At 49.1% G+C, this 70693-nt stretch overlaps 2 protein-coding genes across 5 annotated transcripts in view; both read right to left on the bottom strand.

The window, feature by feature from the left end:
• TESC (tescalcin) overlaps window positions 1-22786 on the bottom strand; it is a 27798-nt gene extending 5012 nt beyond the window's left edge. For both annotated transcript variants that reach the window (XR_006416539.1, XM_044448859.1), the window contains exons 1-4: window positions 22705-22786; window positions 6586-6655; window positions 3043-3123; window positions 1306-1445 (exon numbers count right to left, since the gene is read on the bottom strand). Coding sequence is in view for 1 of the 2 variants with exons in the window: in XM_044448859.1 (XP_044304794.1) it covers window positions 1306-1445; window positions 3043-3123; window positions 6586-6655; window positions 22705-22762 (349 nt within the window). In the remaining variant the exon portion in view is untranslated. The remainder of the gene's footprint in view (window positions 1-1305; window positions 1446-3042; window positions 3124-6585; window positions 6656-22704) is intronic.
• Window positions 22787-39760: 16974 nt separating this feature from the next.
• Window positions 39761-67345, bottom strand: FBXO21 (F-box protein 21). 3 transcript variants are annotated; one of them, XM_044448870.1, is made up of 12 exons: window positions 67059-67345; window positions 58137-58272; window positions 56664-56758; window positions 55094-55215; window positions 53355-53501; window positions 52168-52304; window positions 51692-51828; window positions 49391-49567; window positions 47858-47990; window positions 47145-47335; window positions 45667-45824; window positions 39761-43240 (listed from the first exon to the last, which is right to left on the bottom strand). In XM_044448870.1, exons 1-12 carry the CDS (start codon window positions 67325-67327, stop codon window positions 43065-43067), a joined length of 1878 nt encoding a protein of 625 aa, XP_044304805.1. In that variant the 5' UTR covers window positions 67328-67345; the 3' UTR covers window positions 39761-43064. The 3 variants fall into 3 exon arrangements, with proteins under 3 accessions (XP_044304805.1, XP_044304807.1, XP_044304806.1); XM_044448872.1 differs by having other exon boundaries at window positions 67085-67203; XM_044448871.1 differs by lacking the exon at window positions 67059-67345 and adding an exon at window positions 58841-63377.
• Window positions 67346-70693: the final 3348 nt, after the last annotated feature.

Below are 70693 nucleotides of genomic sequence, written 5' to 3'. Positions count from 1 at the left end.
GCAGCTGTTTCATAGCTGGAGTCATCATTTAATACTGACATCGTGTGTAAAATTTCCTGACCTCATATTTCTCTTTGGCAACAATTTCAGCAGCAGTGTGTGTCTAAATATCTGGTGCTGCGGGAAGAGAGAGAAGCAAAATTGAGAGAGAAGATGCTGACTTCATTTCCTGTTTCTGGAGTTCTTGCGGGGTTCAGCATCGCAGGAAATGAGAGAGCTGAGCTACAGAGGCCTTTCATCCGGTCTAGTTGCCAGCTACTTCACAGCCTTCATTGAGAAGAGTCTCAAGGAAGGCCACTTCTGCTCAAAGCACCTTTCCTCGAACATTAAATGCCACGTGCATCATTGCTCTGTAAACATTTATTCTATTAAGTAAGGAAACATGGTGGGACCTTTCCTTTGCTGATCATGAAAAGTTTTATAGGAACCTTGGATTTTTGTTTTTGCTATTCACCTTGGGCTAAAGGATGTCAACCTTTGTGGTCTGTGTAATGAATATAAGGAGGACATAAGAATGACTTAAGAATCAAGGTGAACTTTTAAATTGGGAGATGGGGGCACCTACACTAAAGCATATGTGAAGAGGAGGGGAACCCTCCCTGAAGGAGGTAGAGAGGGGGTCTGCCCAGAGGAGGGCCTTCTCTGTGGTGGCGCCCAGATTGTGGAATGCGCTCCCCAGAGAGGTTCGCCTGGCGCCGACTTTATACTCTTTTTGGCACCTGGTAGAAACCTTTTTATTTACCCATCATTTTAAGGATTAAGGGATTTTAAATGGTTTTTAATATCAACAGTTCTTGTTTTTGTTTGTTTATTGTCTTAATTATTGTAATTGTTTTTCTTGGTAATTATTACTGTTGTTGTAATTATTGTTTTAATTATTGTAATTATTGTTGTTTTAATTATTGTAAGGCATCCTGGAATGCTTTTTTGTATAGGATGGGGTAAAAATATTTTAAATAAATAAATATGCTTATATCCTTATTTGCTGAGTACACACACCATGCGTTGACATTGAACTGTGCTCTGCTGCGTCTTGAGAACCCAGCTGCACTGGGTCTGTTCACCACAAACTGCGACAACAACCCATGGTTTGCTGGTAGGATGTAAACTGTGGGTGGTCTGTGGCTTAGCAAACCATTGTTTGCCACTGCCGCTGGGTTTGCACAATACAACAACCCACGATTCAACCCTGTTTGGGTTGCGTGAGCCATGGCAGCATCTTGGATGCAGGGTGTACCCTTTCCACTCGCCAGTGCAAACTACAGACTTGACCCCCCCCCCACACACACACACATACACACTTACATTTCAACTTCTGCTTCCTGAAGCGCTGTAGCTGCTCCTCATCCATGTTCATTTCAATGGGTCTGAAATTGGACATGATAGTCAGGAAGTCCTCAAAGTTGATCTCATCCACCAGTCCCTCAGACTCTTCCCGCAGGTTCCTGTGGAGACAAAAGAACTGACTGGCAAATTTCCCACCCGTATCATCTGCTGTCCCTCACCTACAAAAGGGAGTTCTCAAAGATAGCCTCCTTTAAAAGAGGGTGGAAATCTGCTATGTTCCACATGGGGACATTCCAGCCACCCTGATGGAACTGATAGCTTCACCCGTTGACAGTCACCCCACAAATCAAATGCATCTCCATGGGCAAAACCATCCTGCTTCTGTGTTATTCATGCTCCACTTTCCCTTTAAACACAGCCACTTATCAACGGCGAGAATAGAGAAGTGGACAAGCACTGTTGACATGAAACAAGCTTCAGGAAAACCCTCTATAGGTGTAGGTGAGTCCTTCCGCTTTCCACAGGATAAGCTTCTGAGCTGCAGTGGGGTGAGGGAATGCCAGAAGCAAGCCATTGCAGTCTGTACTTTTCACTTTTTGTAGACGCAACAGGACAGAAGATTCCTTGTTCTAGGTAGTTCCAAATCACCCAGAACTGAACCACAGCCTGCTCTTACGCTTTCAGAAATAGGGCGCGGTCACTGCTGCTTAGGGTTTTTTTTTAATTTCGATTTATAGCCTGCCTTTTTCCTACAAAGGGCTCAAGGCAGCTTACATCCTTCTCCTCCTCCATCTTATCCCCACAACAACCACCCTGTGAGGTAGGTTGGGCTGAGAGTCTGGGACTGGCCCAAAGTCACCCAGTTGGCCCCATGGCCGAGCGGGGACTCGAACCCGGATCGCCTGAGTCCCAGTCCCAGCTCTTCACCACGACGCCACACTGGCTCTTGGAACATCCTCTCTACCCGTACCTGTCTGATTCATTCATGCTGCCATCCAGTCCGCATCTAAACTGCAGACCTAAGATCTGGCTCAACTTTTGGACTTTGCTTTTCAAAGGCATCTAGCCGGATGTTGAGGAGTTCCAAGGACTCAAAAGCATGCCCAATATTACATGGCCTTTTCGTTTGTCCTAGGTGTGAGACTGCATTTTGGGTTTTTTTCCCCTGGACCAGAACATTATGTTCTAGGTAGGAATCTTCAGCTTTCCAAATAGGGGGTGAAAGGAAAGGAGGAAGACAAAGTTCCTAGAGCTGAGCAACAAAACTGCAAGGATAAAAACTGCAGCTTAATGCATATTAAATGCTAAAACTCATAAAAATAGGACAAGGATTAGGCAGCACCTAAAATAACAAAAGTTGCAAGGAAAGCCCCCAAATTTTGGAGCTCTTACATAAGGCCACCAATTCAGGCTGTATAAAGGAGTGTTTCTACATTACATAAGCTCTCCTGTCTACACTATTTTTATTGCTGTTTTAATTTTGGTACTTTATATAATCTTAATATTGTAGCTGATTTACTTGTATTTTAACTTTTGTGTATTTCTATTAATGTTTTCATTGTACAAGTTTTTGTACATTGTAAGTCACCCCACTGGGAACAGGTGGAATAGAAACAAAACAATAATTGACAAACGAGTTTGTGAAAACTGCACTTGGGAAGTTTAAGCAAATGTTTCAAAATAGCTTACATACACAGAGGTTGTTTTGAAGGGCATAGCAGTGGTTAATATACCGGAGTAATCTAAGCGAATTACCTCTTGTCAAAAAAGGCCTGGACAATTTTGGACCTAATTGGATTGAACTCCAAGTCAGGGATGCGATCGAAGTTTTCCTTGCTGCAGAGACAGAAAGCATGAGAGAGAGAGAGAGATGTTTACCAAGACATGATTATGGCCCCTTCAGGCCACAGTGGCATCGCCAAAGCCCAGCTGCCCCTCTGCTTATCACATAGCGGTTATGACCTGGCACCTCCCTTCCTGTGGCTGCCCTGGTCCTCCCCCACCACCCTTGGCTAGTGCAGGAAAGGGTAGCTGGAATATCAAGGTGCTGGACCAAGGCTACACCACCTGGGATTGCTTAGAGTCGAAAGGTGAGCAAAGGGAAACACGAGAGACATGTACACAATTACGCATGGTAAGGAAAGAGGAAAGATCCCCCCCAGTTAAGCACAGGGTCTTTTGATCTTTCCTCTCATGGGAAAGAGGATGGGTGTTTCTCCCTCTCTTCTAATATGAGAACAAGACCCCATAGAAGGAAGGGCATCTTCACACGGAAGATGGTTTTCACTGCCCCAGGAGGTGGTGACGGCCACCAGACTGGATGGGCACCAGATCTTTACAAGGGGATTGGACAGTTTCATGCAGGAGGATGCGGTCAACAGCCACTAGCCTTGATGGCCATACGCCAACCTCCAGAGGGGACAATATGCCCATGTCCACCGGTCGCTGGGGACCTTGGCTGGGGGGCTGCTCTTCCATTCCTGCCTTGCTGTGGGTTTGCCGTGAACAGCTGGTGGTTCACTGTGGGGAGAGAGCGCTAGGCTGGAGAGGCCCTCAGTCTGAACCCACAGAGCTCTTACGTTCTTCTGCGCTCCGAAATGACTCTGCTTAAGCCTGGGACTACTTCCCGGAATACCTCCGTGCAACTGCTTCCCTGATCTTTCCGTCTCTCTACTGCACGCACCCTTTTCATAAGCCTTTGGCTCATCCTGCTGGTGCAGCTGGTACACCTTTTCCCTTCTTTCATCCTCAGGGACAAACTTTCAGGACTGCAGTGGGCTGGACCAGTGCCAAACGGGCTCCATTACCTGGATTCCGCAAACTAACATCTCCTCCCAACGTACACCAAAGTGTTCTTTGTGACACAAAGTATTCATTTTGTGATACAAAGCCTTCCTGTTGTGTCACGGCCCACAACTGTGTACTAATACTTCAACTGCAGGTCCTTCGTTAACCCACACGATAATGAATACTCTCACATCCACTCTTCTGTTTTCAGCCTGTTGAATTCTACATAAATTATAACTATGCTTTTCCGTGACATCTATGCAGATAAATACCATATAAAAGTCTGTGCTTTCATCCTCTTGGTGATGCATTTCCTCTTTTTAAGCAATGAGCAAGAGGCCGAGCTATCAGATGGCAAGTGGGGCTCTGTCGTCACCCCTTCATGCTTGCAAAATTCCTTGTGGTTTCACTCAAGAGACTGAAAGCATAATCTTGTGCTGTAATCTAGTCTGGATGGGGCATGCTGCAAATAGGACTTTTTCTCCTCAACCTTCATAGGACTGCTTCCTAAAATTGTGTGTTCGGGTGCACGGATTAATCCATAGAACCTCGCTCAGACTAGAGGCAAAAATAAAGACTGGAGAAGCACTTGGGTGCCCCATTCCGTGGGGGGAGGAGGGCAAGAAGCAAAAAGCATTAAGACTGGATTCCCCAAACGCCAGGATCGCTTAGCTTAAAGCCCTTTCTGCCATGTACTACCCCTTTGGAAAGGCCTTCCTACTTTGTAGACTCAGGGAAAAGCTTCAGCAAGTTGAGAATCCACCAAACAGTTGTTGGCGGGAGTGGAAGGGTGTTGTCAGCTGGGGAACCCTGCAAAGCTAGATGATGCTGATGAGGAGGAGGAGGAGGAGGAAGAGGAGCAGGAGGAGGATCATGATGTATATATTTCATTTCTATATTGTCCAGTAGCCAAAGCCCTGAGCCCCCAGTCGTGAGATCTTTACACCTGGTCCACTGGACCGGGGCTGAATTCTGCTGTCCCACTTCTCACCCTCCACGACTCATCCCGATGCCCAGAGGGTCTCTTGCAAGCAGAGGTTGGGGTGGGGGAAGTGCCCCCGTTCAGCCGCTCCAGCAGCTGCAGCCTGGTCCCCTCAGAAAGGGCATGGCCATGCAGCAGCGGCTTCCCATGTGCCGCCCTGCGGGACATCAGTCCCATGCCCTGCCGCCCCGAAGGGAAGCTCATTTCCTGTGCTGCGACTCGACTCAGTGTGAATCGCCTGCAGAAAGGTCAGGCCGGTAGTTCGGCCAGCGGGAGATGGCTGAGCGGGAGGAGGAACAAGAACCAAAGCAGGAAGAACCAAGAAGGCAACGATCACACTTTGGGAAGCTTGTGTGATTCCTTGAAGATGCTGGGGACCACGGTTAGCAGAGCCAGCCTCTTCGGAGCTCTGCCTCCTAAATCTGTCAATGCATTTTCACTGCAATCTGTGCAGCGCCTGTGAAGGTGAGAGGCTGGACTCCTCTTATCCTGAAGGGCAGATTCTTTAAAAGAGGCTCTCCAATCTTCTAAAACAGGCAGGGGGGAGGAGGGAGATCAATCGGTGGTCAGAGGATGGGGGTGGAGCCAGATGAAGGGGCAGAGTGATCTGGAAAGCCCAGATTGCTGTACTGGGCTGAATTTAGCACTAAGGCCTAGAATTTCCCACCTCTGCCAGCAAGAGAGACTGGGTTCAGACGTGTTAACCCACACTCCAGAGTTAACTGTGGGTTGGTGCTGAAACATGGGTGTTGTTTGAATCTGGGCTACTGTGTTGTCTGAACCCAGCTGAGATAATAAACATGGCGTACAACCTCTAATTCACAACCCAACAAAAATCATGGGTTTCCTTGAGGGGTTGCTCGTGGTTAAACCATGGTTGTCAGTGTGGCTGCATTCAGACATCAAGTGCAACAAAAAGTTGCCATTCTGAGAGCTCCTGCTCAGGCTTCCAGCTTTCAGGATATTATTTTTCATCTGCCCTGCCTCCACACAAAACTCATCCACACTGTACTCATGTTTTCCTTCCCACTGGCGCACGTAGGCAAAATTATACCATGGATGTATCAGTTCTTTGGGGAGAGAAATTCACACAGGTTTGAGTATTATTTCAACTTGAAACACACCACGGGCATTCTGCACCCCACCACCGCTATTCTGTGCTTTACAGCTGCTTCTGCATCCTGCTCTGCATTTTCAGCTCATTCATATCCCTGCATCAGGTCTGCAGGAATAAAATGGCGTTTTCCTCTGCTGTCCCCTGACAGTGCTGCTCTTGCTGGGGTCATTTGGGAGGTGGTGAGATCGTGGACTTCAGCCCCAGGTGGCAAGTCTGGTAGCTGCACCACTGGAACTCATGGGGCAGTTGGCAGGGCTCCCAAGGACCCTTTGGGGGTTTTCTGGACTTCTGCACACAATCTGAGCTGGCTGGTTCCTCCCACTTTTGCATGTGGTGAAGCTGGGCTCCAGAAACACCGGCAGGTTTAACGAATACGAAGGACCAAGGAGGAAAGGAATGGGAAACACCGTACCGGATGGTGGGCTGGTCGCCACTCAGCTGCTTGAATCGCCGATGCAGGTGCTCAATTTGATCTGAAGTGACTGTCAAGAGAAGACAGAGAAGCATTTTGTCAGTGGCCTGCCTGTTCTTGCTTGTATTTACCACCATTGCTCTTCTTATAGCTGATGTTATATTTCATACAACCTACAACAGTAAGAAATTCACCAAACAGCTATAAAATTGCCACACAAAAGGTCTTTTGCATTCATTACACCAGCTTGAAGGCATCTGCTGGATAGTTTATTTAGCAGCAAGAGCCATTATTCTGTTCTCCTCCAGGATGAAGAGTAAGCTATGGGTATATTCTAAGAGCAGCCATTTCCTTGTTGACAGAAAAGGAGCCAGGCTCCAGTGAATAAATATTTCCTAATTGCCTCGCTAGGGACTCTTGGTGTGGGCAGAACCCACATTCTTGCAAAACACCCATTAATGGTCCCTCCTACAGGCATTTCTCACCTCCCTGCAGTCACTATTCTGGCAGCTTAAGGAAGGCTGGTGCTCCTTAATCCACTGCAGTTTGCGTTCACGTAGTTCCAATACAAATTGGAACTACGCCAGGGTGACTTATTTTATATTGTTATTTATTTTATATTGTTATTTTTATATTTTTATTTTTGTATTTTATTTCTTGTTGTGAGCCGCCCCGAGGCTTCGGTGAATGGGGCGGCATAGAAATGTTTTAATAAATAAATAAATAAATAAATAAATAAATAAATAAATAAATAATCGGTATAGTAACTAGTGACCAGACCTGAAACAGTGTGCCCCATTCTCATTATTAAATGCGAATTAAATGCAAATATACCTTTTTTAAAAACATTGATGTGTGGCTTTTTCTTCCCTCTGGCCATCCTAGCACAAACCCCGAAGCCCTTCAAATAGAGGACTTCCCTCTGCAAAAGAGGACACTTGGCCACCCACCTCCTGCCATGAGGCAGAGTAGGCCAAGCCCCTTCACTGGTCAGTGCTGAGAGATGAGAGTGAGGGGCTGGTGAGCAGAGCAATCCATGCCCCCCACAGCCTGCCCTTCTCGCCAAGCTGGCCTGCTGCCAGCCTGCGTGAGGTCCAGCAGCCGATCCAGAGAGCTTTTACACACTGAACTGGGACATCTGCGTGTCCTTGGTGGCAAGCACCTTGCCCTGCATCTCCGACAGCAAAGTTTCCCCAGCTCAGCTCGCTTTCCCAGAGCCTCTTCAGCAAATGGGTACTGGAAAAGCCACTCCCGGCTGAAGCAGCGTCCCTAAGGATGGCTTTTTGGAGCAGTTGCCTGTTGTGTATTTTGGCTATTCCCTTGCTGGGGCCTGTTTTAAATAACAGCTTTTAAATGCACCCGTAGTTCCCACAAATAACATCACTACTTAATCATACATGATGGCAAATAAACAGTGTTTGTTTCTCGGATCGACCTGGGAAGGAGGGCTTTTGGCAATGTTTTCCTCCTTGCCTAGCATGATGGACTGGACCACAAAATAAGGAGGGGAGGGGGTCTTTGCTAGCTTTGGTTCTGATGCTCTGGACCCCCGCAGCATCACCACCATGAGACCCGTTCTGGAATCTCACTTACAGATTTTCCAAATTCCAAAACATGACCTTTAAGCAGCAGCGCTATTTTAAACACGATGCTAATTTCGCTACAGTTCTAGCCACTTTTTGTTTTCACAAAGATGGGAAAAATGATTCCCCTGCATCTTGCTCTCTCTGTCTTGGCTGTTGGCAACTGACTTTTGACATTCTCACAGCCTGAGATCACTGTTGTCATGGAAATGAAGGGACCAGTAAGCCTTTAAACAGCTGGAAGATTAGTTTTCTTTCCTTTTCCTTTAAAGAAAGAAGCAACAACAACCTTTTATAAACTTTGTGGAATTACAAACTGGAACTCCTCACCATGTCATCTCCAGGAGCTGTGCGTGTCTTGAGGAACAGACAGGGCGGTGGGAAGCTGAACTCCCGTCTTCTGAAGTTCTGCCCTGAGCAGTGTGGGTTGGACTTGATGGCTTTATAGGCCCCTTCCAACTCTACTTGTTATTTATTAGATTTATATCCCACTTTTTTCTTGTAGCAAATGCAAAACAGCTCGCATCCTCCTGCTCCTGCTCTCAGTCTTATCCCCACAACAACAACCTTGAGAAGTAGGTTGGGCGGAGGGTCTGGGACTGGCCCAAAGTCACCCAGTGGGCTCCATGACTGAGCGGGGACTAGAACCCAGATCGTCCGAGTCCCAGTCTTTTATTTAAACATCATTTTAATTGTTAAAACATATGATCTGGCCAGGGCAACTTCTTCTTCCTTCTCTTTTCTCCTCCTATATTATTTATTTACTTATTTTATACTGATAATTTTAATTTTATGTTTGTAACTCAGTGTATTTTTTGTATTTTTGTATTTAATGGTAATTTATTATGTTCTATTGTATTTCAATGTATTTTATTGTGTTGTAAGCCGCCCCGAGGCTTCGGCAAGGGGGGGCATAGAAATGTTATAATAATAATAATGATGATGATGATGACGATGATGATGTTCCACGCCATTCTATGATTCTGTGATTCTCTCCCTAGGACCATACGATGAGTACATTTACGTGCAGCTTTCCCTGAACCTCAACAGAGACCTGAAGCTGTGGCTGGACTGTGAAGTCCACTGCCCAGGTATCAACCCAGAAGGTGATAAGAGATGGAGCCGCGCCGAACAAGTCAGAATTGTAGCAACACTTTCCCAAGAGGACCCTTATTTTAAAGACAAACAAGCAAACACTTTTATAGGCAAGGGGGCTGCAGCTGGCTGTGTGCATGGTTGCGTTTTACTCATCATGCTGTTCAAACAGAGCACGGTTGCTAAATCCAACGGTGCTTTTCCAAGTAAGTGCAACGCTACGCATGTTTCAGTGGAAAGAAGGCCTAAGACTGCATGAATAAAAACTCTCTCTCGTTGCCGCTGTAATGCCAAGAATGCACAGGGTGCAAAGCTAAACGTCTGTAAAAGAGATGGTTTTACTCTTGCAGTCCCTATGGAGATATTACTAAAGTTCACATTAGGAAATGACACATCTGAGGATCGGCAAACGGAGGGTGGGAAAGGGAGAGGAGCAGTGAATTGTGTGCTGCACCACTGAAGCCGTCAGAAGGATGCCTGGAAGGGGGCACTTCCGGAAACCTTTCGCTCCATGCTCTAGAATGACCTGGCTGCACGGAGAGAGCCGCGAGAAGCTTCCTTCTGCTCAGCCGGTAGAACAAACCAACAAGCACCTCCACGAGGGCAGGGAGCACAGCATCCTGCTCCATGCTGGGCCCTCCTCATCGCTAGGGCAGGACCTCCACAAGAAACCCAGGAGGGGGCCATAATAGTTCGCGTGTGGAGCAGGAATAGCAGGATTCCGGTCCCCAGTCAGCCACACAGCTGGCTTCGCTGGGCCACGTTGCTCCTTTTACCTTAACTGCGGTTGCCGCAAAGAAAAACAAAGGCGGGTGTACAGGGCAAGGGGGGGCACTTGGGGCTGTCCAGATGCTTGTCCTACAACACCCATCCTCCTGCTGGCTGGCTGGCTGAGGCTGATGGGAGCTGCAGGCCAAGACCTCTGGTGGGCCACAAGCTACTCACACCCGTGAGAGGCGGGGCTGGCGTCCAAGGCTGGGGGGCTGCCGAGGCCCCACTTCCCAGCAAGTCCCCCAGGGTGTGGGCCGCTCTTCTGCTCTGCAGCCTGCCTGCTCCCCGCTTCTCGCCCTGGCTCAGGCAACAGTGCGAGGCAGAAGCAACCAGAGACGCTGCTCATCATGCCTCCTTGCCCCCTGGTCCCCCCCCTCGCCCCACCAGGAAGCGAGAGGTGGCAATGGCGAGGACGGCGAGGAGTGCGGGCCACCGGCAGGCACGGCAGACGTGGAAGGAATTCGGTCCCTGGAGGCTCGCTTCCTTGCAGGCATCAAAACCCTGCAGCCGGCACCGAATAGGGGAGCAGCGGCCCAAGCGGGGTGGGCTCCAACCACCCTAAACGGCGTCGGGTTGTCTTCTGTGCCCGCTGCAAGAAATAGCACTGCCACACCGGAGACAGCAGTGGGGGCGGGGGGGGGGGGCGTTCGCCACCAGGCAGGACACAGCAGGGTGTGCTTCCTTGCCTACGCTTTCCTTCCTGTGCCTGCGCAGCTTCCCATCCGGCTTGGTCTCGCTGAGCACCATCTGCTCAGCACAAGCGGCACGCTCGTTCGGAGACGGGTTGCTGCACAGCACCGGGAGCAGCTCCTTCGGCCTGGCGCCCAACGCTGCGATGGGGAGGTGCTTGGGGGTTGGCCTTGCGTGCTGGGCAGGGCCAGGAGGACAGGGAGCCACGCCAGCCTTTTGGGACCCGAGAGCTCAACAAGTGACCAATCACGGTGGTCGGGGAAAGGAGTGTGGCTAGCAAAGAAGGGGGCGGGGTGTCTGGGGAGCCCCAGAGGGCCAAGCTGGCACCCTGGACCCAGGGTTCCGAATGAGCAACGCCCTGGCACTGAAACAGGAGCTTGCAAGGAAGCAAGGTGGCTGGTTCGTGCACTGAAGGCATCCAGTTCCACAGAGAGCTCAGTGTCTTATTCACCAGTGTCGAGAAAGCTACAAGGAAATACAGCTTATGCTACAGAATTTGTTGTTGGTTGTTTAATAACAAGAACCTAAGGGGGTGTGATATCTTTTCCAAATTTTTAAAAAAAGTTTCTAGTCCTCATGGTAGTACAAAAACCAACTGAGGGGTGGGAGGGTGAACTGACATCGATGCTTGCCATGGGGGAGGTAAGGCGAACCCCCACAATACCAAGCCTCTGTTAACCAAATAAAAAAGGACCACCAACATTGACTCTCCTCCATTTCTGCTTCTGCAGGACCTAGGATGAGATAACGTTTGATTTTTCTACCAAGGATCTTTTCTAGGGGAGTCTTCCTGGATGCTGACCTTTCAGGATACATCCTAAATGTTGCCTATAAATCCAATCGATGCCTATAAACACAACCCAGCAATTACCTAGCTAGCAATTAGGCAATGCAATTCGTTTGACTCAGGTGGGACAACTTGCTGATTAAGAGTCTCTGTGCAGGCTAAATCTAAAATATCCACCCCCCAAAGAACCCCGGACCCTCCAGACCTGCCGCCTGGGATCCTCCCCTTTCCACCTGGTCAGCCTCACCCCTTCGTGCCCCGGGACACCTGGTGCAAGCTCCCCACCCACCACTGTCCCGGCCCCCCTGGCTCTGGAGGAAGCACCGTTTCCCAGCGGGCTCACTCCCGATGCCTCTCAAGTTGTACACATGTATGGAAACCCTTTTTCAAGGCATCAGAAGCCGCCGAGGCACTTTCCTCCAGAAGGAACAGAACTGGGATCCTATGGCCCTCCAGGGATTGGCAGGCGACACTCCCCATCCTCCTTGACCACTGGCCACAAGGGACGGGACTGATGGGAAGTGGAGTCCAGAGCATCTGGGGGAGCGAAGGGGTTTGGTTACCTCCTTTGTCCAGATGGTGGTGTTCGTTTTGTCGCACGGAAAGAGCGAATGCAGAGCCAGCGCCAAGGGGCTGGGGTCCTGGGGCACCTGCGAAGGACCACTCTTCAGTAAGGGGGGCACTGCCTGTCCCAGGGGACCACTGGCCCCACATGAGCAACCCCAGCTGGGAGGTCAAAATGCAGCAGCTTTGCCCAGCTCAGTGCCGTTTGCTTCTAAAGCCGGCCAGTATGCTCTTCCTTCTGTCCTCCTTTCACCAAGGAAATCTGCGTAAATCCGGCCACAGTTTGCGCAGAGTATGGCCAGATCTTATGCAAAGCTACACAAATCTCCTAGCTTAAAAAAGTGCAAACCGCAGCCCACTTCAAAGGAAGACGCTGCGAAGACCCCCCTCCTTTTGGCTGACGGGGCAGGGAAGATGCCGAAAACCCGCGGAGTGTGAGCAGGCCGGGCGTCTTTGCATGGCCCATCCCCAGCCCGCTTCCTCTGCGGCTCTCTGTTCACCCACCTTCTCGGAGCAAGCCGCAAAAGCAGCAAGGTGGGAGGGCAGTCATCTCGAAGGCTTGTTTCTTCTCCACCATATTCCCTCTTGGACGTGGTGCCTGGAGGGAGAGGCCAATGCCTGGGGCATGGCAAGGGGCCGAGCAGGCGTGAGCGGCCCTGAGACCATCTCGCCCACGGGCCTCTCACAACCCTAAACCAGCGTGGCAAACAACAGGCGTAACTGGGAAGACACACGGAGCAGCCCAGAGTAAGGGGGCATAAGTCAGTCTCACAAAGACTGCCAACAAGGACCCCACCAGAATCGTCCCACAGGTTTCCTGGCTTTTCTCTGCATTCATGAGGACTAGGTACTTGAAAAGGAAAAGAGAGCTATCCTGAAGATATCTGCATGCATCAGAGGTTTTTCTACCCTTTTAAAAGCAGCCTGCATCTGATTTCTGCTTGATTTAAAACCCCCAGACCACCGGCAAGAGTAACTTGTCCCTCTGTGTCCAAATGGGTTGGATTTATGTTGGAGATGTAGCAAAGACAGTGGCAAATTTAGTCATATTTGGTGGGAATGTGTGAAGGCGACAAAAGTGGTGGTTGTGTGAAACACAGTTAAATCCTAGGGTGGGAGTGCTCACACCTACAAGGGGTCAGAAAGGAACATCCTGTGTGCGCGTTAAGAGCGTGTGTGCGAAGAGCATCTCGTCAGCTGTTGCCAAAGGCGGGGAAGTCACCAAGTCACTGATGGAGGAGGAAGATCTGAAGCACGACGCTGGTGGAAAAGAGCACCCTAAAAACCTCTCCCCGAAAGAAGAAACATCTCGACAGAGACGTTCCAGGGAAAGCGGACTTCATTTATCCCTTTTCGAATTGATATTTGCTTATTTATCTGGCCAGGGCGACTTCTTTTATATTTTTTATTTATTTTATATTGTTAATTTTAATTTTATATTGTTATTTTTGTATTTTATTGTATTTTATTGTGCTGTAAGCCGCCCCGAGGCTTCGGCAAGGGGCGGCATAGAAATGTTCTAATAACAATAATAATAAGAAAAAAAATGATTTCATTTTAATAGCTATTCCAGCTAGTTAGAAAGATCAATACTGGATCAGAATGCCACTTCACTGGATCTGGTGTACTTGACACCCTTGGCGAGGTAGGCCTGAGTCCGTGGAAGCACAGGCCGCGATAAATCTGTTCGGCCTGGAGGTGCCCCAGGACTCTTCCTTTTTCAGGCCGGTGCAATTTTAGCAGGGGAAAGGAGAAAAGGAAAGCTATGGCTGAAAGCGACGTGTCAGAGGGAGAGATGGTTACTCCTGCCCGTGATGAGCCATATCAGAGCCTGACTCACGCCCCCCACCTTGATTTTACACAGCTGCCCACTGTTGGGAAAATTTGGATAAATCCCGGCAGAAAAGCGTTGCTTGTATGTGCTTTTGTGTTACCAAATCAAATCTGCACTCCTTCTCAAAAGCACCAGCTTTCCAAGCGAAGTCACTGTTTAAAATGACATCCCTCCCCGCTCCTGCTCTTCTAGCTGTAAGCCAGGGCAAACAGGCCACTCAGTGGAATATGCATTATATACATTCACAATGTAGCTACATAATCTCTCTAGGAATTCACAGTTTACCAGGAAGTATCTATTTTGCTAGCCCAGAGCGCTCTATGTGCCCTGACCTATCAGGGTCTGAGTCTAGATGGCTCATGAGTTCATGAATAGTTTCTCAGTAGCCTGAGTTTACATGTCTAAGCAGACCCAGAGATGGGTTCAAGTTTCTGGAAGTTACTCAACTGAAATGTCAATACACTGCAATTAGAGATATTGTAATCCCATCGCCTCTATTCTGTATATGATGACCTCAGAATTTCATTCTAATGTCTGCATTCTGTCATCAATTGCTTTGTACCTGCTTACGTGACCGGGAAGGTATAAAATGCCCTGTACTTGTATTGAAACCTCTCAGCCAAGTCCACCTCTGCCTGCCCGGTAATGCATTATTGTGAGAACGGACCTGTGGGGAACCTGGGTTAAGCAATAAAGCAGCGCATGGTTAACGAGACTGAATGCCAGAACAGAAGGATGTTTAACATTCTCCTGCAACGATCCATACTGCTTTTCTTGCCTCTTTGGTGCCCAAGTTGCTGCAAAGAACATGCATATTTCTTCTATTGTTGATCGAGTTTTATTCCTTTGTAATGTGACTGCAAGTAGCTTTGGGGGACCCTTGTGATGAAGATGTGAGATAGCTGAGACAGAGATAGGCATTTTACATGGAACAAGTGGAACTTCTTTGATGCGTGGTAAGGGGTGGGGAGCGTCTTTCAGTCCGTGGGCCAAATGCAATTTTGCACAAGCTTTTTGGGATAACATTCTACGGGCAGGAGGGTCGCAGAGCAAAAGGGTGGTGTCAAATGTAGCCTCCTAGGGCAGCTTAAGGCTCTTGCAAGCAGCCAGTAAGTAAAGCTTAGTGGAAACATTTCAGCCTTTGGGAATAAGGGAAAAAACTACACAAAACTCAGAAAACCAGCAACAGTTTTGTGGCTGGGGAAAACACAGGAAGGCTGGATTTTGTTTTCAGTACCAGATCTCAAAAGGGATCACTTCTGGGGAGCCCTTCCACAAAAAAGGTTCAGTTTTGTGGGTCAGGTCACACAACACCCCCCAGCCCAACTCCTTGTTTTTATTTATTTCTTTGCATTCTATTTTCCTTCATCTTTCTACCAAAAAGTAGATGCTTAAGGTGGCCAGCATTAACAAACAGCGGTTAAAATAAATTTATAAAAGCACTCCAAAAACAAATAGATTTTAAAAACACAGCAGTAAAATAAAAATCTGAAGAGGACATGCTTCAGAAACAACAATGCCTATGCCAGAGGTCTGTTTGAATATAGATGCCTTTATTTATTATTAGCTAGAGAAACGGGACTTTGTATAGATTTAAATCTGTTTCTAAGTTATCATAAATGGAAAAAAATGTGGGGACTGACCCAGCAGGTCCGATGTTTCTGATTACTGATGTTGTTTTTAGCTTTTTCTTTGTTTTGGGGTTATAATTTTGAATAAAACTTATTATAAAAAAAGAATATAGATGTCTTTGTGGGCAGCAGAAGGATCAGGGGGAATGGCCGCACTTCACCTGCCTTGGCAGGGAGCTCCAGAGCCTGAGCGAGGCCTCGGAGGAAGCCCTGCCTCCCATCACTACCCAGAGCCCAACGGGAGCAGGTCATTGCATGCTGAAAGCTCCCCAGAAAAGAGTAAAACCTTTTTCTTAGCTTGCTTAATTTCAGGTGCAATGATTAAAACCAGGAGAGTCAATCTGATGTTGCAAGCTGGAGGAGAGTTTTGTCTATTGGATGGTATAGAAATAAATCAAATAATAATAATAGTGGTGATGATGATACTGCTGTTGTCGTTAGAACAGTGGGGTTAGAACTTGATTGCAAGTGAAGCTTTATTGCAAATTATGCCGTGCTGCCCACAGCGGTTTTCGAGTGAAGGGAACCGCGTGTTCCCTGGCCCGGCATCTTCAGGAGCTGGGGGGGGGGGGGCAACAATTAAAAAGAAAACTGATGGGAGCTAAGTGGAACGAGAGCGAAGCAAAGTGTCCTCAGCCAGTGCTGCACAAGCCCTGGGTCTGTTCCAGGAAACAGAAATGGCCCGCCCGACTCCGATAAGCTCCCAGCCATTTCAGCCGAGGGAGGGCAAGTGTCTTTTACAGCTGTCTAAGATACACAAGCCTTCCCGTAGGAGGCCCGGGGCTTTTTAATCTCCATTTTACAGGAGTGGAAAGGCAGGTTAAGTCACTTGCTCGGAATCTCACATCTATTTAGCACAGTGCTGGACTGGTCAGGCGCTGCGAGTTTTCCACCTTCCCTTTTTTATACATTGGCTCTCAGGGCAAGCCAGAAGGTTTGGTGCAGCCGCAATGCCCTAAATCTCCTTTCCTTTGCTCATCCTGCACAAACTGCCTCATCCTGGCAGAAGCTTTTCTCTGCCGGCGAACTTCTGGCACCATCTAGACTATTTCTATCAATGCGCTGATTTTAATTATATTAATTTACGTCTTTCTCTTTAATTGAGTTTATTCTGATTTTATTCTGTTGATTTATGATGATCCTTTAATTGTACTCTTTTATCAATGTTATTTACTGATTCTTATTGCAATGGCTGCCCAGACAGCATGATGCTAATAGGTGGCTTTAAACAAACCCAGTAAATAAATAAATAAATCCCACAAGCAGGCAAGAATGCAGGCAATGTCGGCATCGTAGACTCGCGTTTCAGCAGGACTGACCCCCCTTCATCAGGTGTGGGTATGGCAAGAGGCGCAGGCCCGGATGCCCCACAGCCACACCCCCAGGTTGAGGGGAAGGCCATGGCCTGGGGCAGAGGAACCTCCCTGCATGCAAGGCTCCAGGGTTCAATCCCGACACCTCCAGGTAGCAATGGGAAGCCTGCTGCCCAAAATCCTGGAGAGCCAATCAGGGCCGTCTTATCAGCATGATGGGCCCCGGGCAAAGCAGTGTACTGGGGCCCCTACGACAATGACAACGACAACTACTGTTAATTTGGGAAGTTTTCCAATTTTCCAAGGGTTAACATACACAGATTAGTATGGGGCCCATGGGCAAGCGCCCATCAGGCCCGTGCGTTAGGACAGCCCTGGAGCCAACGCTGCCAGCCCGTGTCAACAGCATTGGGTTAGATGGACCGATGCGCTAACTCAGCACAGCCTGGTTTGCACGCTATTTAGTGCTCTTATGGGGGAGCCTTTTAAGTGGCGTGGGTGTGACCCTGGCAGTGAGGCTCAGGACTGAGATCTCCCTTCTTCACACCCCCGGACAGCCATTCTTTACACCTGAACTGCCAAAGCAAAAATCCCAGTCACAGTGAGAACACAGGACCGCAGTGCCTTCCCCCCACGATGCACCCAGATTCTGTGCTCAGCATGTGGAGCCCTCCTCTAAAGGCCCCTGCAAGAGAGGCTTGGCTGGTGGCAGCAGAAGGGCCTGCTCTGTGTTAGCCCCCAAATAATGGAACGATCTTCCCAGCCAGACCCACCTGGAGCCAACTTTGGTTTCTTTTTGGTGCCAGGTTGAAACTGCCTTCTTTGCTGAGAATATTACCAGCTCTGTTTTTAATTGTCTTTGAAAAGTCCTTATGAGTTTTGTCAGGTATGTGACCACATAATAAAGACTTATTGATTCACTGAATAGCACATGGTGGCAACCGGCTTGGCAGCTGCTTTTTAGAAGGAACCCTACTGGGACAAATTGGCTTTAGTTGCTTAGTTATTAAAATTTGCATTTGGTTTTTAAATATAATCTGCTGATGTTTTCATTGCTGTTCTTTTTATATCGTAGCTTATTGTATTCATTCAGAACCAAATCCTGATCATTTGGTTAAGAAATACCCTGAGCATGCACAGATGCAGGTCCCTTGGCTCCACAGCAGAACACCCGCTTTGCATTCAGAAGGTCCCAGTTACAACCTCTGGCATCTCAGGGCCGGTTGGAAAAGCTCCTGCAGAGAATCGGGAGCATCCGGCTCTGTGTCCGTCCCACAGGGACAGAGGAGGGGTGGCCCGACTCAGCCTCAAGCCTCCCCTGGCCTTGTGAACATGCAGGAATGCAGCCAGTGGCAGTTGTCTCATATCCACAAGGCCCTGAAGTCCTCCAAGAGGGCTTAGTAGCCCCTTCGTTTGAGAGGAAGCCACCCAAAATGTTCTGCATTACAAAAGAGAACCAGAGGTCATTGCTGGGATGATGCATTTGCCCTGAGCTGCTGCGAGGCTTGCAAAGTGAACTCAGAGGGGGAAAGAGGACAGCCTGGAGGGTGGGAGGCAGGCGGTACGGGCATTCCTGCCAATCGGGGTGCGCCCCCCCCCCCCCACAGTCCCTGCTGCTGAGAACTGTCCAGAGAGCTTTGGCCGCTGGGCAGTATAGAAATTACATAAATACATAGATAAAATAAATACTTCTGCTATACAACTGCTTATACAGTTTTGTTAGCTCTCTTTGTTAGCCTTCAAGGTTGTTCCTTTTTCTCTTACAGAAAGGAATTCCACGGGGTGGGGACCACCACTGACAAGGCCCCGGGCAACTCAGAGTCAGAGAAAGTATACCGCAAAAGATTTGGGAATAGTGTTGATGGCAGTACAGGGGTGGAGCGAGCTGGCTCTGGAAGGAGTCGAGGCTAGACATTCCCCAGCATCCCAAGAGCATCCCTGCTGCCTTTGCCATCTTTGCTGCTTTGCAGAGAGTATCTAAGAACATCAGATACCACCTAAGAAAACTCTCAGTTTGCATGTTTTCTCTCTTCCAGATGAGGGACTGGGGCACAGGGACTACAGGGTCCTTGGCCCCCCAAACTCTTGGAGACTGCCCTGGGAGGAGACTATTTATTCAGAACTAGTGATAAGATCTATATTTACAGATAAAAAATTAGCACAGAGGTACTCAAAGCAGCAAATCTAAAAAACCAAACAGCAGCTGAGAAGACAAAACCATTTGCTTAAAAGGTATTTACCTTTGTTACTCATGATTCCCAGTGATTTAAAATGAAAACAAACATGGCACTTAAAAAACACCACTGCCAACAAGGAATAACAGCACAGCTAAGAACAAAACCAGACCAGGAAAACTGTAATTCGATTCCGGAAAGCCAGTGGAAAGGAAAGGTTTTCCTTTGCCTGCAGAGGTTCACCAAGGAGGCGGCAGTGCAAACTTCTCTGGCAGGTGAACTCCCAGAGGAATGCCATGTTTGATGTTGCCAGCAAGAAAACAAACACACCCTGTGGCGGCACCTTAAAGGCGAGGGCTGCAGCACCGTTAGCACGCGAGTGAGTCTGCGGTGTGTTCAGCTCCTGCCAAGAACTGGCCCTCGGGTAGCCCAGCCGGTTAGCCCAGGGAGTTTATTGGGAGGCCTGGTTTGCAGAAATAGATACATCTTCCTGTGGGAGGGAGAGAGACACCACCCCAAAACTGGCCACTGAGGAAGGCGCTAGGGAAATGGAACATGGGGCGGGGCATGGAATGGAATGGAATAGCCTGAATATGGGCATAGCTGGCTGGCTGGCTGGCAGGCTGGCTGAAATCCTGAGCAGGAGCTGTCCACACTTTATTTCAGGCATATCCTACTTGTTTAACCATGTCATTTTCTGCCCTTCAGCCCAGTTTAATTTTAACAAAAGCACGCAAACCTAAAGACCAACAACAACAACAACAACAACCAGAGCATAACTCACAATTACTTGATTCAGGCAACATGACAACTCACTCTCAGTAGCTGAGTACAGGTTGAGTGTGGGTTTTCCTTGAACCATGGACTGTTGTGCTGTCTGAACCCAGCTGTGCAAACAAACCATGGCTTGTTAACCATAAGCAACTCTGCAAGAGAACCCTAGGCTTGTTGCTGGGTTGCAAACTGTGGGTTGTTTATGGTTAACAACCTGCAGTTAGCTTGTGCAGCTGGGTTCAAACACCACCATAACCCATGTTTCAACAGTAAATCACAGTTCAGTGGCAACCCATGCTCAGCCTTTGAGTTGGGTAACCATGTACAAATAGTCACATGTAAGCCTAGACTTTAGTTAAGCCAGAGGAGGTAACACGTGCATTTTATCGCTGTGCCAAAAGTTCTTCTACCACCTTTTTTGGACCATTCTCATCCAACTTTTGGAATTGCTTTTGAAAATTGGGAGAAATGCTTGTGGCTTGGTCCCTGTTTTCTTGTGGCTGTCCTCCTTACGAGGTGGCCAGGAAGGTGTGTGGATGCCCAGTCTTTCACTGTACAATCATTTCTCCAGCACCCTGCAGCCTCCAAGGCTTCCCACTCTTCAACCAAAGCCCTGGGAAGATTCCTTTTCAGGTCAGAAATTCAGGCAGGCTGCAGACAACTGGAGAGATATGTATTAGATGAGGGGAATAAGATACACAGTATCCTTTATCATCTCACAGGAATTAGGTAAACTAAAAAAAACTGCTCAGAGAAATTCTAAATAAATTCTAAAAATCCCCTGAGAATGAGGCAATAAAATGGAAGCCTTTTTCACAGGGAAAGGAAACCTTCAGGAAATTGGAGCACAGAGTTTGGTCCAGGACTAGAGTCACCCCTTCTCTGGGGCTCAGGTTAGGGTTAGGGCTAGACATGGCGCTGCCCCCTTCTGTCATATTTGCATCATGGAAGGGCCAACCTGCCAACACTCCCCCCGCCCCCCGATGCTGTTGCCATATTAGTAGACAGCATAAAAACACCAAAGACCCTTGGGGAAAGGGAGGAGGAGGAGGATGGACCTACCTCTGAGAAACTGGAGAATTTCCCCTGGAGAATTCCAGTGAAATTGTCCCCACATTTCTCTGCTTACAAGCAGGATGGAGAAATTCCACTGGGTCTTGTGCACAACACACACACAATCACTGTCTATCTTAAATCCTCATTATAACCCCGCTCTCTTTCATTAATAACACCCCGAGGGCAGGTGTGGGGGCAGGAAAATAAACAAGAGACCAGAACCATGAACAAGAGAACAGAAGCAGGGGGGAGAGGTGGGGTGCAAGCATAATAAATGGCCGGTGTTGGGGGGACTCAGATCCTTGCAAGGGGGGGAGCAATACGTGCTCCACAAAGTGTCCTGGTGACCCACTGAGAGGGGAATTCCACTCTGCACATGTTCTAAAATATTTTTTCTCTCATTTGCATGCCCCAGCCCTGGCAGAGAGAAAGATTGCCCAAACACTTGCCCAAAACTGGACTGCACAGCGTTCTGTGGCCTCCGTGTGCGATGCAGAGATAACACCGTCCAGCGCTCTGCCACGAGACCGAGCGAACTTCCTCTCACTCACTAGCTAGAAGGACAGAAATGTGAAGACACTTCACCTGCGGCAGGGGGTTGGGCTGGATGCCCTTTAGGGTCCCGATCAACTGGTTGCCCAGTTGGTTACATTGCATTAGAGCTTCATTGCACAAGCGCTTCGGTGGCAAAGATGCTACGGCCCAGTTCAGCTGACACGATAACCCACACTTAAGGGCTGAGTACAGGTCGAACGTGTGGATCCACACTGCACCACTGTGGATCATTGTGCTGTTTGAACCCATGGTTCTAAGAAACCGTGGCTTGTTACCCACGAACCACCCACAGTTTACAACCCATGAGTTCTCTTCATGGGTTGTTCATAGTTAACAAACTTCGTTTGTGCAGCTGGGTTCAGAAGACACAATAACCCCCATTTCAACAACACCTGTGGTCAGCCCATACTCAGGCCTCGAGTTCTCTCGTCATCTGAACCCAGCCCATCAGACAGAGAGACTTGGGACTTCCACTCCTCCACTGCAAGCCAGCCAGTTCCAAGACGATGTGCAGTAGCAACTCGACATTACAGGGAACACACCTCACACCCAATGAAGCCTCCTTTAAAGGTGACACTTCACAGCTGCAGGTTCCCAACATCTTGCAGTGCGAGTGAATGCAGAAAGCTCTTAGTAACGCGTGTGGAGCCGAGAGGGTCTTGTGGCGATGCGAGAGGGACCTACTCATTCTTCCGCCTGGCCAGCCATGCCTGCTTCCAGGAGACTCCCCCAGGGTCCCCGACCATCCGCCCCCAGCAGTGACCCGGCCTTGCAGGGCCACCAGGAGGGCACATTGCTCCTGGGTTGCCCTGGAACCCATTCTGGTCCCTTTTCTGAACTGCTCTTCGTACTTCCGCAAGCCTCAGCCCTCCCGCTAATACGTCCCTCTTTTGCGCAGTAGGTGCTGGTCGCCACTTGGCTCACAAGTTCCAAATGGGTGCACCAGCTTTGGGGCTGCAGCTCTGGAAAGCAAGTGTGCGTCCAAGACTCCCGCACCCCTCCACTTCCAAGCAGCCCGCCAGAAAGTCTGAGCTGCCCGTCTGCAGGCGAGAGAAAATCGCTCCTTTGCAAACTTCCTTCCTCTTCCCCGCAGGCGAACGCCCCCCGCGCCTGTGCGTGAGAACACACTGCGGAGAGAGACGGGGGCATGCACGGGACGGGCCAGCGCGGCTCAAGCGGCTCTTCCGCCGCAGCACCAGCTGCCCTTCAAGACGCAGCGCTGGGCACAGCAGGGGAAAGCAGCGGCGGAGAGGGCGCTGGGCAGAGCGAGGCCGGCCGCGCCTCGTACTTACAGCCGGTCTTGCTGGCGAGCTCCCGAATCTCTTCCGAAACGGACTGGGAAGAGCCCATCGCTGGGCAAGCGCGGGCGCCGCTTTGGAGAGGCAGCCCGCTCCGGCGCGGGGCCCAGGCGGCGGGGGCGCGGGGGGCGGGCGGGTCCGTGCGGCTGGACCGGCGGCCGCGCGGCTACTGCGGGTGCCGGCCGGGCAGCGCCATCGCCAGACTTGCGCGCAGCGGCGGAGTTTAAATCTCGAGGAAGCAGGAGCCGCTGCTCCGGGCGGAGGCGCAGGGCGGAGGCAGGCTCCCGCAGGGTCCCAGAGCTCGCCGCGCCGGGGAAGCCGCATTGATTTCCGAACCTCGTCAAGGCGAGCGAACAACTTGGGAGCATCATCTTTCCGTTTGTTGCGCGAGGGAAACTCCTGCGGGCGCGGGGCGCGGGGAGGCAGCCATAGGAACCGGAAAAACCGCGCGCGGTGCTCAGTGCTGGAAAGGAGAGAGCTTGGAGGGTTTCTTCCTCCCATTTTTCAGAGACGCTGAGAGGACCACCCCCCGTCAAGTTGCTCCCTTGTGGCCTCGAGGAAAGGCAAGACTGGCCCTCTCATGTGCAAAGTGCTGAAGGTGGCTTTCGGGTCTCTTCAGCTGCTCACAAGCCATTATTGGTCATCACCTGTGGAAATCGCTCAGGGCTGGCCCTGCCGCGCATCTGGGTGGACGGTCCTGCTTCAGGAGGGGGAACATGGAGGGGGATGCTGGAGGAGGAAGCAGGCGCCGGCAGGGCTTGGAGTCTGAATGGGGCAGCGGCCCTTATTCTTCAGCATCCTTCCTAGAGCAGGGGGGTGAAAGCTCTTTCAGCCCATGAGCGGGACTCCTTTCAGACAAGCTCCTGGGGGCCACATTCCAGGTGGGTGGGACCAAAGGCAAAAGGCATGTGGCCTAAACCCCATCATAACTTAGCTTCAAGCTTCTCTGTTTACTAAGCCTAATAGGGGAGGCATTTCAACGTTTCTAGAAGAGAGGGAAGAAAAAACAGCAGAAAAATGGAGGAACCACCTCCAAACATTGGTGGTCAGAGAAACAGGTGGGGACAGGTAGGGGGCTGCACAGAAGCGGCTTGGTCCTGGGGTCCTGAGAATCCACACACCTGCCAGAAAGGTTAACTAGTTGAGCTCCATGAAGCAAATCACTTCAGGAGTGGTACAAGAGGAAGTCAAGTTTCTAGCAATATGTCACCCAGTCTGGATGGGCGAGTCCTTTGTCTGCCTGAGAATACCAGCCCTGCTGGAGCAAAAGAAAGGCGCATCCGCCCAGCACCCATTGGCCGGGCAGGGACGCCCCAGCAGAGGACAAGCAACACCCACTTCATGCAGGCCGTCGTTCTGCACCCAGCCCAGCTTTGGCGAGCTCACAGGTAGGGCTTGGAGGCAAGACCTGCTCCCCAGGAAACTGCCTTCCCCTAGGGGCTCACTCCTGGGAGGTTCCATGTAGCTCACTGCCATTAACCAACCTGCTCCGGCTCCCGAGTTTGTCACGGAGCCCACTGGGCCATCACCACCTTGGGACAGGTTGTGGGTTGTGCGAAAGTTCTCCCCTGGTGCTGTCCTCAATCTACTGCTAATCCACAACTGTCAAACTTTTCCAGCCTGAGGACCAAATTCAGCTTCAGAGAAGCTTTGGGGTACTCGCTCCACTGATGGGTGGGACCAAAAGAGATGAATCAGTCTATATCTTTATTAAATTTATATGCAGTCTTTTCCTCTTCCAAATAACTCAAGGCAGCTTACATAATTCTCTGCTTCTTCTCCGTCTTCTCCCCACAACAACAACAACCCTGTGTGGTAGGCTGAGCTGAGAGTCTGTGACAGGCCAAAGTCACATCAGTGAGATCATCTGAGTCCCAGCCCTCTTAACCTCTGCACCACGCTGGTCCTCGATAACGGGCTCTCTTTCACTGGATAACTCCAGGTTCTAATACCAAAGTGGCAGCTGGGGTGCCTGTTCCACCTCCTATTTCCAAGGCTGGCCTGGGGACGTCATCCCAGGGAACACGTCATTCCAGCTGGATGTCAGTTACAGCTGCACCCTGTTCTGGCTTTAGCCTGGCCTTGCCCTGGGTTAGTATCAGCACCTCCATCCCATCCTTGATGGGGAGGGAGGGAGGGGGGTAGTGGGGGGGGGGAGAGAGAGAGAGAGAAGCAGGACAGGCCCTGAAAGGTAAACAGCTGCACTTTGCCTGCATGGTCAGCCTTAATCTCTAGGAAAAACCAACCACCAAGGATCAGCCCCCAGTTCCAAGATGTGCCTGCGTAGCACAGTGGGAAAAGGGCAGCATGGGACAATAATGGATAGCAAAAGATTGATTAAAATCAAAGACAAGGAGCTGAAGCATTAGGATGACTGTGCTCCCTTCCCCCCTCTCCCCGCATCTCTTCCACCATTTCTAACCACCCAAGCTGAGCCCTGATGTTTCTGGGACCGTCCTTCAGCAATGGCCTGCTCTAGGGGAGGGGGCCTCTTCCAGCCAAAGGCTGGAGTTCCTTCTTGGCTAACCCTCTGGGGGGCACACGCCAAAGGATCATGGGCCCATCCTCTCTGCCTCTTGCTCATTCACTCACACACAGCGTGGCTCTAACTGCTTGGGTGGCAGAGGGTCCAGGGAGGGAGGGCAGGCCGGAGGGAGCACCCGTGGGCCGCATCCGGCCCCGAGGCTGGAGGTTCCACACCCTTGGTGCTCCAAGCCCCTTTCAGCACCACAGCTGCAAACAGTGTGGAGCTCATTCAGCAGGCGAGAACTGCTGTGACTGGCACTGCCACATCTTAAGAGTCCCAGATCCTGAGACTCACAGGGGTTAAATCCTGATACACCGAATGAGCACAGTCCTGGGATACAGTCCAACAGCAACCTATCTAGAAAAATTCAGGGATGGGGAACAAGAGCCAGTGTGGAGCGCGCTTAGAGTGCTGACTGGGATGCAGGAGAGCCAGGTTCTTGTCTCCACCAGTCATCAAGCTCACCGGGCGATGTTGGGCCAGTGACTATCCTACCTCACAGGGGTGTTTTGAGGATAACAATGGAGAAAAGGACTGTGTGTGCACACTTGGTCTCCTTGGAAGAGATAAAAAGGTTGGATGTAAATAGAAGGAAAAGAACTGTGGCTTTCTTGTGGAGGACTGCAATTCTCATCATCCCCCCAACAGCTTATGCAAGCTAAGGCTGATGGGATTTGCAGGCCACAAAATACCTGGCAGGCCACGCACATGTTCCTCACGCCTGGTGTAATTCATCTGGGAAAGAAGGTGAGCCCAGATTTTGTTGCCCCTCTGCTCCCTTCTTTCTGCACATCTAGCATTTTCCGCTCCTGGAAGCACAATCCTGGTTGCAGGAGAGCCCCAAGAAAGAAGTGGATGAGCAAAACGGCACCCGTGCCAAGTTCTCTTCCTTCGTGATTCATTTGTTGGCCTTACGCCTGGGCGTCTAGAGCGAATTCGGGTACATACTGTTGTTGGCAGAGGCGTCTTAGAAATGCAGCTTCTTGGGTGGGGGGCGGGGGCATGTCTCCTCGTCTGCGGAGGACAGTCCTCTGCTCTGAAGAGCTGCCCAGCCCAACAGTGGTTGGAAGATAAGCGACCCTAAAAGGGGAGTGTGTAAGCCTGGTGTTGCCCATACAGATCTGGTGGCACATCCATAAGGGGCACGCGGACCCTCAGGCTGGGCTGGTCCAAGTCCTTCCAGTGCTGAGATCCAGCTGGACTCACAGCTCCTGCACCAGTGATGGGTCAGCATCCTTCGCCACAGCCAAGGGCAGGATGCTGAGGTGAGCCTTTGGACATGCAGGGAGGGGCAAGCAGAGGAGGCTTGGGGGGCGCAGGGTGGGGGGCTGCCCTCTGTGCCCCTCGCCTTTGCTACCCTGCCTAACGATCGGGCCGGCTCCATGCCACATCACAGCCTGCTTTGCTGCAGCAAAACAGCTGCCTCTCCACGGAAATAATCGCCATTCCTTCTAAATATTCATTCACACCCCAGAATTAGCTTATGGAAATGTGATGCAAATCAACCACCCAGAGATTTCTCTGCATGTGAATCAGGCAGAAGCCGCTTCCACAGACCCCACGATTTAACTTCAGTGGAAGAGACGCGAAAGCTGAAGTTCAATCACTTTAGAAACTCAGAGGAACGCAGGGCTGCACAGTCCGTGCCATGCAGTTCTTGTGGTCCCTCGCAAGGATTGGCTCACCAGGCCTAGCATCTGTAGCAGACGTCAGCTCTGCCACCAAAACACACCAGGGATGCTGAACCTCTCTCAACCGGATGGCCAATTCCATGTCAAAGCTCTTGGGGGCCGAATTGCAGGCCAGGTGGGACTGAAACCAAAAGTGGGCAGGGAGAAAGTGAGGGGTTTGTGCAGCTTCAAGCTCACACTGGTCTAAGGCTCGGCCAAGCCTCAGAAGAGGCATTTCAGCCTTGTAGAAGTGTGTGTGTATTGAATGAATGAAAGCAGGAAACCACCAAACAATCAGGTTGTGGGAAACGGGGCAGGGCTGGTCCATTGCAGGAGCCCAGACTGGAACTCCGTGTGGCCTCCAGGCCTGGTTCTCCTTGCACCCTTGCACTAGAAAATGATGCCTGGAAGCTGATTGTGCACAACTAAGGGACGGCTGGTTTGCCGAGCAGGAGAGGCGGAGAAACTGCTGCTGCTGCTGCTGCTGCCACGGCTTGAACAGACACCAGGATAGTAATCCAGTGATCTGACACATCAGCATCGGAGATAAGGTACCATGCAACCTGTTCCAACATAAGCCAGAGGAGAATTGGTTCCACTTTATGGGTCCCCAGCATGGGAGAAACGTAGCAGCACAGAAAATTAGAGTTGGCAGGGCAGGGGGCACCACGAAGGTCATCTGTTCTAACCTATTGCTCCATGTGGGATGCAGCTCTGCCCTCATTCCTGGTGAGGCTTCAGCCTCTGCTCAGCTCCCCCAGCACCTTGAGGCCACCACCTCCCAAGGCAGCCTGGTCCCCTCCAGAAATGTTGGGGCATTTCTCACACTGTTCACCCCAACATCTGCTTTCCTGCAGCTTCCACCCACTCATTCCAGCCCTGCTTCGTCCTTGGCTTGACGCTCCGGCAGAGGTGGAGGCTGCGGCCACGTTCTTCCCTTCATTTCTCCGCCTGGGTAAAACTTTACTCGCTCTTCCCACCATCTCTCTGCGTCTGATTTCTGGGTCCCTGCTCATCGGGTTGCCTTTCTGCCTGGCAGGGTCTCGTTTGTCAGTGCCCTTCTTAAAATATGATACTTGAAACGAAAGGAGGTAAAAAGTGAACACTGATTTTGACATAAGACTAGCCATAGACAGTCATATGGATACAGTTTCGGGAAGACTTCAGAATAATCAGCAATCAGTGGTATGTTGGATTACTTGGAGGCACTCTGCACTGACCCAGAGGAACACTTGCCTACTTGGAGAGTGAGCTCTGTCACTGAACCTAATGGGAACAACTTGGTTTCAGGGAAATGTCATGCTGTACCTGAGTCACGGTTCTCCTGTACATCATGCCTCTTTGCAGAGCTCATCCCTGGAGCATGGAAGTATGTTCCAGATGAGTGCAAAGCACATGTTCCTAGATGGATAAGGACCTCAAAGAGGTGATGGGGCCTCTTTCCAGAATGGTGCGACCTACATGGACATCTGAAAGTCAGGTCCAGAGCCGATTCTCCTTGCCCTGTTCTCTTCTTTGCAACTGATACTCTATTCCCTCTAACAGGTGAATCAAGCAGTGAGTCCTGTCCAAACTGGAGGGAACGGGGGCTACAGAGAAAGGACGGGGGGCATTGGCTTGCTCAAGGAAGAACTGATGTTTGTCTACAAGGAGAATGAAAAGCTGAGCTAGCAAACCTAAAGCGAGACAATTCACTCTTGTAATCCAAACACCAAACAATTAGCAGATTAATGCAGAAATGGGTTGGAATGAATGTATGGATGAGCTCATGAAAACTTGTCCATATCAGAAATAGTTCACCCACATCTTGAGGACTTCAGGTTTTCTAGCCCTGCTGAAGCCCAGCAGGCCCTTTTGGTAAAATTCTGCCATCATTCCAAAACCAATGCATCCTCTACATGTTATTTCTTGGAGAAGGCAAAGAATCTGTATATATAAAATTGGATAGGGCTGCTGGCGCCAGATCAAGTCTCTCCAGGGGGCAGATCAGATGCACACGACCGGCCCTTTCAGTCTAATCCGGGCAGTAGCAACTCACAACAGGCCACTGGGGAAACTCAAGGACCCATCTTCCAGCAACACAGAGATCCAATTGCTGTATCTATTTCAATATTTTCCTATTGTCTGGCATGCACATCACTCTGTTCTCCTCTTATCTTGGCATTCCAGTGCAACACTTTTAAAAAAGTGGCTTGGCTTGCAAAAACATCCCCAAAGTAGAAATTAAAAAGAAAGAAATACCCCAGTGCAAAAATCAGCCTGGAAAAGAGGGGGACCTGGCTCTGCTTCTAAACATACGAGTGCTCTTTGGACAAAGCAAACCAAGGCGCGAATCTGCCTTTTGTGGAGTTTTCCTTTCTTGGGGTGTTTTGACAGAGGAGGCACTTTTAACTGATGTTCCTGTTTTGATCTGTCAGCTGCTACATCCTCTGCCGCTCAACAGTGGCTGCTTCCCGTCTGGAGTTCCTATATCTTATCTTGCCACCCACGTCTGGCATGTAACACTTCCCTGCCTCGTGTTCCTGTCAGTTCCCAGTCCCGGATCCCGAGAGGGCAGAACTCTACACCCGCAGACGGAGGGGGAGCCACATTCCCCTGGAAACAGTCCTCTTTTACCAAAGTATTCACAGTGCAAGCAGCCAGCGCGTGGTTTTCCCCCGTCCCCTGCAAGCAGCACACTTTGCAGGAAACGTCTTTTAAAACCAGCTGCAAACAGAAGACGGACCATGCGCCGGCACTGTTGAGAGCTGGGTTTTTCCTCCTTTGCACATTCGGGGCCAGACTGTTCCTTTGCCGAAGTTCTTTGTTCACCAAAGTATATCCAATAAACTCAGTCAGCGCAGAATGAATCTCTGGGCATGCACAGAGTGGTTTGTTGAAGCCCATCCAGCAACCCCATCAGCACCCTCCTTTTGAGTTAGTCTGGGCTCCATCCCTCTTTCTCTACTCTTCCCCAGCCTAACCTAGCCTACCTCATAGGGTAGTTGTGAGGATTTAAGAACAAGCGGGTAGAGGGATGCACGGAGCCTTGATGTCCTTAAACAATTCAGTTAATAATATACGATTTGGATCAGTTTAGTTTTTGCAGATGGATGTTGTTTGTAGTTTCTTTTTTTTTTTAGGATTAAAATTTCAAATAAAACTTATTTAAAAAAACAAAACAAAACTGACCTTTCTCTCTCCCCCTGCAACACACACACACTGACGCACACGGTAGGGGTAGATGCGGAGCAGTGCAAAAGCAAAGCGGCAAGAACATTCTGGACCCACCATGGGTAAAGTCAATCTTAAGATTAAAAGTTTGAGGAAGAGAGGCAGGATAATAACAGAGTGCTTTCCGAGTGTATTTAGCGCTAAGCCATTCTGCTTCCACCTCCAGCCGGCACTGCCGTGTTCAAGGGATGACAAGAATGGCAGCTGAGAAATGAATGTTTCTGTTAAAAAGGCTTGCAGCAGGTCACAGCAGGGCGTTTTGGTTTTTAATAAGAAATGCAAAATTGCGGTTATGGAATCTTGTTCTTTGGCTCATTGTTGCTTTCCTACATAAGCCACGGGCTGTTCTTCACCTCCCCCCTCATTTTTTTAAACCTTCAATTAAAGAAATCCCATCCTGTCATTTCTCCCAACAACTCCCATCAGCCTGTGCTGGAGCTGATGGGCAATGATGAGAGCGCTGCAGTGCCCAACAGCCCCAGCCAGCACCACTGGCAGGGCCGCTTGTTCAGACTGAGAGCTGTGGTCCAACGCCTCCAGACTGATAAAGAAACCCAAAATGACTTATCTTTGAGTGCTAGTTTCTTGTGAGGACATCCAAAATGCAGACCGGCCAGAAATTACTGGGGGAAATCAGAGGTCGGGGACCAGGAATGGGCAGAGAAAAAGTGCCAGCCCTGCTGAGGGAGAGGAATACTCCTCCTTTGTCAAGCAACTCTTGAAAAACACTCATTTTCCTCTTGCTTAAATCCTCTTGCTTAAATCTGCTAGCCAGGTAAGGTCCAGCATACTCATTGTTAGGCAAACAAAGGCCTCCTCCTCTTCCTCCTTTTCCCCCTCCATCATCATCATCATCATCATCATCATCATCATCATCATCATCATCTTTTAAGGAAGGAGGGGAGAAAAAGACAATTGGCTTGAAATACTCATCCTCTCGGTAGTTTTATAAGATGGGGTCCTAGGGCAAGGAGAAGTTAGAGAGGAGTGAACTAGTCAACCTGCAGTTAGAGGCACGCAGGCATAACAGGTTGATGAATATTAACTCACAAACCTTGAACAGACAATGGGCTAATTATAATGCACATGCAAGGTATGCAGATGTATGTAATGGGATGAGACAGGGAATATGAACTAAGTGGACAGAAAGACTGTAACCTCCAAGCGCCAGGTTGGCTTGGGTTGGCATTATAGGCCAACCAAGCCGTGGAGTCTGCAAGAGAGAACTGGCCAGCTCTGTAATCAAGGGCACCTAATGAGTGCCTCAGATCATGGGGAACGGCCATCCTTAACATCCCAGTCCACAGCCACATTTTTCCTGATTCAAGCTGTTTTTGAAAGCCTTATAATCATCTTCCAAACACCTCGTGTATAACCTAGACACTAACAATTACACAAACTATTATTCTTCGAGCAAATGGAGCCAGACATCAGATAATTAACAACGACGGTATCCCACTGTCCATGGGAGGCAGAAGCTCCTGCTTCTGTATTTTCCAAACTGCCACCAAAGTAAATAAGAAAATGCTCAAAAACAACTTTCTTTTTACATCAAAGGCGCTCCACTATCGCGCAGTCATGTCAGAGGCTCTAGCAAGAACATCAGTCAGTTCAAATGGGTTAATTCCATTCATAAATTTTCAGCAAAACAAGTAAGAATGTCTTGGAAAAACAATAAAGATGCTTTATTTTCCAGCAGTCCCAGAGATCTGACCATGTCCCATCAAACTCCAATCTAGCCCACAGTGCAAGTTTTGTTTGCTATGGTGAATTGGGGTTTGACAGGCGACCTTGTACATTTCTAGCAGAAGTAGGTTTCATTGAGTTCAGTGGGAGTTACTCTGAAGTAAACCCGCTGATGAATCAGCAAAAGGAATAAGTGACATAACAACAGTGCATGTAGTATTTCACAAAACTATTTTCCCTGGAATTAATGGATTCCTTTCACAAATGGTTCCTCACCTGTTCTAGATCTAACCTGCCAGGCTGAACATTTAAGGCACAATCTGTGCTGCTGAACCCTGGCCCAACCTGGCTCAAGACCACAGACAGGTACTTTAAAATTCAGGCTGAAACCCGGAGTGGTTACACTGCCCTGCTGACACTGCTTTTTAAAAAAAAAACGGGCAGCCCCTTGACTGGTCTAAAGATTTAGCTACCGGGAGGAAGATCTTTCTGTTAAACAAGCTGGCACTTTTCATCCCACCAATTTGACTCTTGTCCCACCAAACGACAACTGGAAGGTGGACCCCAAAAGTTTCTCTCCCTGGCTGGATGTGGCCTCTAGGCTGAGAGAGGTTTGCCTTTCCTAGTTTGGAGTAGCTGCAATGAATAAGCAGATGTACTTCTCCCCTCTCCCAGAAGGGAAAGCTTGGACAAGTTTTACTAAGAATAGACACGAGATAAAAACGGGCTGTCCCCTGTAAATGGAAAATAGGAAATTGATTCATTCCGGCAGAACTACTTAGTCTACACCAATTAGCATTCGGTTTCCAGGGTTTCTAAATTCGCAGCCTTCCCTGGAGATGTCAGGAGCTGGGTCCTTTTGCATGCAGAGCAGGTGATCACCTGCTGAGCCAAGGCTGGGATGCGCCTCATACCTGCAGGTGTGCATTTGACCTGGATGGCGGCAAGCTGCCCCATCGAGACAAGACGTCCTCTCCCCAGCCCTACCTTGGGAGAAAAGGTGACTCCAGGAGGCAATTTGGATCCTGCAAGCAACCTGGGGAGGGATTGGGATTGAGATACCCCACCACCCTCCATTCCAATCTAACTCATAGCCAGCTGCACCCATGTCTTTTTAATTTTGCACTGACACATACCAGTTTGTGATGTTGTGTGTACCAGAACATCAGCTGCCCCCTGCTATTCAGGGCATGGGAAGCTGTACAACATCCCTTCGCTTTCTGATGTTCAGGCCCAAGTTCTAATCCTTAGTCAGCCAAAACAGTACCACCCATACACAAAAAGGAGATAGGAGGGAAATGAGGAGCGGAGTGGGGGCACTTTCACCCACAGAGTTGACATAAGTTGGAGGCAACTCGAATGCACAGAACAAAACATGCTATGCAAATTTAGACAGCAAAGAGGCCTATAGTTTTTTGCTGGAACATACAAGGAGTGGCTGGAGTTATTTCTTTAAGACTAAGTATTGATCAATCTATTAGTAGGATTCTCTAGCAGAGCCAAGTGGCTTGCAGATCACACACACAAAACTTAAGCAAGCAAACAAAACCTTCTAAAGGGAGGAAAACCACTTAAAACAGCCCAATGAAAGCTAAGTCAGCCAAACCACACACGCACCCCGAGCCAAAACAACCCTGAAAATTCAGGTAGGAAAGAAAGGGCATGGAGAATTCTGGTAAGAAGATGCAGCTGAACTCTTCCAGGCTGCAACATGTATTTGCAGGTTCTGCTTTCGGAATCAGTACTTCAGAGAACTGATCAGAAGCAACGACGCACACCCTATATACAAATCTGGCATTTCTGGGTTGCCGCACAGTATGCTCAAGGATTACAGCTGAGCAGCGGAAAGGTGCAGGGCAGAGGAAGCTTCGCTTTGCAGGCTGCTTCAAGCCGAAATGCTGCTCTTGGAATTACCCATCAAAGGGGGTGACGCTTTACAGAACCTCCACCAAGAAATCTTTGCCTGGTCACAATTACATGAATTTAACAGATGCAGGAGCTCCGATTCCCCTGCACTCTCAAGACCCCTGTCGAGCGCATCACACCAAAGGTTAACGTCCCTCATGCAGGGAAGGCAAAAGCACTGCTGATTTTAAATGCATGTGGAACCACAGGCCCTACTTGGGTTAACCAGTTGACTCATCCATCGATTTATTAACAGACACATTTAAACAATGAACTGGTGAGACTGCTCGTTAAGGGGACGGGTTGGAAAGAGGAATTTCTACTGGTAACAGAAAATAAGTTTCTCAAAACTGTTCTTGCATCCAACTGTGAGAGCTTTAGGCTGGAGGTTCAGATGGGAAAAGCTCTGTTTGGGAGTTGTTGGATTTTTTTCTACCTAAAAAGGCATGAGATTGTACCCTTAGCTGCTTTCTATGGCAGTGGCATCAAAACTGCAAGGACTGAGTGCAATTTAGCCTGAGGGGGTATCATGCCCCCCTGCACCCCCCAGCAGTTCAGGCATATCTTTCTTCTGTTACTCCTGTGTCTGCACTGGGGTTTCTTAAAATGAATTGTTACCTGCACGAATGGCATTGGTTATGAGGTGCTGTTTTGAAAATAACAACAAATTCGAAATTAACTTTATTGAATTTCCATCCTCCCATAGCTGAATGGTCTGGGTACCAAAGCACCCGCAGTCCATGGTCTCTCTCCTCCCACTCCTGGCCTTGCTCCAAGTCACTCTGAAGTATAATCAAGAAAAACTAGTGCCAGAAAGTCCACGACGCCTCAACACCACATTGCTAATTCATCAGAGCATCCCTGGATTAATAAGCTGCATGCAAGAGAGGCTGCTGCATCCGTTCAGCGTTCCTCCGAGCAAAAAGGCCAAATGTTTGTTGACCAGAAGAAATCCAGGCTTAAAAAAGGGCAGTCCAGTGGTCTGTTAAAAATGAGCATTTCCATCAAGTCAATAGACATGAGTAATTGGGAGACGAGGCTTGGCCAAACCCAGCCCGTCATCTGCAAAATAGTGTCCTACCTCACACAATGTGCCCCAAAAGCAAAGACAAGCGGGGAAGGCTGTCCGGTGCATATGAGCTGCTCTGGAATGCTTGGTGTTGCAAAGAATTCTGGGTCATTTTCTTTGGCCACGTATTCAGAGGTAATGGCAGGACTCGGGGAGCTGTGGATGAACTGACATGTGGAAGGCCCTCTTGGGTTTACCTGGAGCCAGGAAGCAGCACCTCGGGGGTTGTGTCTACCACTCTTTGGGCATCCTGCAGTGCCTCTGTGTGACACTAAGCCAGGGGCATTCTGGGAAGTGCATGTGGCACATAAGCCCAGCTGCTCAGCACTCGAGGCTGGACAGCTTTTTTTGTTAATTGGGAGCTTGAGACAAACATTGGCAGCAGGCCCTGCTAAACTGACACCTGCCATCGCAAGGACCCTGTGAGAGAGAATTTGAAAAATTAAAAGGACAGGCTCGAATCAAAAATGATTGAAAGCGGGCGAATGAGGGCAAGAAGAGCTAGTTCCATTCATGGAGACAGATTTTGGATTTGCATTTCTCATAATAGCAACCCTTTCGCAGAACTACACTCAAAACAGTGGGGAATCTTAAAAGCTCTGTATGGTTACAGGTCTTCTGTAGTGCCTGGTTCAACATGAGGGTTTGTTGCTGGTGGAGAATCAACCACCTTTACCTGTTGTACCACAGCAGGTTTTTTTTTTTTTTTTTTTGGATCGTGACTCAATAATGAATATTAAGCCTTTATATAGAGTATGAGCCCTCCTGGCATCCTGCAGATGGCCAGGTCTCTTCTCCCTGTTCCACCCCATCTCCCCACAACCATCAATTGTTCTGTTGGTTTCCTGGCTTGAAAAGCTCCCAACTCTTCCCTGGTGGTTGCATGCAGAGCAAGAAAGCAGCAGGAGCTGTAAACTCCGGGGCACTGCCCATGGCTGGAATGCAACCTCCAAGGGCTTTTCTGCAATGACATGCAGCCTTCACCGTGAAAAAGGTGACGTCCCTGGATCTTGAGCTTTCTTAGCATTCAGACCGCACAGTGGACTTTACCACGCTGGAGGGTAGGTGCGCAAGCTTCTCCCCTTACACTGTGTGTACACACAAATGTGCATACCTCTTCACACCTTAGACGCGTGAGACAAAAGGGCTTGCTTTAGAAAAATCACGACAAAGGCAACTTCCTGGTTTACAGCTCCCGTCTCTTGGCTACCACGCCACTCCAGTCCAAAGCAACATGGGCTGAATTGCCCGTCTCTGCTACAATCTCCTGGTATCAACTAACAGAAAACGCCTTCTCTGAGCAGGGATGCTTCTATATCCAGAGCACTGCCACCCACAGACAAGGGGGACGTTAGCAGTTTGGCCTGAGAAAGCCCCAGCAAAAACAGCTTTCAGAAAACCGAAAGTGAGGGGGGCACCCCAAAACAGCCCAGGGAGGCCCAAGGGTCGAGTTTAGGAGGTGGGTGGCAGGGGAAAGCAAGGTGGGTCCCAAAGGAACGGCGGCGGCAGCAGCAGCAAAGAAGGGCCAAATACCTGGCGAGGTGGGTGCTAATTCAGATAAATCTTGGCAGAAAAGGGTTGCTTCCGTGCCTTTGTGTCATAAAATGCCTGCACCCCTTTCTCAGAAGCACCCAAAAATTCCAAGTCAGGTTGCTGTTTGGCATTTGCTGTTACTTTAAGAAGTGGGACCTGATGGCTTCCCCAAGAAGCTGCCAGGGCTCCTGCTTTTGCTGATCATAAGAACTGATCAGGCAGCCAGGTTAACAGCACTGCAGTCTCTCTCATTTGCATGCCAAGACCCACAGCAATCCCTGTGCCTCAGTGATCATTATGTTAACCTCCTGCAATCAAATTCCATTGTACTGAGCCCCCTCTGCAGACCCCTCACTTTTTTCTGACTGTGTTCCCCTTATTTTGTCATCAACTGCCCAACTGCTGGGCCCATGTGACTCAGAATCTATAAAACACTCTGTGTATGTTCCAGGAGCCTACCCAGCAGCATGCTGTCATAAATAGCTGCAGGGGGCTTGGGTGATGTTTCAATAAAACCGCTGAGGTTCAAGACAAAAGGAGTCTTCCCTGACTGGGCCTGGTTATCCTTGTTAAGCATTGAGGGTTCCCAACATGGGGCAGAACCAGAGGAAAGCGGGGGTCAGGTAGCAGCAAAATAAAGTTGGACCAGGAGAACGGCGAGGTCAGAAAGGACAAGGAGCAGGTACCTGGCAAGGTGAGGTCTGGCTGAAGGCGAGAGCTGGAGGAGTTGCTGGCAGGCAGCAAAGCAGAGCTGAAACCCAGCCCAAAATCTCCACTGCAGTGGTACGGCTGAGCATCCTGGGAAAACCTTGCAGAATTCCCAGCTGTGCTGCATGAGGACAAAGCCTGCAATCCGGGCAGGTGCCTCCAGGTGTGCTCCTGTCGCTGCAGGCACTTGCAGTGGAAACATGTCGGTCATCAGCAGGGGAGCTGTGACCAGGCTTGGGATTTTGAATTATGCCCCGGGGCAGAGAATGGGGACAGTTTTGTGGGGAAAGGGAACAGGTCGTCATATTTTGAGAGAGCCACGGCTGCTGGGCAACCTGCCCTGGGAATCTGCATGCCTAGTCCTGCTCGTTCTCGCACTAAAGGGAAACTTGATCCAGGGCAGAGCTGTTTGTAATCAAAGCTGCAGCAACCGAAGCAGCAAAGTTCCTTCATGCTTGAGGGAAATCTTCACGGGGAGAAAAACCCTAAGGCAATGTTCCCCTTTGCCCAGCAACTCAGAACATCAAAATTAAGTACTGGAGGAGAGTGCATTTTTGGCAGCCATGGGAATGCCTGCTGTGAGGAGAGGGGAAGGAGAGAGGAATAAAATGGAGTGAAAATGGACAATATCTGTGACATAGTGGTTAGAGCGCAGGATTGGGACTTGGGAGGGCTGGGTTCTAGTCCCTGTTCAGCCATGGAGCTCACTGGTTTACAGCTCTGTCTCTTGGCTACCATGCTACTCGGGTCCAAAGCAACACTGGCAGGGTCGCTCATCTCAAGCTACCTCACAGGGTTGTTGTGAGGTCACAACAGAGAAAGAGAGAACTTCGTAAGCTGGCTTGAATTCCTTGCAAGAAGCAAGCCTGGGTTTAAATCTAATATAAATCAAGTTTTTGAAGAGGGCGTGACTGGCTGGAATACTAACAGAATCCCTTGGAATGGCCTTGTTTTACTGTGGGACCAACTTGTTACTTCCAAAGGAGTTTTAGGTGTGATTTAAAGCTTCAGAGGGACGGGCAGGTTTCCTGAACTCCAGCCCCTTTTCTCCCAAGCCAACTCATGGCTAAAATCCAGGGTTTTGTGTAGGGGAAAAGCACCAGGAAGGATGGACTGGAGGTCAAACTGGCAGGGCGAGGGGGGTTTCCATACTCCACCCCCCACACACAAGTCACGAACCATATCCACCACTTTAGATGAGTTTAAAAAAAGAAGAAAAAAAAGAGGCAGAACCAGTTTTAAAGATGAGCTGCTTTCATGTCTGTCTTGGGTCAACTTGTAATTAACCAAAGTATTGAATGATTTACTGGCTGAAAAGTACGGGGACATGGTATTTTGAGGTCATGTTCTTCCTTTTGCAAACCTGGAATAAGCATTGCTCATTGAAATATTAGTTGCCTCTCATTCCAGATCCAAGGCAGAAGGCAGATACTGAAGTTTTACCACTCTGCGGATTTACTTAAATTCTAACCGATTCATTTGCCCTTTAGCAATCTTAAAACAGCGAATGCCTAGCTGTCTAAACATTCCGACACTTAATTGTGGGGCTTGGACCACTCTTAGAAACTGGATGCATCATTAAATCACTCCATTGGGCTTGCTCCAGTGAGGCAATCCGTATGAGGAATTCAGCTTACAGGTGAACACACCCAGCAGGAGCTCTTAGCCACAGTAAGGCAGGCTAAGAGCTTTTAACCATTTCAAAGTATAACCACAAGCACGCCCAACAAAATGGGGAATGTCAAAAAGCAGTGGGCTAGGATATTATTATTATTATTATTCCAAAGCGGTTTATTGTTGCAATGCATTTCAGACCTCATAAAACCCATGTTTGGGGAAATCTACAGAATATTTAGTTCACTGTTTTAAAAAATGCCCATGTAGTCTTTTAAGGTCTTACCAATTTTCCAACATGCCTAGAAACAATACTATTTTTACAAACATAGTTCCAGAAAGAATCCCCTTTGAATTGGATGAAACAGAAGCCCATGTTTCATAACATTTCCCCAGAAATGAAATGACTTACTTTCTGTAGCCCGACTGATACCAGGACTCCTGTGCTGTAGCAAGTCAAAAGTCAGTCTAATCTGTGTTTGGTTTCCTGATTGGAAACAGCTGTGTTTCAAAGCAGTGTTGCAAGGTTGAAAAGTTTAAAGCCCAAGGAGTCATCATGCTTAACCTTAAAATCCACCTCGTTTATCTGTCTATAACCTCTTTCTACTGCCCAGAAATAAATTCTCTCTTACTCTTTGGAATTTATCTTTCCAATGTGGAATGACTGGAGCTTCTGCATTTCAGTGTTCGGGTTTTTATGTTCTCCCTCATGGGGTCTGAGAAACACTGGAAGAGTAAATCTCTTGGGAATTAAATATAGTTTACTATTGCTTCTGGTGACTTAAAGCTCCCCTGCTAATATGTATATTGTACAGAAAACATATCCATCCAGAAACAATGTTGAGATGGCGGCTCATTCTGCTTTTGCTCTCAACCCCATATTCTGTTTTCTGTGCAACGTTCAGACCTAGAATATACAGCAGTAATAAGAAAGCACCTCTGGAAATGTGCAAAGTGCATTTCATTTTCAACAGAACCACAAGCAGCTCCAAATACATCTGCAATTAGGTAGTGAGGTTCAAGTAGGAGGGCTGCATTCTCAGCAGGGATTGTCTTTTTTTTTTTCTTTTCTGAGGCGCTTAACTACTATGCATAAATTCAAGAACTATGGCACCGGACCAGGACAGCTCTACCGCAGTAACTTTTAATACTCATAATTTGCTACCAGTGTGCAACTGCTCCAGGTCTAAAGATGGGCAACTCACAGTCTCAATGGGTCTTTCACATCACGATGGAAAAATTAAGTTCCACTGATTTAACTTTTCTTTAGGCCCGGAATTCATTTCAGCTGAAGACACATACCCAAGGAAAAACGGACATTTATGTTAGAGTGCAGGAACCTGGATAAATTGCATTACTCCAAAAGGTCTAGAAGATATATATGTACAGTTGTAAGCTGCTGAGGTTAAGATTTTGTTCCAGAGATATTATCAAGTGCCAAAGGCAGGGCTGGGGCCGAGTGGGAAGGAGAGCCTCTCACGCGTGGCCCACTTTGAAAACAGCTCTTCGTGTGATCAAAACTGCATATTGTATATTAGCTGTACAAATTGTTTTTTAAATAGCATCGTCTTACTTGAATATGCACACGTATATATTATATAGCACCGTTCATTTGAAGGACAAGTTCTGAGAGCTTTACAGACATATAAAGATACCGAGGACATTTGGGGAGGGCGCGAACACCAGGCAAGCGTGGGGCGGCCAGCGGCGCAGCTTTGGATCGAGGCCACGCGGCCCAGGTTCGCGCTCAAGCAACCCACGCCGGGCTGAAGGCTCACCCCCGAGGCAGAAGCACTGCTTTATTCAGCAAGGTAGGAGCAGCAACCTTGCCCGGAAAGGGGGAGGCCGCAGAGCATGCACGGTCTGGTCCCTGCAGGTAAGTCAGGGCCGATCAAGGACTGCGTAGAATTTCGGCTTTCTGATGCTGGCGGGCCCAATTCGGATCCTGCTCAGAGTGGATTTACTGCATGTGTTCAGTGTTTCGCCCCTAACCGCCCCAGTCGCTGCTCTGGTTACCACTGGCATCTCGCGGGCTCCTCTCGGTTTGCTTTCCTGGGGCAACTGCATGGTCTCCCAGTACCCCCGAGCCGCGGAACCTCACAGCCGCACCTCAAATCTGTCTTTTCTAGGAGCCAAAGCCGACCTTCCAGGGCTACCCAGGTGGGCCCGGCCCCACCTCCAATCCCAACTGTTGTGTGATTTCCCGGCTGTAGAGCTCGTTGCCTATTGTCAAAGGCTGCAAACGCCGGTCCCATGGCTTACTTTCTGCAAGAGGTTTGAGCTGAGAGGGGACGACCGTTTCGTGCCCCTCCCTCTGCTCCTTTCGACCCACCCACTTCCCAGCAGAGAGCTTCTCCTGAACTGAATTCGGCCCTTGGACTGAACGAGGCTCTGTGCTCCCACAGGATATGCTCAAGTTTTAGTGATCGGATTTAAGGCCTGCAACTGCAAGAGTGTGTCTTTCTGTTTATGCAACTGCCAGCTGTTTTAGGCTAGCAGCCCTAACAGGCCACACCTGAATACAAATTATGATATGCAAAACTGTGTGCATGTGTACCCAGAGTCATGAATGGCAACACGATTCCCAGAACACATTCTGGGAACGGCAGAAACGGGGCACTTGATGCGGCGGCCAATCCCTCGGAGCTCTTTCAAGCTGCCCCAGTGGATATGTCGAATTTCACAAGCAAAAGTGTTTGCTGAGAACAACAAAAATACACCATGCAAATCAACAGTTGCCTTGAAAAGAATGATTTCATAGCTACCGACAGCAACCTTCAAAACCAAGATCATAAAAGTGTCTCGTTGGATCCTTCACAACGTAATTACAACTTACCTGTAGAGCAACTAAGCAGATAATCCGGTACGTATCACTGTGCACCGCTTAGAAATGCCAATTTAAAAATTACATGTTCTGCCCTTGCAATGTAAGCCGAAGGGGTATGATCCGACATCTCCCCCTGCATGCTGAGCTTCTACTCTGGCAGCTGGACTACAAATCGACTAACTCAAATTTTGCAAACAGTTCCTGATAACAAGAAACTGCAGACATTACACTTCCTGGGGTTTTCTTCCATTTACCTCCTGCTGGAATGAGGGAAAACACGGGATTTTAAGAAAGGGCTGCTGAACATCACTGCACAGGTAACATCATGCCAGGGGAATCTAGCAGCTACCTGAGGTGAGGAATACAGGGAGGAGGTGCACACCCAGCCTGACCAAGACTCAGGCAGCATCCTCGGCTGGCCGCCCTTGCCACTGGCAAGGTGTGTGTATATGCTGGAATGAGACCTAAGAAGCCTGTATGGAAAAGGACAGCCGGTACAACCATCCTATTTCATGTGACAACTGAGTGGCTTGTCTGAAGAAGTGGGAAGACACCCTCTCAGAACACCCTCAGGATGTTTCGGCAAGGAAGTGTGTGTTTAATTCCCAAAGTTTTGGCACTGAACGAACATAAGAGCAGCCCTGCCATATTGGACCCCCAGGGTTCGTCTAGTCCAGCATTCTGTTCACACAGTGGCCAAAGGGCTGCCTGAGGGAAACCCACAAGCAGGACGTGAGCAGAAGAAGAGCAGCTTTCCATCCATGTTCCCCAGCAACCGGTGGTCACAGGTCTACTTCCTCTGATCCTCCTGGCTGCAAACAGCCATGAGGACTAGTAGCCCTGGATGGCCTTATTTCCCATCCATTTGCCTAATCCCCTTAAAAGCCATCTAATGTTATGCAGCTAAGTGGGCGGCCATCCTAAGGACACCAGAAGAGCCATGCCTGGTCGGACCGAGAGTCCACCTGGTGAAGCGCTCTGACCATACAGCAGCCAACCAGTTGCCTGTGGGAAGGACACGGGTGCAACAGCAGCTGCCTGGCCATGTTCCCTAGCAACCGGTATACACAGTCATACTTCTTCTAATGCTGGAAGTAGCACAGAGCCACCTGGACCAGCAGCCACAGACAGCTTTCTCCTCCGAGAGCTGCTGGCTGTAGGAAAGCTCGCGACAGGGCAAGAACTCCCACTGGGAAACACAGAGCACGTTGCACCCAGGGTGATCTGAACTCGCCACGTACAAAGCTCAGACCTTTAAAATATTGCGACGGTGACAACCCCTACCAACCCCTACCAAACATCAGCATTTTCAACCTCCTGGCCATCGAAAAATCTATCTCCTTGAGTCAAGAAAGAGGATTTCTCAAGTCCAGGAGTGGCAAAAGGGACTAGGTGCTTCAGACGATGAGGTCAGCTCAGAGAGGGGACATCTTCCCTCGAAAATCACGCCTGCCCCATTCATCCTCCAGCGTTGGCACAGCATAATCGCGTGGTTACATAACACGAACGCTTCACCACTCGTTATCCAGCAAAACATGGTTCCGGGCAGGGCGGGGAGCACCGGCTTTCCCGTGAGGCAATCCAGAGCGCCGCTGCGACGGCTCATTCTTTGCTCTCGTACGTCTTTCGGACGGCCGCACGTGTGAACTCCAGATCTTCAGGGTACCGGATCTCCAGCTCTGTGTTGGCTACGTAGTGAGTGCCAGCAAACTCGGTGAAGTAGCGGCCAATGTCTGGGTGAGCGATTTCATGGGGCTCCATGTTGTACGACAGGTTCTCTGCAAGAGGAAGAAAGAGCGCGCCACCGCCGTTGCCATGTGCCGGAAAGGAGCAGCTCAGTGCATAACAGCTCAGCCCAGAGGAGCTCAGCTCAGCTCGGAAGAGCTCAGCTCAGCTCGGAACAGCTCAGCTCAGCTCAGCTTGGAACAGCTCAGCTCAGTTCAGAAGAGCTCAGCTCGGAACAGCTCAGCTCAGCTCGGAACAGCTCAATGCAGCTCAGCTCCTGTTGTTCAGGGCTCCAGCAAGATACCCCTTTGCAACCCGGCTCAGTGAGTTTGTTTGGGACCAATCCCCGCATCCATCTGTGAAACAAAACCTTGGCTGCTGCCTCCTCCAGGGAAAGGCAGCTTCAGGGGAGCTGGTTTTCAGCAGAGATGAGGAAACCCTGCTCTCCTGATGCCCGTGCCGATGGGAACACGGCAAGGCCTGTGCATGCTTTGCCCAGGGCTGGAAAGTCCCCACCTGAAATCCTGATGGCCACTGCTGCCAGCCAGGGACCACCATTCTGGGCTGGACAGGTCAAGGTCTGACCCAAGACACGGAGACTTCAGGCGTCCTTCCCCCCAGCATGGGGGGCTGGGATAAGCCCCGCCTCTCCCTGCAGCTGGAGAGAGGGATGCAAGCTGATTCCTGCAGCACTGAGTCTCTAAGGCAGACGCTGCTGCTGCTTGCACTGCCTGCCTCCAAGGGGTGCCTGCCAGGCTGGCCTGGAGGTCCTCAAAGAGCAGGAGGGATGGTCAGAGTCGGTGCCACATGGAAAGCCCCGCCCCTGGGCTTGGTAAGGCCAGGCCCTTCCGGATGCCCTTCCACTGACCCAAGCAAAGGATGCCATCTCAAGTGGCAAAGCAGCAGGGATCTGTCCCTTGCGCAATCCATCCTGGGCTTTTATGCTTCGCTAGGCGTCCATGCCGGAGGATGTTGGGGGGGGGGGGCGGGCGGCAGATGGCTCTGAGAGAGGGGCTTTTCAGTGGCAGCTTCCCCCTTCCCCCAGAGGCTCGCCTGGTGCCTATGCTTTGGCTTTTCAGCATCAAGAGTCCCTTCTATTTCACCACATGGTTCAATTACATGTTTTTAGCACCTCTTTAGGACTTTGGCCCCAGTCATCCCCCCATGCTGGTTTTAAACCTGCTGGCCTTGCCCTGATTTTATGTTGGCTTGGACGGCTGGATGCCGGATGCAGCAGTGTTGCCTTTATACACTTCCATGTCATTGTTTTGGTGGCATGTTGTATTTTACCTTTTTGCAACATCTGTAAACTGCCCAGAGGGTGTTGCTGATTGGGAGCGGTGAAGTGTAGTGTGAATGGGTGCTAGGCTCTCCAAATGACCACCAAGGGCCTTCATCCTATCCTTTGGGTGCCGCAGTTCCACCTAGTAGACTCATGTTCTCAAGGCGCTCTCTGAGCCAGCAGCTGCCAGTTTCGAGCTGCAGAAGGATCTGGGAATTCCACCCGATCCCCAGCTCCTCTGCTTAAGAAGCCTTTTCCCTGAGCTCGGCCTGCTTCCTTAGCTTCCATTCCAATGCAAACCTGTGGCAACTGCTTTAATAGCACTGCACTATCTGCCTTTACGGGCACGGTTGAAGATCACGTGAGCCAGAAAAAGTGGGGAAATGGCAGGCTGGGCATCTGAGAAAAACATTCCCAACTATTTCTGTGGTGGCTCAGAGCGCCCTCTGGTGTATGAACCCAGTATTATTTCTTCTAAATGTCTAAAACAGGCTTCCCCAGGCTGAGGTCTGTCGCTGATGGGGTTTGTGCTAAGGCACGGTAGTGCAGCCCTTGCAACCCTGGCGGATGGCCAGTGCAACCATCAAGACCAACAGGTCGTGTCCCTGCTGTTAAGGGCGAGTCTGTGCTAGGAAGCAAAGCCCGGGAGAGAACCAAGACGCAAGGCTGAGCTTAAAGGTGAGGAATCACCTGGAGCCAGGATGCCTGGAGGAGCACCTCAGAGCTCAGCGGGGATCCAGCCCCCGCAGGCAGTCTCTTAGCAACCATCTCCTGTACAGGAGTATGTTCTGGCTCAGGCAGGATCTGTGACCCACAGTTCAAGGATCCTGCACACGAGGCGCAAAGACTCCCAGTTCTGGCTCTGCTGCTCCTCCTGACAGCTGGTGAGTTGAGGGCAAATACTTGTCCTTGCATGTCCTGCAAACATGGGAACCCATCCCATATTATTTATTTATTGCATCCCTTTCCGGCCTTTTCTCCACAGTGGCTTACAACTTCCTGCTGCTCTCCATCTTGTCTCCACCACAACAGCCCTGTGAGGTGGGCTGAGCATCTGTGCCTGGCCCAAAGTCGCCCAGCGGGGACCAGGGCCCAGGCCTCCTGAGGCGCGGCCCAGCACGCCTAACCACGGCACCGCTGGCTCTCCAGGGTTGGCCCCTTCCCACCAGCGCGCAGCTGCAACGCATGGCCGCCTACCTTGGGCTGCGTAGCGGCAGGACCCGTCTTCCACCAGCACATTGTAGAAGGGCTGGTGGGGACCGTGTGGCAAGCTGTGGACATTCATGTTGCGAATCCACTCGTGCCCCATCATGCACGCCGGGTCCCAGCCGTAGATCACGCAGTTATAGCCGTACCTGGACGAGGAAGAGGAAGGGGCACACGGCCCGGTCAACGGGCGGGTGCAGTCGGGGGGCTGGCGGGGGCTGCCAGTCCGCGTTGGTAACACTGGGCTGGATGGACCAGGGCCTGACCCCATTCAGGGGAGGGCTCTGCTTCAGCGCGCAGGTGTACCTGGCCAACTGCTACGAGCACCCGAGTGCTGGGCCAGATGCACCTTTGGGTCGACCCGGCTCCCCTTGCGCTTTTTTGGGGGGCGACGGGACAGAAATGCCCCCCCCGCCACATGCACGGGCCGGCGTGGCACAGTCCGTTCTGTCACCTCGTTCTGCTGCATGGGCAGACCGGGAGGGAAACGAGCTCTCGCGGGCGACAGAGCTCCTCCTCTTGGCCCTGCCCAGGAGCAGCAGCTCCAGCGGGGGGGGGGGAGGGAGCAGGGCCCGGTCCGCCAGCTTGGCCGAGGGCCCAGAGTGCGGAACGGGCTGGAACCGGTTCCCGGTGCACCTGCAGCGCTGCACTGCAGCCTGGGCCTGCGGGGATGCTGCGCCAGGACAGCTTCGCTAGCATCCGCCAGCCCCTTCAGGTCTCTCTGTCCTCTCTGAGTTCAGCTGCAATGCACAGCATAGAGCTTCCCCGCAACTCAGGCATTGTCCCTGCTGCAATGCAAAATATTTTATTTATTTATCACATGTCTGTACTGCTCAAGAACTGAAGCTCTCCGGGGTGGCTTGGCCTTCATGGGCCGATTAGACCCATTCACTTCCAAAGAGCAGCTCCTGGGAGAGATGAAAACTCCAGCCTGGTTGCCCGGATTTTTGACCCTCCGTGCACTTTGGAGGTTATCGTTTCATCATGCTGGCTTTTGTTTTTTTGAACTAACGAAGGTTTTTAAAGAAATCTAGAGGCGCTTCCCCCAAGCCCCCGCCGTGCACTGTGCGCTGCACTGTCACCCAATCCTTCCGCATGTGTTGGCCACACCACAGACGGCGGAGCTTTGCATCGTGTCCAAACCAACTAAGAATAATCCTTCAGCACAGAAGTGTTCTGAGAGAGCTAATTTTAACCCTCTCCTTATGGAGAGCAGATGGATAAGAGGCATTTCCCCCCGTTAGCTATTTCCTTCCCAATAAAGCATGCTTGCTCCTCTAGGGATGAGCTCTGCCTGCTTCATCCAAATCTGAGCACCCTTTCTAACAATCAGCAGGGCTGAATCTGGCCCGTGTGCCTGGGGTTCTGCCCCTGATCTAGACATTCGAGGATCCACCTCATGCTGTGGCCCTCTAGTGCTGAACCTCAGCAGACTCAAAGTGCTGCTAGGAACAGATGGGTCGGCTCACCTCTTGTGCTCCATAATTAGGCCGACAGAATAGCAGACGTCTTTATGCTTCTCCTCTGAGCGCAGCTTCACGTCGGGCCCCGCTTCTTCTTTCCGGCGCTCGATGTGCTCTAACGTGTGCTGGACCAAATACCCCACTGCTCCGTGCTGGGAGGGGTCCAGTGCCTGGATGTGCTGCAGGATGTCCAGAACCTTTGGACAAGGAAGCAGAAGTCGCAAGAGGCTGCCACCAACCCTGCTCCCAACCTGAAGCCACAGACAACCACGTGTGCTGAAACGGGGAGTCCCGGCACTGTGAACGGGCTCCAAGCTCTCTGATATTTGCTTTATATCCACCCCAAAAAATTTACTGGGCCTCTAACGATGCACGCTTAAGACCACTGTAAATAACCAACTTGCTATTCCTAAAACACAGCCGGAGTTCCATCAGCAACACAATGCTTATAGAGCAACCAAAGGGCATTTGTCAGTTGGGTAGCAGACCAATCTAATCAACTAATAAAGGAAACAGTAATAAACAGAATTGTGATAGATGTATTAGATAGTTTGCCAGGATGTGGCAAGGCCAAGTTCACGCCGGCTTCCACTTTGCAGAGAAAAGAAAGGGGGCAGTGGAAAGAAAGAAACAAATTCACCTGCTCGCATGCCTTGCAGTCCCTTTGTGGCCTTTGGTATTAAGCTGATCTCAAATGAAGACATACAAGACGAAGTTACCTTCTCTGGCCAGATTCCCAGGTGGAAGTACAGTCTAGCTTGGAGCATCAGATGCTGCACGTTGTCTGGATACATGGCCAGGTACAGATCCAGAGAGTCTCTCAGGAGCTGGTACGACTGATCTGTGCTTTCACTAGCAAAGAGGAACATTCAAGCTCTCTTAGCAGTTTGCAACAGTTCATAAAATACCATCTAGAATATATGCAGCAATAAAATTATCGTGAAATTTCAGTACAGAAATTTATAAACCGGATTTTAAAACAGAATTTAAGCACCTTGAATAACCAAGACAGGTTTCCACAGCAAAACCCGCCCATAGGTCAGGTAAGCCTCAGCAGAGAGCTCGTTCCACCACTGGCGGCTGCCATGAACAAGGCCCCTCTGCCTTGTTACCACCAAGCGAGCCTCACGAGGAGGTGGCAATAGGTGGAAAGGCTTCACCTGCTGAGCACAGTGTCCATGCAGGTTTTGGCTGGGAGGTGTTCTGTCAAGTATAATGGTCCCAAGCTGTGTAGGACTCCATACTTTCAAACCAGCACCCTGCACTGGGTTGGAAACATAGAGGAAGCCAGCGCAAGCAGGCCAGAATTGGTTCGACTGGTTCCAGTTATTAGTCTGGCTGCTCTGTTTTGTGCAAACTGCGACTTCTGAATAATCTTCAAGGGCAGCCCTACATAGACTACATTACAGCGGACAAGCTTGGAAATCCACAGAGTGCAGATCAGCAAAACCAGGCTTTTCCTGTCCAGACAAGGGACGCAGCTGGGCTACCAGCTTACTACGCTCGCAAGACATCCATGATACAGCGGGCTCCAAAAACCTCCAATTCCCCCAAAAGCTCTACTTTGGCTGGGAATGGAATCCAAGTCTCATGCACTTCCTTCTTTCGCTCTTTCTGGGCTGTTGAGAGACACATTCCAAGCTGCCTGAGTCTTCAGGGAAGAGGTTGGGCAGCCGTTTGTATCAGGGATTCTTGCAGTTCGGATGCTGACAAGCATTCGCAGCACTTCTATCAGGCAAGAGAGACAAAAGGACAAATCTAAGAGGATGAGGCACGGTCCAGTTCTGGGTAGGGGGGAGTGGTGCAGTTTGCAACACTCAATTGCACGTGAAGGTAAGAGCAGTTCATTCCTCATGAGCAGCCCTCCTTAGCCAGTCAGGCTTGGAAACGTTTGCTATGCCTTTGTGCACTCGCAGAGCTTCACCGATATCACAAAGCACAATCTTTCCAACAATCCTGCAAGGTAGAGCAATATTAACCCTTGTGCTGTGAATGGAGAGATAAGTGCAAGCAAGAACATCTGACAGTGTTCGTGAAACTGAAGCAAAACTTTCCTAGTTTGCAGCCCAGTCTGTGATATTTTGTTAACAAATATTAATATTTGTCAAATTGTTAACAAAATTAAATTCTGTTAACAAATTGTTAACATTTTGTGAATAACAATTGATTAATTATATTAATAAGACGGTCACTATTTGGTTTGGTAAGGTTTCAGGCCTCCCTGAAGAAAGAACGTGACACTGGACTCTTACCGCTTTCCAATGTTTAGTAAGTTGCCCACCATTCTCTGCAAAACTTCCTTTGCAGTCGCCACACCATAAAACTCCTCCGTCACGTGGTGTCCAATCAGGTATTCGCATTCTTTCACAGTGAGCTGCTTTCCCTTCCCAAAAGCATCAATGTAAACGTAGTCGAAGATGTTTGTGCTTCTGGATAGAATGCCAATACAATAGAAGCTTTAAAAAGTCACGCCTTCCTCCACTGTTTAACTTTTATTATTTAAAAGAACTTTCAGGAAGACAATTTTTTGTTTACGCAACACTGCAAAAAAGGGCTAGAAATATGCGCATTTCCTTGAAATCAAGTCAAATCCGTCTACCAAATAAATTCTCTTTCATTAATGAGTGCACTGGGGAGTTACAGACCAAGGGAACTGCAGAGCGCCAAGCTGAGATGCACTTTTTTAGGATTTTCAACAAGGGTCGTCTTAGTCCTATTTGGAAATGTTGTGGTTTGAACACTAAATCTTCCACATGAAGTACATGTGTGCCACCACCAAGTAATAGCCCCTTCTTCTATTCTTTGGTCCAAAGAGACTGCTCTCCCAATTTGCTTTTTAAAAACCACATACAGCTTGAGGGAAAGGCTGAACTACTATTTTTCAAAAAATTATTAACGTGCCACAACAGCCCTGGGACAGCAAACATAGCGATATAAGGGACCGAAACTGTACAACAATCTAATTACAAAATAAATAAAAAGGAATAAAAGACATTCATTTGGTGAACAAATTGATTAACTTTAAAAGAAAGAAAGATTTAAAATGCCGAAGCTAAAATGAATGTTCTGACTTGGCATGGAAAAGAAAGCAAGGGTTGTGACGTTTCCGTAGAAGGGTATTCCATCACATCATAGAACGGCAGAGCTGGAAGGGGCCTGTAAAACCATCGAGCCCAACTCCCTGCTCAATGCTCAGCTCAAGTTTCTTGGCTGACTTTCAGGGCAGAAGCCTTCCCGAAGTTGCATTCAGCCATAAAATGCATGAAACCAGTTTAGTATGAGATTAAGAGCAAGAAAAACAAACCAGTTCAAGAGCAGTACAACACCAATCCTATGAGGTGAAGGCTGGCAGAAAATGTTTTCAAACGCTGATATTAACACGAGGCAGTGATAACGAGATAACAAGAGCCAGTGTGGCGTAGTGGTTAAGAGCGTGGGACTGGGACTCAGGCGATCTGGGTTCTAGTCCCTGCTCAGCCATGGAGCCAACTGGGTGACTTTGGGCCAGCCACAGGCTCTCAGCCCAACCTACCTCACAAGGTTGTTGTTGTGGGGATAAGATGGAGGAGGAGAATGATGTAAGCTGCCTGGAGCCCTTTGTAGGAAAAAGGCAGGATATAAATCGAGAAAATAAACAAATATTGGTGGAGCATGGTAGATTCCTTAGGGCAAACCACATGCAGAGCTGTTGTACAGAAGGTTTAGTCTAGCTAAGCTAAAACCAGCCCGAAGCTGGGCTCAGAAATACACTATTAACACAAACTGCCAAGCGTGACCCAGGTCAGACTAACTCTGACAGGGTCAGCTGTTTAAAAGCCTTTTTTCCCGTATTGAAATCACCCTGCCTCTCCTCTCACAGAAGCTATTTGCTCCCTGGGGGTAGGTGGGGGAAATACAGGTGCCTATATCTTGCCCCCATGGAGCAGCCCTGCACGCAGAAGAAATCCCGCGGCTCAGCTTCCCAGCCTTGAGATAACACCACTGCAACCCTTCCTTGTCCGAACTCTTCAGGATATTGCACAACCCAGGCCCACCTAGTGCCGTTTGGAAGTCTCCATGGTGAATCCACCGAGCGCAAATATACTTTCTATGTGAGCATCAGTCTCCAGCAATCATTTTTGTAGGCCGGCATGAAATAACATGACACTGAAATCACAAAAACGGTAACATGGAGCGCTGGGAGAACTGGCCACCCTTCACTCCAGACAGCTGCGCTCTGACGGCCTCACAACATCAGCGGGGCCCTCCGCGAATGCATTTATACGCTCTGGTTTGTGTGCTGGCCAGCCCGGACAGTTAATGAGTGTGTGCCGCAATACTGTTGATGAGCGACTTCCATCGGGCGAGTGGCAGGGCTTTCTAATTGAACGCAACCATTTTTCTTGGACTGCTGGAACACCCCCCTCCCCTCCTCCCCACTCGCCATTACTTCATCATCTGGCATGGTTTCGGGTAGCTCAGAAGTGGAAACATGGGATGCTTCGACATCGCACTGCCTGAGCGCTTTCGCCATCTCAGAAGGGCAGGAGGCGCGTGGATCTTTGAAAACTTACCCTTCCGTCCCTTGACACCATCGGAGCAGAAAGTGGCTGGGGAAGTTGACTGGCTCGAGCTGGACGCCCAGCTGCCTGGCGATGGTCAGATAAAGCACTGACAAGCTGATTGGGATTCCCGTCCTGTGGATCAAAACCTGGAAGGAAAAGCGAGCCAGCAATGAGAAGCTTATACAGGGCAGGTCTTTTGAGATGGGATTATGTATCTGGTTTTGCTTTAAAGAGGAGGGGGAGATCAGTTGACAGTCGAACAGCACAAAGGATCGCTCTGTGCTTCAGAAGCGGAACACAAAAGGCTCTGGAAGGCCGCCAGCAAACGTGCGGAAAGTCATCATGACAGAAAGTCGACAGCAATCTGTCCCCGCAGGGTGCTAGGCTGCCCTGGCACAGACGACATGCGTCTGTATGCAGCGCTGAAAAAGACAGTGTGTGGCTTGCTTCCCCAGTTCGATTCGTATGGGCAAGATAAGCTTTACCTGGCGGATGTACGAATTCAGAGAATTGTAGTAGTCCACCTCGTTGCCTTTGTATTTCAATTGCTCATAGAGGACGTAGTTCAAGGCTTCCAGAACCTGCCTTTGCAGATCCACCTGAGTGATGATCAAGGCCTCTCCTGAAATGCGACGACGACAGGCAAATCAGGTGACATGCAAGAGCGTCTCAGAGACTATTCCGACTCTCAAGAGGAGGGAGAGCAGGACCGTGTTCTCTGGCCCCACCCACTGGTCCTCGGCCTTCTGGGGTGGTGGCAACATTTGCTGTTTGGCGGGCACGTGTTCCGGGTGCTCTCACAAAACGGCTGCTTGGACATTCACCAAGTGAAGGCCATGCTGTGCCACAAGAACACTCATCTCCCAGGAGGCAAACAGGTAAGGCTAAATGAAGCTGACCTTCCCAAGATCCCAACTCTGCTGAACCCAAATAAAGACGGCGCTGGAGGGCGACAGGTTGCCTGCACCACTGGCAGCGTCCATCCTGTCTTTGCCTCTACCTGCCAGTTTGCCTCCCTGTTCTACTCTGGCCACCAGCTTTCCGGGGGCACCTGAAGGACTAGCCAAGGGCTCCGTTTCATCCAGTGCCCTGTTCTTTGCAGTAGAGCAGAGGAGAGATGGGGTGATTCAGGTAAGGAGGCAAAGGTTGGAACCTCTCTGCACTGCTCGCCCTGTCAGGTTAGTCTGACCCTGGCCATGCTTGGCTGTTTGGGCTACTGGTGTGTTTCTGAGCCACGTGTCAGCGGCTAGTTCTGATCTTTAAAGCCTTCTCTACATTGGCCCCAAGGAAAGCGAAACAGCCATGGCCAAGATACCAGCTTATTTTACCACAAGGCTTTTATTGTCAGTAATGCACTGCGATAAAAGCTGGAAAACACACATTACCCTGGAGGCCGCCACCGGTGTGTCCAGACGAAGAACCGCCCGCTCAGGATCTAAATCAAGTCCTCTGTCATTCCCCTGGGGGCCACACCCTTTCCCCCAACCACCAAAAGGCGGACTGCTCCCCCCGTTCCCATGCACCCTATTTTTTTCTGCTAGCCCACTCCCTCTGCCTCCTTTTTCTGTCTTGCCTCTTTCTCTCCGTTTCTCAATTGCTGCCGTGAGTTTCATCACCACTGCCTTAGCGCATCGCCGGTACAGGCTACAGAGACATTATGGATCATAAATACCTGCTTTGGGGGCCACACTCGGATGCCTGGAATTTTTGGATTTCAGGAATTGGCGTACTTTGGCAACGATATCATCGATCTGGGCCTGGACGCCCGCTAGGCTGATATCGGTCAGCGGGTTGCAGTACTGGTCAATCAGGACAGCCCCTAGAACAAGTCAGAAGAGACCCAGGACAGGGCCTTTTAAAAAAACGCACAGCCATCAATCGGACTATTGTCTTCCCATCAAAGAAGGATTTCTGCTACTGCTGTTGAGCTATGCACATGACACATTCCCTAAATTTTCTCCTCATCTTGCTGGCTCTTTCTACTTCTAAGAAAGCCAGTGTGGTGCAGTCACGAAGAGCGCTAGACTGGAACTCAGGAGACCCGGGTTTGAGGCACCACTTGACCTGGAAGCACACTGAGAGATGCTGGGCCAGTCACCAGACCTCGGCTTAATCTGCCTCGCACGATTTGGTCTGATGGCAAAATGAAGAGGAGGGGAATCTGTAAGGCAGTGTGCAAGAGGCGAAAACGAGGGGCAAAATGTACAGAAATAACAACACTCCGGTTCTCTTTGGTTCTTCTTTCCATTCCAAATTCAGGGCATTCTATGGACATCTCCTACTTTTTAGAATATCAGCACAGCTTGTTCTTGTTTGGTCACTGATGTGTCTTCAAGAAATTAAACAATGGTTTAATTTCATCCTCTCTAACAGACCATACAAATGGTTAAGCGGCTAGCAGATCTGAAGTGTGATTGGGGCATCCAGAAATAATGGTTTCTAGGTACTCGGGGACTCTCTTGGTACACGGAATGCATCTGCGAGCAAGGAGGAAAAGAGAATCCGAACATGCCTGTACGCACCCCTCTTGCCCTAGAAGAAAATGTCCTGAGAAGGTCCTGCAAGCTCTAAACTAGGCACTGAAAAGCAGAATAGAAATATTGTACCTAAGAAACAAACAAAAAAAATATTGTAGCTAATAAACAAAAAATGCTTGAGCCATGTAGCATATTTCATGAAGTTGCAATCGGATCGAGCAAGGAGAGGAAAATCCTTTTGTTTGAATTACTTGGAAGAACCATGTGGCTAAGCAGATTGGCCAGGAAAGCCAATTGGAAAGGTGGGATGGAGCAGGGCATTCCCATGACAGAGCGATCACCACTTCCTGAGATCGTTGGGCTCACGGCAAGCAGGGTGGGCAGGCGGGATTCCTCACCCCGTTTCCCCCAGACATCTTCCCTGCTGCTCTCTTCCACCTTGCACTGAAGGGCAGAGAAATGGCAGGGCTGAGGGTTCCCTTTGAGGGCATGTTGTCTTAGAGTCCTGGGAATGTCTGACCGTCCCGACGGGTCCCGTTCTTCCCCAACCACACCACCAGGATGCCTGGAGTACGGAGCTCCCTACAGAAGCACTGGAAGAAATTCCCTTTCCACCACCACCTTACTCAGCCATTTTTTTGCAAGGTGGCACCCTGACCCTGGACTGTATGAGCAGCAACAGTGAAGAAAAGCCAGGAGATATGTGGAACAAACCTATTTCAGAAGCAACATTAGAGAACAAAGAAGGAGCGTTTTTGAAAACTGAATATATGCTGGAGCCCAGGTTACTGGCCTATCATTTATGGAAATGTACTTAGTTGCTCCCCACATCTGTCAATGAAGTTGAGATCCAAATCGCAGAATTTCGACAAGGGGCATGGATTTATGTTAGAAACAGATTATTACTTGCTATCACCCCCGAGCCTCTACACACCTTCCAGAAAAGATTGTTCCTCAGCTGGTTGTTGGAGATATGCCTTCAGTTTCTTTAGAATGTTTTGTTGCCGCAGGTAGTAAAGAATTTTCTTTGCATAGTATTTCCACGTCAGGGCTTTTCTGCAGAATGAAGGAAACCATTGTGGTGAAGAACTGCTTAGAAGAATACCAGAAGAATGGGGAGTGGCAGACCATGAACACAAAGGGAAAATCTTACATTGAGTTTATTAGAGGCTATTCAGGCATACAATTGGAGGGACAATGGGGCGAGCGAAGGACAAAGCAGGACCTTATTAAAACAGTTCACTATCTCAGTTGATGTTAGACAATGCTGCCCCTGAAGCAGGATTTTATCTTTGCCACAAAATGCTTAGAGGAACTACAGTGTGGTTCAAACGCCTCATGTTGGTTCACCATATGCCACATTAATAGCTTAATAAACTCTGAATATACACAAAAGCAGCCGGAATATGAAAGGGCTAATCACGCATGTAATAAAGAGCAAAGGACACACTTCAGCTATTACTCTGTGCACAAGAACTGCCCGCATGAGCATAATAAACAAAAGATGTTTTAAAAACCAGATCATTGTCTGCCGCACAATCAGAGGATACTGTACTGCAGAAGGCAAGAGAAAGATGCACCATGGAGAGCAAGAAACAAAACCAAGACAATACAGAGTGCAAAGTGGGGAAAGTTTTGATGTGTTCTTTAAAAAGCCCCTCTTGTCAAGACAAAAGGCTTAACAGCCTTCCACCTATGAGAACATTCATGCCACCTCAGACTTTTCTAAGAGGCCATCCTTGAATGAAAGGCTGCCAGCCAAATCAGTTAACCAACGCACAAGCCTAGGCACCCTGCTGCTCTCCGGTTGTTTTGACTACAATCTCCATCAACTCCAACCAGCGGTCCCAATGGTCAGGGATCATAGGAGATGTAGTTCAGCCCAACAGACTCCTGACTTGGCTCCTTGGCTTCTCCTGACTTGGCTAACTCATCTCGTGTCAATTAATATGCACACATTTGCATACGATAACAAATGCAGGCCCTGCTTTTAGATGCCCTGCAGCAAGCACTGTCCTAGGAAAGGCACTCTGTACTCTCCTCACACTTAGGATGGGAATCCTTTTATAAGGCCCCTCTTGTACACCAGTGGGGTGCAGGCATTGGTGTTAAACTAGGTCTGGGAAGACTCAGGCTTAAATCCTACAGTGCCCACTGGATGACCTTAAACCTGTCTCGCCCTCAGCCTAATTTATCTCGCGGGGTTGCTGTGTGGATAAAAACCGGGGTAGGTAATTTGGCACACTGTGCAGAGAGATTTTTTTGAAATATAAGCAGTATATACATCTATTAAATAATAAACACACCACCTTGAGCTTTTTTTTAGCAAAAGGTAGACATAAGTACATAAATGCTATTAGTTAGATTTCTAATCTTTAACAACTGAAATTGCAGTATGGTTTTGTGGTTTGGGAAGAGCAAACAAAATCCAGGCATTGGACCCATGCTGGAAATGCAAAGACATCCGCATCTTTCTGCACCTTGCTCTTCACAGGTAGCCTTACCGTCCTTCCATGTTAAGGACTGACATCAGTTCGTCCTCAAAGAAATGGCTTGGGCATTCCAGAGTTTCAACATCACTGAAGCCATCACACGGCACCTGGCAAAAGACCATCCTGTCACTACACGGCTAAGCAGCTTTCCATAGCGAACACTTTTAAACGTATTCAAAGTAACCGAAAGAAAAGAAAAAGAAAAATCACACATGGGATGGGTTACTCACTTGACGCTAAATAGATAGCATCAAATAAAGCCACTAGGTTCAAATAAAGCCAAATAAGAGTTTGAAGCGCTCCTAAAAAAATCTGGGTAAAGGATACAAAAGATTGGTTTTTTCTACCTTGTTGAAGTTGCTTGCCAAAGCACCTCTCTTTGCCACACACTCCCCTATCTAAGGGCAACAAAAAGAGTTCCTTAGATGAACAGGATTTTTTTTTTTTTGCCATTGAACAGTATCCAGTCCTGCGGGGGGTGCGCCTCAGAACAGGGCACCTCTAAAAACAAAAGCTGCCCTTAATACCAGCTGTATCACAAACACAGTGGCATATATTCAAAGCTGCCTTAGCATGGATAGAAAACACTTCTGGTTGCACAAGAAGGACATTCTCTGAATACCCCTCCTTTGGAGGTTTCCCTCTCACCATTTGCTATTCTTTTCTGGACTTCAGGAGATTTCCAGAGGGTGCCTGGAAATCACAGAAGGAAGCAGGAAAGTCCTGTCTCTCAGGATCTCAATGTACCGATTTCTGAAGTCTTTGCAGAATAGTTACAAGAACTGAAAGTAAAGATTCACGTGCACAATTGTATTGCCAGATAGGCAGCAGTCCCTATTAAGCAATACGGTATCATTTTTGGTGCTATCTTAATCCTCAGTGTCTTAGAGATGCCCCTGGACGGGCCATGCATCATCTCAGCCAAGGCCAGGACCTGGCTCTCCTAAGGCCATCTTCTGAGGGAAGGCAAGAGAAGGGCAAAAGGAAGAGAGACTTGAAAAACAGCTAAGGAAAATTCCCAGAGGCTCTTCCCTGGATGCTGCCAGCCACAATGGTGCGCCACAGGGCTGCAAGGGAAGCCACAGGCACAATGGCGCAAGCCACATGCCCTTTCTGCAGGGTCCCCACTGCCTGGTCTGTGCGATCCCATTTCCAGGTGGACCACCTGGCCTCCTTACTGCATATAGTTAGATGACCTTGCTCTTCTATCTGGGATTTAATCTATGGGATACAGCTTGAATTATTACCGTCACAACTGTCTTGTGAGGGTTTTTATTATCTTTAATGAAATCGATACGTTAACTTTTGATTATATCTGTATTTTCAACACTGAATTTAATATTTTGGTTATTATTTTGCTGTTTTCAGAATTGTATACCATCCTGAGGGCACCTGCCAGTTGGGCACTATAATAATAGAATGCAGCATTTAAAGTAAGAGATGATGATGCACAAGATTACTTTTGAGATAAACGAGAAATCTTACGTGCTCTGAAAAGAACCTTCTGGAGAACGATGCTACAATTCTCTGAGCTTCCAAGCCAGCTTTATGCCTTTCTTTGTAGCCCTCCAGCCAATTCACGTTATCTGTCTGGCTGTAGTATTTCATTAATGATGGCCACCTACATAAGAGGCAAATAACAATACAATAACTGACGTTTCAAGCCCTCGTGCAGTAGCTCAAAGGAAGAACAAGTGCCTGACTCTCAGCCTGGCAAAACCGGGTTGCAACCTGCTAGCCCTCCCCACAAAACAACAGGATAACAACAAGCAAACCAACCCTCCCTCACCTCCAGTTCATTTCCCCTTCATTAGTTTTAGATTTGCTGCAGAGGGATAACAATAGAAGAGCTCATTTGTCAAGGGAAAACAGCAACATAAGATGTGTTAAGTTTTCAGAGCTGGCTACTGATCACACACAAATGGCTTGGTAGGGAAGCATTCATCTTCCATTGAGCTCAGCAAAGCTATTATTTTCCGAAATCAAAGGAACAAGCAGAGCCATCCAGACTTTCAGATTACAGATCTCTTCTAATTAGATAAAACAGCTTGAAGGCAAGCTTCTGGGGCAGTCGAGTTTGAGAAGATTCTCCCACAGCTTCCTTCTTATTCTCCTATCCACAGGAAAGGCTTTTCAGCCAAAATGCAGCAATGCCTTAACTGCCTAAAACAGGTTAAAAAAGAAACTACCTGCTGGGATTCCGATTCCCACAGGCCAGGGACTTTCAAATTACTTCTATAAGGAGGGAACAGCCAGGGCACCCAAGCACTGTCAAAGAAAAGAGGAAACTGAATGGCAACTTATCGTCTCTTGCTTAAGGGACGCTTTGCATGCAGCTCGGCCCTGATGCTCAGATCTCCACCTGGGGCAAATGCTGGGTGCAATTCCCTGTGCACAAGCAGAGCTGCCCACGCAACTAAGCCCAATGCCCACTGTGTGTATCATCTCCATAGCCACTCCGCTTCTGATTAAGACCTTGGAGAAGCAGAAATCAGGCTGGGAAGGGGGGATGGTGTCTGCATGGAGACACCTTTAGGAGAACAGGCACCTGTCTTGTACCTAGCCACACCACTAGCCATCTTGGTATCCCCTCAAGCCCAATATTGCCTGACTCTGACTGGCAGCCTCTGGCAGCTCTCAGGCAGATGTCTTTTTCAGACCTCCCTGGAGATGCAACTTGGGACCTTTTGGCACCAAAAGCACAGGCTCCACCCGTGAGCCAAGGCCCATCCCTTAAACCAGCCTTCTCCAAGCTGGTGTCTTGGAAGTGCTGGGCCCCACTTCCACTATTTCCAGCCTGCATGGCTGAACAGTCTGGGAATTCTGGGAGCTGTGGTCCAACACATCCAGGGAGGTGTCCCAAAGGATTCTGTGCATCCCTGCCTTATACAGAGGCAAGCCAATTGGTCCAGCTAGCTCAGTGCACCAGCTTTTCCCCAGGGCGGTGCCCCCCAGACCTTATGGACTATAGCTCTTATCAACCTTAGCCAACAAGGCCCACAGTAAGTGATGCTGGGAAATGTAGTCTAAAACACCAGAAGGATACCACATTGGAGAAGGCTGCTCTGTGCTTACTGACAGCTGCCCTCCAGAGCGTCAGGCAGAGGTGTGTCCCAGCCATGCTCAGACATACCACATGCAATGCCTGAACTGGATGCTCTGAGGCCTTTTGGTGGTACAGGGTGGGCTTCCGCTCCCGCTTTGCAGGAAAGTATCCTTGGAAAGAGCACGGTCTTACTCCCAAATATTGTTTTCTGCTTTCTGAATTCAGTGTTGGAAACCAGGTAATATTTTATCAAATAAACAAGACAAACAAACAAGCCTCTCTACCAAATCGAGGGCAGGCATGGGTCAGCTGCTGAGTGGTACAGGCGTAAATAACTGCAGCAGAGCTTTGGTTATTGCTCTGTGTAAAAATGAAATAATAAGCATGATAATGTGCTCTGTCCTTACAGTGCCAGACAATATTCTTGGCTGGCTAGTGCTGAGAGCTGGTAAGACAAAGGACAGGGCAGAAGGAATTAGCCTCAAAGGACACATGCCCTGCGGCTGCTCGATCATGCCCCTGTTCCTCCTGGGTGTGGGGAAAGAGAAAAAGAACAGCTGAGGGTCTAGCCTTCATCCTTGCCAGGAAATGTAGGGCCTTTCACTAGCTCTCAACTCCCCATGTGTATCAGACACAACAGATATGTGCCAACAGCTGCCCCTGTGGCAGCAGACCCAAACCTATGTTTAATTTCTGGTGGAAAGAGGAGGAGGAAAGACTAAACCATCCAGAAGTGGTCTGTAATTCTGGACTGTTATCTACTATGTCTCTGGTGCCTTGAAAGCATCTGTGGATGAATGGGTGCACCTGCCTAAGTCAAAAGGTTTTCTAGAAATAAACTGCAGTATAATACCACCTAAGAGGTGAAGCCTATTGTAGGGCGCTCAAGCCAACCTGCGTGCTTTTCCTCCCTTAGCAAAGCGATGAGAATAAAGGGATGCACCAGAAGGTACAGATCCAGACGGACCTTATTTGTCAGCTTTGGAACAACCACTGACTGAATGTATTTTTAGAATGAGAAGGGAAGCAGGTGCTATGATAGAAACCACGAGATTTGACAGTTGCAAAATCCACGCAGGGGTCAGTAAAGGATTAGAGACTATTAATGAAAACAACAGCTGCAGATTGTGGGTTATTTACGAAGCATTTCACACATTTCTCAGTAACAAGCCTGTATTTAGGAAGCTGTTGTGTTTGAGAGTGGGTGCAGAAGGGTTTGTGTGTGAGAAAAAGCAAAAGGAGGAGACGAGGGGAGGAGACTGTTCTAGAATGATGCCTGCCAACCACAGTTTAAGCTCTTACGCTAAAAGTAACTGACAATTAAAAATTATCTGCTACCCAGTGAATTGAGGGCATGAAGGGCTGCAGGGTGAAAAGGTTTCTTAAATGATGACTTGGTTATTCCAAGCTTACAAATAAGCTTACAAACAAGGTTTTTCCTGAGCAAATGAGGTGAGCAATCCCAAGCGTAGATCATGGGAAACATTACAACCAGAGCCCTGCTTGCAAGAGCATTAGCAGCAAATTGCACAAAAATTGAATGCAGTCTCAAGCTGAGCTCTGACAATTATGGACTGGGCAGACACTGTTTAAGTCTACAGCTTCCAGACACGAAGATGATCTGGAACAACTTACAGCTCAGGGAGAAGATAAATTGCTGCTTAAACTAGGCATGGTGTTCTCTCTGGCTTATGTATGCCTGATATTTTAGAAATACAAACTTGGGACCAGAATACCTCACTGACTGCCCCTCTATATGCCAACAGGATACTCTCCCACTTGTGGTCCAAGGTGGAAACTGTGGGAAGCCCACTGAAGACACACCTGCTTATTCTAGCCTTCCCAGAGGTATAAGAACACTGCTTTGTTTGACTTGTGTTTGCAATGGTTTTATGTTTATTGTTTCGGCAATGGTTTTATATTATGTTTTTATGGAACCTGCTTAGAGTGTGGACTGGTATTTAAGTATTTTAAATAAAGATATAAATAAAAGCTGGCTGGCTGGCTGGGTGTGTAGCTGGGCTGAATTGGGATCAGAATAGGGACAAAAGGTGAAAGTCTCCATACCACCAAAATTATGATTTTGAACAATATGCATAATACTAGCCCATATCTAGGCTGATTCCAGTGCAGTATAAAGTATGAAGCTAAACCAGATACAGGAATTGAAACAATGCATTAAAAATACGGTAACATTGGGCTCAGGCCAGCCGGAGTTGGTTATTTATGAAAAAAGATTAGCTACATGTAAGCTAGAGAGATAAGTAACGCTACATCTGCTTGGCCCTATGTTAGGGAAGACATGTTACATACAGGAACACCACTATACATAATTTCACATCAACATGAATTGCAATGACACTGTGTAATAGTGCTGTGAACAAGCACAGTGACAAGAGTCCAGGATGCCAATTTCCAAGCACAACTTGGACAAACATATACATCTCTGTCCAAATGCAAAGCACAACTCGCAAGTATTCGTCCTCTCACTTACATACGCAGTGACTGCTAGAGAATTGGACAGATTTATGTAAATTTCTGCTCTTGGCCTTGTTTGGAGAATAGGCGAAGTTCTTGTGTGGCCTGGCTTTGGCAAAAGAAGACAAGTTTTCTCACTCTTTCCAACTGCCAGTTGGCCCGTGAAACTCAGGCTCAACCGTTCAAAGGAAGAGAATATTCTCTCTGCACCTGCGAAAGAGGCAGCTGAACAATAGACAGTTCACCAGTTCAGCAAGCTATAACTCTGGGTTGCTTCCCAGGCCGCGTCTGCAATTCAGAGTTCAGCTTTAGCATGTCGGCAGCCAAGTTGGATCTTTCAAAGATTCAGATCTGACTGCGCGAGCTACTGTGGGCTGGTGATAAATAGAGGCTTGTGTTCCAAAAGCGGCCCTTTCTTTGATCACCGGACTGTTTTGGCAGGAGTGGCGATATTGACCCCGTTACTCTGGGCCAGACTCCATCTTGAGTAATTACATCCAAGTGTCTTAAAAGCCCCACTGCAATTTCATTTGGAGGAGTTATGCTCTACCCGCTACCCTAAAATAAACAGTTGCTGTTATAATGTAACACAGCATGGCCCTGCTCCAACGGAAGGTCTGTTTCCGCCAAGTTTGTGTTTGCCCTGGTAAATTCATCTGCCGAGTGGCAGAAAGCAATGATGCAAGCAGGCAGGTTATGCACACCACAAGCACAAACAAGGTTCACTGCACAACACATTGCTATCTGCATTGTCTTTCACAAACACAAAACAAAACAAAACAAAACAAAACAAAACAAAACAAAAGGAAGCCTGTCCTTGCTGTCATCTTCAAGCTGGTGATGAACAATAACAAAATTGTTCACCACTTTGGAATATGCTTAGGTGAGGTGCAATATAAAAATGTTGGAGATAAATAAATAAAATGCAAAAGCCTGCACAGCTTTAAAGAGAGATTGACCGTGTCTTAACTAGTGGCGAGTCCGTGATTTGGGAAAGGAAAAGTTCCAGAACAGACTTCTTCTTATGCTTTATTTTCCTGGGGATAATTTCCTGTGTCTCAAGTTTTTTAATAGCAAAGAATGGGTGCCAAATGCAAATATGATAATATCAGGCAAGTTTGGCCATTTCAAAGTTATTGATTAGATTTATATGCCACCTTTTTCTTTTTTAGGGTTGGGGTTATGCTTACACCATTCTCCTTCTGCTGCTCTCAATCTTATTTCCACAACAACCCTGTGAGGAAGGTTGGGCTGAGAGTCTGTGACTGGCCCAAAGTCACCCAGTTGGCTCCATGGCTGAGCAGGGACTAGAACCCAGATCCTCTGAGTCATCTGAGTCCCAGACCCATGCTCTTAACTGCTACACCACACTGACTCCCTTGTTGTAATAATCTTTTCCAGGGGATTATCCCTAACAGATTTGAGAGTGAATAAAAAACATATACATATCAGAGTGAAACTAATAATGAATGCCAGCAAAAGGGAAGGTGCCCCAACAGTCTCAATGGAAAAGAGCTTCATCTCATATTGGTAGACCTGGCGAAATACATGAGTGGTCCATCAAGGTATCATACACAGTTCTTTGGGTTGAAAAAACTGACTAGTTCTGCCTTCCCCAACACAGTGCCCTCCAGAAGTGCAGGTCTATAACTCCCAGAATCTTCAGCCAGGTGCAGGGAAGGTTGAATTATTTGTCAATTCTTCTAGATATATTTGTTTCTTTCGTGTATTTAACCCACATAAGGAAAGCACATGCTGGTCTCCTTACATCGTATGCATTTCAATAACAATATAATTTAACATTTAAATCTCATTAAAGGTACAATGCTGTGCATGTTTAGACAAAGAGTCTACAATTTCCAGCATGCTCTAGTTAGCATGGAGAATGCCGGTTAGCTCAAGGCCTCTTTTCTGTTCACACATGTGCAGCATCGTACCCAAGGCTGTCCCACTTTCTGGGGTCCTTCAGTCCCAGTGCTGAGACTCCAAAGGCTGAGTTTTTGCTCTGCTCCCCACAGTTGCAGCTGGGCCTTGAAGAGGGCAAAAGGGCCGTGCAGGGGTGGGGAAGCTGTGACTGATGGCTAGCACCCATTCACATTAGCACCCCAGCCTCCTTCGCTTCCTGGCAGTTTATCTAGCTGGCTGAAAATGGCTAAATACCTGATAAAACACACCAGCATGTCTCCTCATTTCATGCACACGATAAACAGAATCCACCAGGTTTGGATGCTTACAAGGTGTGGGGCGCTGGCCTATACCCTCACTGTGCTTTCATGTTTCCCCCTCAGTAGAGAGACAAAATTTTAACATGCTGTACTTTTCTGCTTCATTGTTTATTTGACTTGCATCTAGTAAACATGCTAAATTAAATCGCTTTCTCATGATTTGCCAGTTCAACCTCAAAATGTCCTGACACAAACAGATCATTTTCCTAAGCAAAAGACCCTATACAAATTAGTTGAGTTTGCACCAGAGCGTTTTCCATAAAACACCTATCATTTGTGGCCCAGAGCGCAGGCCTAAGAGCACTACTCCAAGAACCGATACGGTGCATAGTGAAAATGCTGGACTGGGGCTGAGGAGACCCAGGTTCTAGTCCCAACTCAGCCAGGAAACTCACCGGGGGACTTGGGACCCATCACTGACTTCCAGCCTAACCTGCCTCACAGGGTTGTTGTGAGGATAAAACAGAGAGGAAGAAGACAATGTAAGCTGCCTTGGGTTCCTTGAAAGAGGGAGACGCTGGGAAATAAATGTAACTGAAATAATAACAACAGTAATAACAGGCTAGGATAGGCTAGACATGCACATGGTAGGCATGTTGTAAGTGGAGCCAGCTGGAGCCAGGGGTCAGACTAGACGGCCTGGGAGACCCCTTCTGACTCGCTCTGTTTCTATGCTTCTAATAATATTAATGAGACCTGGGGTTCTGTTCCCACTCACTATGCTGCTCACTTTCAGCCACTCAGCAACTCTCAACCTCACCTACCCCAATGCTTGAAGAAATTGTCAGTGCAGTGCAGGGAGGACAATGCCATTAATCAGAAGGGTCACATTAGGACCACTTGCCTCCAACCCTGAAATGGGTTACCCATTGACATCAGACAGGCCTCCACAGTTCTGAAGTCTTCTCAAAAGTCATCTGTGTGACCCAGCCAGCACACAGAGGAGTGCATGGTTTTATTCCTGATCGGTTTAATAACTGTATCATAAAGCTTCCATTTAATTATGGTGGAGACAAAACAGCATTTGGGATATCATGCGTTCTTCTGGTCATCCCATCTCCAGAAGGATATTGTAGGGCTGCTGTGGGGCAACAGATTAAGAGGAAAGACTCAGCTGTGTATGGCTTTTCATTTCTCCATTCATCCACCCATCTCTCTACTAGCAGAAATGGCACTCAAACCAGCTAGCAATAGCACTATTATGAATTATGTCATTTCTATACAGCTGAAACACTTCCAGTAAAACGGAAGTACAATGTAAGAACAGACTGGTACCACCGTTAGTACCACCTGCCAATGAAAACAGAACACCCAACCAGATGAGAATCCCCTCAAACCACGACCCAGCTTAAATGGTCTGCCCAAATAGGAACAGAGTTACCTTTCAGTGGAAAGGAAAAAGAGAACAAATATCCTTACTGCTGAGTCATGTGTTCTTGGACCGAAAACCTTTGCAACCCCAAAACTGCTCCTCTGCCCCACCACAAATCATTGCTATTTATTTCAGCTAGTCTGAGCCTGAAACTGCAGCCCCTGCAAGGCTGCACACTCTGGTCATGTTGAGAAGCACCCATGTTCCTGATATTTCTGGTACGGCTGCTTCGTATACTCCAGGACCTGAACACCCTCCTGGGCCCTGGCCACTCCTCCTCTTCTGCCTGCACACATAAATCCCACTACAGTAACACTCCTACGACAGCTTCATGTGTTCCAGGGCCTGAACATCTCGTCAATGAAGACTCTTTCTGGGCCCAAGACTCCACATGTCTTATTTTCCCAGCAAAATGTGCCACACTCAGGAGAACTGTCTGCTTGACAACGCTCCAGGACCTGAAAAGCTCGGCAACAACTCAAGCCGCCACGCCTTTGCCCTATTTCCTCACCCAAACTCCACCACGCACAGTCACTAATTATGTAACATCACTTGCTGTTACATGTACTCCAGGATGTGAAGACCCCAGCAACAAAGACAGAGCCCTGGTCTTTTCCTGCGATTCCTTTCTGGCTCAGAGAAGCTCTTGTTACTACTGTTGCTGCATGCGCTGCACCTGAAAACTTCAGCAAAGATAGAAAACGCCAATTCATCCTTCCATGTCTCCCCTGCACTCTACCCATGCCCAGAAGCATTATCTCCCTAACATCACTATTGCAGCGATGTGGTCTAGAAGCCATAGCAATGACTGAACACTCCACCACTCAGAGGTATTTTCTTCCTAAGATCACTGCAACTGCATGCCCTGGACGCTCGTGCAATAACTGAGCACTCCCGCTGGACCTCCTCTGCACTCTGCCCATGCTCAGGGGCGCTCTCTTCCTAACATCACTCGCGAACTGCGTGACCTAGAAACTTTGGCAACAACTGAACATGCCTCCCTCGCTTCCCCCCCGTTCTGTCCATGCTCAGAGCCACCATCTCCCCAAAATCACCACGACAGCTGCATAACCTGCCATGGCGGAACACTCTGCCGGGGCAGAAACGCGCGATCGCCCCAGCTTGGCCGCCGCTGCGCTGCAAGCCCTGGGTCCTGAGCCGCGGCCCGGAAGGCACCTCCCGCTCCCCTCCTTCCCCCGAACGCGCTGCCCATGCTCAGAGGCACTCGCCCGAGCCGCCCGCCTCTCAGCGCCCTCCCTGCGGGCCAGGCCAACCCGGCCCCCCACCTGCGTCGGAACTGCTCCCGCCAGACCTTCCCGTGGGGCTGGCAGGCCTCCCTCAGGCGGCGGCAGGCGCAGGCGAGGCGGCCCACGTCGGCGGCGCGCAGCGAGCCGCAGCACAGGATGTACTCCAGCAGCTCCCCCGGCAGCTCCGTCAGGGTGAGGGGCCGAGGGCCGGGGCCCGGGGCCGCCCCCTTGGCCTCCGGCTCGGGCTCGGGCTGCGGCGGCGGCGGGTCCGTCTCCTCCCGGTCGAAGGACGACGACGGCGCCGCCATCTTGCCCGCCCGCCCGACTGGCCCGCGAGGGAGCGTCTGCAAAGAGGCGACCCCGCGCGCCGCGGAGGAGGAAAGGCAGGCCGGCCGCAGGGGCCGTCTGCAAACTCCCAGCTTCGCGGAGAGGCGCACGGGCGCCGGTGCTGCCCCGCTCTAGCTGATCCGCACAGCGATCCTGCGAGGCAGGCTCGGGCGCGAGCGAGGCCGTGACTGGACTAAGGCATCCAGTGAGGCTCGCGGCTGAGTGCGGAACACAACCCAAGTCCCTCTATTAGCGTCATCACATTTATATCCCATGTTTTCCTCTTTCAAGGAGCTTAAGGAAGCTCACACAGTGCTCTCCTTTCTGTTTTACCCACACAACGACCCTGTGCAGTAGGCTATGTTGGAAGTTGTCGGCTGGCCAAAAGCGACCTTCCTGGCTGGGGTTAGAACTTGGGTCTGCTCAATCCGAGGCCAACATTTTCACCATTACTGGGATGGTGCTCTTGGATCTGGAGGTCAGACTTCCAAGGACTGGTGAGGCCCTTGGAAAACTGCTCCATGTTATTCCTGTACTCATGGTGGCTCTATGGTTAAGTGAGGCTGGACGTGCACATGGTGGGCATGTCGTGAGCGGAGCCGGCTGGAGCCGGGGTCAGACTAGATGGCCCGGGAGACCCCTTCTGACTCGCTCTGTTTCTATGTTTCTATGAGTTTATGATATGAAAGTGCATTAGCTTGGAGTATTTTAGCTCTCCCCTTCTGGGTTGGCAAACCATTTTGTTGCTCTAATATATGTGGAATGTCGAAGCAGTTACAAAGCCCAGAATGGGCTTGGAGGGGAGAATAGAAATGCTGGCAATGCACTTTGCAATGTGGCGCTTCTAAAAGACACCCCTTCATGTCCGTTATGTCCAGTGTCCAAAAAGTCCTGGTTGGTTAATTGGTCACAGATCTCAGAAAAAGAGGAAATGCATACTGCCACCCACTCCAAAGAGAGAGAAAATCAAAATGGGTAACATGTTCATGTACTTATATGTTGGTACTAATGCAACAAGTTTCATTTAAATAGATCCCCTTCGTTCTCTTGGGCTGTCCATCAAAGAGCCAGTCTGGTGTGATGGTCACAGCATTGGACTGTGGACCCAAAGATCTGGGCCTTTGTCCCCACTCAGCCATGGAACCAAATGCGCGACCTTGGGCCAGTCACTCACTCTCAGTCTAACCTACCTCACAGGGTTGTTGCTGTGAGGATAAAATGGGGAGGAGGAGCGCCTTGAGCTTCTGGCAAGAAGAAGAAAGGTGGGATATAAATGCAATTTTATAACAACAACAACAACAGCAATAATAAATATGTATTCAAGGTACCAGTTGTACATTTAAAGTACGGATGGAGAGCCTCACGTCCAGGGACCAAATCCTGCTTGGCTGGAGGCCCAGCGTGGTTCTTCAGCGTTCTCCAGATGCCCCGCCCACCCCTTTCCCAGGCCCCTCCCCTTTCTCCAAGCACGGACCATTCGGTGCTTTTCCAGCTTCTGTGCGGCCTTCTCCCCATTCACAAAGCTTAAGATGCTGCTCTGACGGCTCGCTGGCCGGCAGTTTGGACTTCGAGGGAAAACTCATGCTTGGCTCCGCCCATTCGGCTTTTGGGCCACCCACCTCTGGGGAGTGTCCAGGATTCACTCCCACAGGAAGCCATAGTGACCCCCCTGCCCCTCCCATGTGGATGACGTGAGAAGCATATTGGGCAAATGCATGGGGGACAGAAGTCCATCAAAGGTCCACAGCCGTGTTTCCATGCGCAATGCTCTGCGGAGCATGATTTGCACTCACGTCCTCCTTAGACACCTGGCAGGGCTCGTCTGCTCTCATGGGATCTGGTATCCTTGATTTATTCAAGGATGGCTCGCTTTTAATCCTAACTCTAAGCATGGGGACATAGGCGGCTAATTTAAATGGATCTTGGTCCGTCTGGAACTGAGCTGTGTACGAATCTTGCCCAGACCGTCCAAGGCATGTCGAGGGCTGCAGCTGGGACCGTCTGCTTGCCAGGCTTGTGTGCTCTGTCCCTGAGCTACAGATTCTTCACCACAATTCAGCGAAAACCTCTGGGTAGCAAGTCAGAGGATGTGTCATGACATCACAGGGGCCCAGCCGAAGGGCGCTTCTCCATGGCTTCTTCGACTTGACAGGGACAGGGCAGGGATTGCCCACTCCGACTTCATCCTTAGATATTTGCGCACCAGTCGGCAATATCACCCAGGACGCTTTCTTTCTGCCATCCAACCACTGGAAGGCATTTCTGGAAGAGGCAGCAGCTTTACACCTCCCTCTTCTGATGTTGGAATGCTTTAATCGATGCATTGAATTTGTTTAAAATCTTCTTATTTTAAAATAAAGTGTTGTGGTTTTAATCTGAGAGATGCCCTAGGGACCAAAAAGTTGGGTAGAAACTTTCTAAAATTAATAAATACAACCAGGAGCTGGCGCTAGGTTTTCTGGAGCACTTAGAACCTCAAATGTGTCCCCCGCCCCCTTGTTGATCTACTTGGTACCTCCCCACTACTGCCATCTTGGTTTTTTGGATCCATGGCAAAGCAGAGATTCGAAGTTTTGTAAACCTGCTGCTGAAGAATATCTACTTGAAACACATTTGGCAAGCAATTTTAAATTCAGCAGCTTGCCCTTGTAATTCGTGATGGTAAAGTTCAGAATACAGTTGTGATATATTTTGTCTGTTCTTATAGCCTGTGGATATTATTATAAAGTTGATTCAGTTTCTTTTCACCAACTGACTTTTCCCTCCCCTTTGTGTTGTGCATTTTAAGCTATGTGGTATGAATTGCATTACCGTTATAGCCATCCTATTTGTGTGGAAAATTTGCCCTTTTTCCTGATCTTTTATCCCCCTTCCAAATCCCAACTGTAGCCATAATCCCAATGCAGGCAGAGCTTAAAAGACAAGGCTTCACAACAGAGTCAATTCACTTTTTTAATTGATTGCAATGCGAACAGGCATAAGTATTTTTTATTCCACAAAATCAGAAGATCCGAACTGTACAGAGAGGAGGTGCATGCGTAAGAATAGTGTGTATACCTCGCAAACAAGAGCAGGTGTCAGTCGCACCAATGGTGGAGACTTGGGCACCCTCAAGAACTCGTAGGTCGAGGAACACGAAATGTTCTGCCTGATAAAGCATGGATAGGATCACCCCCCCCACCCACCCATCCTCTTGCCCTCCCACTCATACTCGTGCAAGTCTTTTTAGACGTTACAGGATTAATTGCACTATCCACCCATCCATGCCAGGAAATGCACTGGTTCATCCGTCTCCGATTCGTGGCAACGACTAAAATAATACAAAGAAGGCACAGTGACACAAGGGG

Source organism: Varanus komodoensis, unplaced genomic scaffold (genome assembly GCF_004798865.1).
Source record: "Varanus komodoensis strain SLA01 unplaced genomic scaffold, ASM479886v1 scaffold56, whole genome shotgun sequence".
NCBI classification, from domain to species: domain Eukaryota; kingdom Metazoa; phylum Chordata; class Lepidosauria; order Squamata; family Varanidae; genus Varanus; species Varanus komodoensis.
Note: the sequence above shows the minus strand (reverse complement) of the source record. Positions and strands in the feature narration are given on the sequence as shown.

Bases quoted from the DNA above. Each gene is read 5' to 3' on its own strand.
- FBXO21 (XM_044448870.1), bottom strand. From the start codon at position 67,327: ATGGCGGCGCCGTCGTCGTCCTTCGACCGGGAGGAGACGGACCCGCCG. The intron at 56,759-58,136 runs GTAAGATTTCTC...GTCTTTTGCCAG, and splicing joins GAAGGTTCTTTTCAGAGCAC to GTGCCGTGTGATGGCTTCAG. The intron at 51,829-52,167 runs GTAAAGCTTATC...TTTTCCTTCCAG, and splicing joins TGAATTCGTACATCCGCCAG to GTTTTGATCCACAGGACGGG.